At 37.1% G+C, this 64,256-nt stretch overlaps 1 protein-coding gene across 1 annotated transcript; it reads left to right on the top strand.

Annotated features, from left to right (window-relative positions):
• The first annotated feature begins 12,650 nt into the window (after positions 1 to 12,650).
• On the top strand, positions 12,651 to 55,716 carry LOC121368736 (protein draper-like). Its single transcript, XM_041493485.1, has 15 exons — positions 12,651 to 12,953; positions 16,490 to 16,621; positions 31,365 to 31,574; positions 35,295 to 35,417; positions 35,900 to 36,121; positions 39,773 to 39,901; positions 41,469 to 41,621; positions 43,585 to 43,728; positions 45,479 to 45,622; positions 46,949 to 47,095; positions 47,703 to 47,846; positions 48,540 to 48,683; positions 49,049 to 49,192; positions 54,323 to 54,425; positions 55,253 to 55,716. The coding sequence occupies exons 1-15, from the start codon at positions 12,725 to 12,727 to the stop codon at positions 55,599 to 55,601; spliced, it is 2,517 nt and encodes an 838-aa protein (XP_041349419.1). The 5' UTR covers positions 12,651 to 12,724; the 3' UTR covers positions 55,602 to 55,716.
• The last annotated feature ends 8,540 nt before the right edge of the window (positions 55,717 to 64,256 follow it).

Genomic DNA, 64,256 nt, shown 5'->3' with positions numbered 1-64,256 from the left:
ATCGTTTACATCTACTAAAAAGAAGAAGATTTTTGGTGTGCTGGTTGTACTTTATCTTTATAACCTTCAGCACTGAGAAACACAGAACTGTATGATTCGGTACTACTGGTATTTACCTACATAAATTGCTTTATGATTTTTATATACCCGACCTGAAAAAGGGCACTTGTAATGAAACGAATTAACATTTCTATTTTTGAAGGGAATGGACCCCCCCCCCCCCCCCCCACCCCCCCCCTCTGAATCGGCGCCTGATGACATGCCAGCGGTGTTTTGATTGCCCCGGTAAAATAGCATTGTGTTATGCGAGGCATGTAAGATATCATATTACAATCAGATTACCTCACTAAATGTGAACCATTACTGCCGGCTTGTTTACTCCCCCCCCCCCCCCCCCACCCGCCACACACACACACACACACACAGACACACACAATCACCCCAACAGAACAAAAGACAAAGACCCACGTTTAAGAACTTCCTAGTTGAGATATCTCGTGACCGTGTTAATAGATGTTTATTCGACCGTGCCCGCCTTCCTAGTTTATTTTTGAAATTACTGTGAGGTTGTGGTGTACTCCAGAATTCAGTCGCAAATATTTTGTGTAGATACGTGCCTTAAAATATGAATGTATGGCTGGGTATAAAATAGAAAGAGTAGTGCAGAATATCCAATCAACTTCGATCGAATAAAAGCATCACTGTCGGTTTTCCTCTATTGTTATTCTCTCTCTCTCTCTCTCTCTCTCTCTCTCTCTCTCTCTCTCTCTCTCTCTCTCTCTCTCTCTCTCTCTCTCTCTCTCTCTCTCTCTCTCTGTGTCTCTCTGTGTGTGTGTGTGTGTGTGTGTGTGTGTGTTACTACCAATGTGTCTCGGTATCGTCAATTTTACCATAGTGTGACACCCAATAGCCGATGTATTTTTCGTGCTAGGATGTCGTTAAACATTCATTCATTCATTCATTTGGTATCGTCAATATCATATATTAGGTTTAAAAATTGTATTATGCGAGACTGTGTACTACACAAATGATCAGATATCGCTGATGCTCCTTATGGTAAAATCTTAAATGGCTCCCTATAATCTAAGTTAGGGTAACAATTAATCCTTCGAGTTTGTGTTTCGTTGCCGTGCCCGCACTGCGTCAGAAACTGAGCAGCCATAGTGGGTACAGTAGCAAGATTGTGTTAATGTTAACCGAGAACCGCACACCTGTGTTACTAATTGTTTCATAGTAAATACTATATACTATTAAAAAACTGTATACACCAGCGATACGCGTCAATGTGAGTTGGATTTCATCTGTAGGACAATAAAAAGCAGCCCACTGAGTCTTCCCCCATAACAAAACACATCAAAAAGCAAGCAAACAAACAAACAACAACAACAACGAAACAAAAACGGAAAAAAACCAACAAGACCCCCGGAAAAAAACACCCAAAGTAAATTAAATTAAAAACAACAGCAAACACCCCCCCCCCCCCATCCCACCCCACAAAAAAATAAAATTAAAAAATAAATTAAAAAACCCCGAAAAACCACAGAACCCCCCACCCCCCCGACCCCACAAAATAATAAGTTGTACATGTCAAATACGTAATTAGGTTTTCGAGAGGTGTACTCGGTTCCATGTGTATTTGTTCAACTGTGTTGAATGAAGATGCGATGCGTCTCCCCCACCCCTCCATTGCCCAGACGAGTTTACTATTAGGCCTAGATAAAGAGAATAACTATCGTCCTGAGAAGGTTAGAAGGATGACGGCCGCGGGGCTTTGCCGATTGGTCTTGCCGATTGTCTTTGTCATTCGACATGAGCTGGATAAAGCCGATATTTAGAGACAGCAACTAGATATTGTATTTATTCTGCAATACTCGTTGAACGAAACATTAATGGAATGAACCGTTTTATTTCATAACTGCACCGTTTTCCAGAGTAGAAAGTCTACACGTGTTGAATGTCTTGTCGCCTACAGTATATATATACCAAAACACAATAGTTCATAAATAACAACAATTTATTTCTTATTTTTAAATTAAAAATTGTCTGCAAATTAATCAATTGTAAATACAAACATAAGTAATTTTGAACAATATTACATCCCGTTTTGCTGATCATAACTAGTCATATATATATATATATATATATATATATATATATATATATATATATATATATATATATATAATATGGGTTGGGGTTGGGATGGGGGGGTATTTTTTTTTTTGGGGGGGGATGGGTGAGACATATATTGTAATTGCAGGATAAATTAAAAAAAACCCACATTCTTCTGTGATTGTACTAGCAAAATTTCATAATGTAAATTCCATCGAAATCAATCATTTTATACGCCTGTACGTTTTGTTCCTTTTTCTTATTAAACACAGACGTTATTTCTTATTTGGGGGGGGGGGGGGGGGGGGGGGGATTTAGCTCAGTCGGTTGGGTTCTCGCTTGAGGTGCTTGCATCGCAGGATCAAACCACCTCGGTGGACCCATTCAACTGATTGTGGGTTTTTCTCGTTCCATCCAGTGCACCACAATTGGACAAATGCCGTGGTATGTGGTTTCCTGCCTGTGGGAAGTGCATATACAAGATCCCTTTGCTGCTTTAAGAAACATGTAGCGGGTTTTCTCTGATGACTACGAGTCAGAATAACCATATGTTTGACATCCAATGGCCGATGATTAATTAATCAATGTGGCCCAAATAAAACACACTTTAATTTTCTTTATTTCTTTTTGAAACAATCACGTTTGGTTAAAAACGGTTACCTGTATATTTACTATTTTACCTTGTAGGCCATATGTTTTGTTAAAGGGACATGCCTGAGTTTGCCGCATTGTTTCCAATAATAAAATATTTCTACGATTAAACTTGCATATTAAATATATATTCTTGTTTAGAATATCAGTGTCTGTATATCCAATGTGTTTCTGGTCGTCTTAATATTTGTAAGAAGGCCAAACTGATTTTTGTCTTCAAATAATTTCGTACGTATGAAAATATTATATTTTTGGAAATAAAATGAAATTTAACCTAGTACAAATATTAAAACGATCAGAAGCACGTTTAATATACAGCCACTAATATTTTATACAGAAAAATATATTTGATATGTAATTACAATCGTTAAAAAGTCTTTATTAGTCGATAACATCTTAAAACGTGCAGCAAACTCCGGAATGTCCCTTTAACAGTTCAAACATGATTTGAAAATAAAGTAAAAACTGACCACTTACATTTGGTAGTAAACACACAATGTGACTTTGTATTATTTTACCGCATACGTATTAGACTATTATATATCCTGTATACCTCATCTTATTACTACAACATATTATGTTACACGTTCCTCGTATGTCTTTGTGTAAGGTCCTAATGAAGCAAACCTGGACGACAAAACCGTATTGCCTGAACACAATCGTATCTTTGCACAAGGCAGAGTCGTGGGTGCTTCCATGACACACTATCAGGTGCTCGTCAAACGGAGGACTGCCACTGTCACGACTAGCTTATAAAACCCAAATTTGAACAGGATATAGCTCAACGGAATATATGCAGCTGTGATGGCAAGCACTGATGAATCACTTTAAACAAGTGATGATATCAGGTGTTCGCGAAAGTTGAGCATATCCTGCACCTCCAGTGGCATCCGTCATGAGCACAGCCTACACATTTCTGCTCCGTGCTGGTAACAAGGTGGGGGCGATACGTAGGCCAATGATAAAACGCTCGGCTGAGACGCGGTCAGTCTAGTATCGATCCTCGTCAGTGGGCATATTGTGTTATTTCTGGTTGCAGCCAGACTGGTATATGAAAGACCGTGTTCTGTGCTATTCTGTCTGTGTAATGGTGTTCTGTGCATATTCTGTCTGACATCGTGTTAGCTGGTGCCCTAAGAAAATACGTCAGTAGTCCTTAATACAAATTTGACTATCCAATCGCAGTTAGCGGGTAAGTCAATTTCTCTAAGATTTTACGTCACCTATGAATTACCAAAACGTTTTGACATCCAATCGCAGTTAATTTCTCTTCTCTAATCAATTTGCGCTAGTGGTGTTCTCTTACACAAAATAAATGTTTAACTTCTCCTCGGTATATCAGAAGTTGAAATCATCCCTTTTCCAGGAACCCAAGGACCCTGTCCTCTTCCGCCACACACACTCTCTCTCTCTCGCCCATGACGGCTACCACACTCTCTCTCTCTCTCTCTCCTCTCTACGCTCTCCTCTCTCTCTCTCTCTCTCTCTCTCTCTCTCTCTCTCTCTCTATCTCTCTCTCTCACAGACACAAAAAATGACACACTCATCTCTCATTATCCCTCCGCACATCCCCTCTCTCTCCTCAAATCTGACTTCCCCTCATCTCTCCTCTCTCTCCTCTCTCTCTCTCCTCTCTCTCTCCTCTCCTCTCTCTCACACATACTCTTTCACACACACTCTCTCTCTCTCTCTCTCTCTCTCTCTCTCTCTCTCTCTCTCTCTCTCTCTCTCTCTCTCTCTCTCTCTCTCTCTCTCCACTCACCACACACACACACACACACACACAAACCACACATACACTTGAGGACCAAAATATTTACCGTTTTGTCCTGCTACACAATATATGTGCCCTACTTTATACGTCGTTTCCACCGGCCTGCTTTCTTAGTCTCGACAAATACCGATTAACATAGACTGGATTAATATTTTCCATATTAAAAAACGCTCGTGACGAATCCTCTATATATACTGGCTGGCTAAGATTTAACGTGCGTATATGCCACGAAGGCTTCATGCTGGTGAAGTCGCCTTTCGCTTGGCCGCCGCAACAACAAAAGGCGCCGATTCGAGCGGTAGGTAAAGGTAACCATCTCGCCGGAGTCGGCGCCTTTTGAATGGAAGTCGGTGGAGCCTCCCGCGATGCTTGACACATTCCAGTATCCAGCTGCGAGTACGTCGCTTTGGGGGACTCTGTTGGCTGTCGGGTCCTCTTCTGCGGAGTAGGTGGGGGCGGCGACGCAGAAGGGACCGCCGCTGGCGGTTGAACCGCCAGCTTTGTTCTGCAATGAGCCGCCCCTGGCGCACGATTCTTCTTCCTCCGTTTTCGTCCAGTCCTGTTCGTTGGAGCCGCGTCGCCGTACACCAAAGACACGGTCGCCCGTGACCCGGTGTACGCGACGATAAACTCCAACAGTGTACCGAAGCTTGCTTGGGGTGGGGTGGGGGGTGGGGGGTGGGGGTGGGGGGGTAGGGTGGGGGGTGGGGGTGGGGTGGGGGGTGGGGGGTGGGGAAGGGGGATGCAGGTCGAATGCACAGGCGATTACGTACAGCTGCATCGTAACTTAGCTCGGGATTGCCTCTATATACACATAATCACATGAGGTAGTACTAAACCAAATAGCATTCGCCTGGGTCAAAGTTCGAGGTGCTTTTGATAGAGCAGTTAATACCACAAGTCCTGCTATTGGTGATAAATGTGTCGGTATTTGTTGTCATAAATATTAGTTTTATCTCGGCAATAAATGCATGCAGTTTTACAACATTTAGTACCACTGTGGAAAGTAGCCTTGTGCTTGAAACATGTATGCGGTACCTATAAATCTAAGTAATGTAATAGTGTGCGAGAGTAGGGGTGTTGAAAAAACATCTGGCTATATCGAAAGTGAGCCAGGAAAGGTTCCACTTTCTTCGATTAATACAACTATGTCAAATCAACGAATTTACTCCATTTTCAAATGTTACGAATCAGTCTAAATTATGCGTCAAAATTACCTACACGAATTTACACATTTTCTATTTGGCTTTAATCCTAGGGGACATTTTGCAAATTCAATAACACCTGGTTGAGCTGTTTGTGCTCCCTTGTACATGCCAGCGCGGGCAATACCCTCCAATACCACCACCCCCTGAAACTGTTTTCTGTCCTGGACGGAGGAGCCGGCCAAAGTCGACACCTGCGCCCATGACAGGCGTGTGCTACAACAGCTTGTTCTGAATGTGCACATTAAAACCTATGATAGGCTAGTCCAGATATTGGTACCACCTTGGGGGAGTAAACGCCATTATGATTTTTAGAAAGTACTAGGTCTATAGTTTCAGAAAATCTTTGAAGCCAAAGCTGGATCTACAGCTAAATTGTAGTAATCGGCGTTTTAATGTGGGTATGCATGTCGAAAATTGAGGACAAAATTTTGGGGTATGGCAAATCACAAAATGCAATTACTCCAAAAGTAGGAGGAATAATTAAACAAATGACCACTCATAGTGCTGCTTATTAAATGTTTTATTAAGTAAAATAGGTTTTATGCAAATTTGGTCATTATCGAGGTCATCAGAGGTCAAAAGGTCATGATTTTTTGCTGGTGCCTACAATTTAGATGCCCACTCAAGAAATCATAATAGGAACCAAACGAATTGGAATTTTTGCAAGCAAAATGAGTCTTATTATAGCTGAAGGAGTTCAAAACCCATTTTTAAAAACATAATGAGTTTATAATTATCAACTGAGGCAGGACATGGAACAATTCCATACATATTTTTAAAAAGACGAAAATTTCTACGATTTGGAGTAGGGGAAATGAAAAATGCAATAATTCAAAGTATATGGAATAATAAACCAAATGACCACTCATTTTGCTGCTTATCAAGAGTTCTATCACATGGAATGTGTCTTATGCAAATTAGGTCATTATCAAGGTCATCAGAGGTCAAAACGTCAAAATTTTGGGAGATTGCCGTAAACCTGCCCATTGAGCCATGTAAACATGGCCTATATATACCATAGATCATAAAAATTACTAGTAAACGGTTTATTCCAGAGATACTTAGCTAAACAGAGTTTTTTAGTCCAAAATTTCCACAAAATGTTAACCCCATACCATGGAAAACAGTGCATATTAGTGGTAAACGGTTCGCAGCTTTCAAAAGAATACAAAGATTTAAGATGAAAACAGTGCAATTGTGAATCTAGGCAGAGGCGGCCAACTTGTTACTGAGAAGGTAACACCTGAAACTGAAGATCAATCACTTTCGCTGGCATCGTCGTCGTCATCATCGCCGCTGTCACCATCGTCTAAAGTCACAAAGTCATCCTCAGTGTCTTTCTGATTGGAACAAGTTATCAGTTTGCACATATATGTACACTTCAGATTATTTTGAAGACAAGTGCAGGTTTCCTCAACACACTCCTTTGAACAAGTGCAGGAAAGACGTTCCATAACAGCTTCTGGGGCAGGTGGTGCATCACTCCAATCAATGACCAGTTCATCATTTTCAATTGTCCATCCATTGCCAATGGCTGAGGGAATCTCCGGGAATGCCTCCAAACTCCTCTTCCATATTCCACACGGGCAATTCGCCCTCTTACTGTGGTTAAGTAAGGACTTTGAACATGGGGGGAGCTGCCATGATTCTACCTCACCTTTCCGGGCACAGAACAGATTGAAACGTAGTTCATTGATTCTTTTTGTTTTAGAGCCTGAACAGTATATCTTGCAAGTAAGGGCCTCTAGACTGTTGAAGAGGTCAGTAGACAAATCCCAATTGGAACCAAGCCGTTTCAACGTTTTTTGATGTTCCTCACTTTTGCAGACTAGTTTTAAAGTGGAAAGCTTGCCTTTGCCAGCAAATGAACTCACTGGGTCGCACCCTGTGAAGGCGTGAAGTCCAAGAAGTGCGTCACATATATCATGCCCAAGTATGTTTGCAACTTTCCGTATGTCAGTGTACTGGATGCGGGTTTTTGTGCCACTTTTGATGTAGATTGGGCAGGGTATTTTGGAGGAGAATGCTACGCATAAAACAAACACATCTGTGTCCTCAGATACGATCAAAACTGGAGAAAAACCATATTTTGCACAATGTGCGGCATGCAATAGCATCCTTGTGTCCGCTTCTTCCTGACCAGACCCGAGGCATTCAACATTACTGACAGAGTTCACTGTCAGTTTCTGACACTTTTCTCCTACTGTAACAAACATTTCTTTATTTGCTAGTTTCTCCCGTTGATCTGCGCTGCTCCAATCATTTGCAAGAAATTCAATAAGTCTGTTTTTGTTTTCTGATGGCCGAAGGAACTGCCTCCACTGTTTTATCCTGTGTCCTTGGGCAATAGCTTTGAATGTAGTCCCGCTGGCAGTCCCCAGATTAACGCGCTCTGCGTCTTTTATCGATTGCTCACGATATACGTCAAACACGACATCAACACGTCTCGAGACCGAACCTTCCGTCAACACCATCCTGAGATAAGTCGGCAAAGGTCATACCATCTGCATTCATTTTCTGCACAAGGGCCATTCCATCTATTATGCAAGCAGAAATTCTGTCAATTGACTCTATAGGCTGTAAATCCTTTTTCAAACTATCCATCAATGAAGATTTTTTTGTCTTTCTCAGTGTGCCCTCTGGTGTTGCAATTGCCCATGGGATCGGCCCTAATCGATGTGTCAAAACGTCCTTCATACTCAGATGTCTAGTCTGTGCAATCAGGATCATTTTGGCAAAAAGATCACAGTCAGCTTTCAGCATGATCTGTCGTCCCGCAGCCTGGTATTTCTTCTTGACAATCATATCGCTGAAGGTTTTAAGTTTTTGCTTTTGTTTTTGGAGGTTCACAGTAGAGTCTGTCTTCCCTGAATTCCCTGGAGGCTTTTTCTCCGGAGTCCTTAGCTTGCAATAGGTCTTTTGTTATGTTGTCTGGTGCAGCCATCCCATTTGAAATGCTAAGGAGGTCTGAGCTTTCAGTGCTGAAGGGATTGATCCAGTTATTCCCCAGCATGCCGATCAAGGACACTACGTCCTCTTCATCCTTCTTAATTCTAGATTTGCTTAGATCTGGGTGATTGAAGTCCAAGGAGTTACTGGTTCCAATGGCATCCCTGAGCATGTGTAGGAAGGAACTGGGATACTTTGCAGTAAGGTAGTATCTACTGATTGCACCAGGCTTAAGGCTAAACCCCTTTGTGCCACCAGGAGTCTGTTTGTCTTTATTAACAGTTTCCTCGATTTTCTGGTCTACAGGGATCCTACCAAATGGATTTCTTGAGCCAAGTTGAACAGAAAATCCACCATGTTCAAGAAACTCATGAACTTCAGGATGCTCGGTTTTTAGGTGGGTCATTTCAGCATTGTAGTGGGATAGATATCTTGCATAATTGGTATTGTCATATGCAAATACCCAGGGTATCATGTCTTGAACTGCTTGCAGGTGCATTGCCCAATTGCCCTCTCTAGAACTACGCAAATAGTTCAGCAATATATCAACCAGATCCAAGTACGACATCCAAAATTCAGCAAGGTTCCCTGCATCACTGCGTAGATGGTCTAGATGCAAATAGAACTGTTCGGCTAGAGATACGAACGAGGGTTTTTCAAGTGTCTCTGTAAAAGTCATCTGACATACATTGCTTGAAAATTCACCAATCAAATCAGTTATTTCAGTCTCTGCATTTGAACCTTTGGTTACTAGGAAGCCCTTCCACGCAAGCCGAAGCAAAGCTTCATAGAGAAGCTTATGCAGTCTAACTGTTCGGTTGTATTTCTTACCATCAAGCACCCCACTTACAGAGCCTGCAGCTATCACCCCGGACTCAATACACAAATCCTTCAACCCGGCATCTTGAAACCTCTTTCCTATTACACCTAGCAAGTTACATATTGTGTGGAAGACACCTAACCTGGGGACGACATTTGCAACCTTGCATCGATAAGGCTGATGAAAATAGATTTTATTGTTATCGTCAACAACAATTCAAGAAATAGGTGAGGTATTGTGTTAAACTTTTATCTTTCATCTTGGTCAAAAACACATTTCAAGGTAATTTGAGAAATCAAAGAAAGAAATTTTGACGTTTTGACCTCTGATGACCTTGATAATGACCTAATTTGCATAAGACACATTCCATGTGATAGAACTCTTGATAAGCAGCAAAATGAGTGGTCATTTGGTTTATTATTCCATATACTTTGAATTATTGCATTTTTCATTTCCCCTACTCTAAATCGGAGAAATTTTCGTCTTTTTAAAAATATGTATGGAACTATTCCATGTCCTGCCTCAGTTGATAACTATAATCTCATTATGTTTTTTTTTAAATGGGTTTTGAACTCCTTCAGCTATAATAAGACTAATTTTGCTTGAAGAAATTCCAATTGGTTTGGTTCCTATGGTTATTTCTTGAGTGGCATCCAGATTTTGACCTTTTGACCTCTGGTGACCTTGATAATGATCTAATTTGCATAAAACATGTTTTATGCAATAGAGCCCATGGTAAGCAGCAAAATGAATGGTCATTTGGATTATAATTCTATATATTTATAGTTATTCCATTGCATACCCACATTCAAAGGCCGATTACTACAATTTAGCTGTGGATCCAGCTTTGGCTTCAAAGATTTTTTGAAACTATAGACCTAGTACTTTCTAAAAATCATAATGGCGTTTACTCCCCCCAGGTGGTACCAACCCATGAAATTTTGGAGTCTAGCTCATGGACTATGGCCTGACCTGACCTCGGTTAATACTTTGTGAGACAGGTTGTGATACTGATATTATTTTTGGTTTATTTTTTATTGATATATTGCATATAATGTTCCACATACGTTAGAATTGTCGACTATGGGAGTTTATTTGGTATAGTATAACCGTAAATGAAATGATCCGGGATATGAGAAAAGCAAGAATAACAAGTAACAGCAACGACAGCAAAAATACAAAAATAAAACAATGAATGAAAGAAATGACAAGGAAGAAGATAGAAAAATAGAAGGGACATCGTGACTCGTCAGGTGTATCTTTGTTTCTCTGGATATTTGCCAGCTTAAAGGGACATTCCTGAGTTTGCTGCAATTTTTAAGATGTTATTGACTAACAGAGTCTACGACGACTGTAATTACATATCAAATATATTTTTCTGCATAAAATATTAGTAGCTGTATATTAAACGTGTTTCTGATCGTTCTAATATTTGTACTAGGTTAAATTTAATTTTATTTCCTAAACATTATTTGAAGACAAAATCCAGTTTGGGCTTCTTACAAATATTAAGACGGCCAGAAACACATCGAATATACAGACACTGATATTCTAAACAAGAAAATATATTTAATATGTAAGTTTAATCGTAGAAATATTTTATTAGTCGGAAACATCTTATAACGCAGCAAACTCGGGAATGTATCTTCAAAAAACAAGTCATTCAATGTACCGGGGAGAGTGAAAGAGGTAAAAGATACCGTGAAACGACTTGTGTTATGTTCCTTTTTATGGATATTTGCCATGTTTAAACAAACCATTTAACAGAAGGAGGATGTTCGGGAAGGGAAGTTTGTTTAACTATACCCCAGACAGGCAAGTGCAGGGAATTGTTTAGGGGGGGGGGGGGGGGGGGGGTAGGAGGTCTAAACTGTGTTAGGTAGGTCAGGTTAATATCATAGATAAATATTCACGTATATTTCCAGTGATGTTTAAACTGTTTAAATCGCCATCAGTATTAGTATTTAATATTTAATGACACATGCTACCCCCGCACCCCTCACCCCCAGTCGGCCCATTCAAAACAAAAATCGCACATAGACCTTTATCTCACATCTGTTTTTCCTATATTTATTTATTTACTCTATTTTATTTATTTTATTTTATTTTATTTTATTTCTTTCCTTTTCCTTTCTTTCTTTGGGTTTTCTTTGTCTCTTTCTTTATTATTTCAGTTCATTTTATTTTATTTTTATTTATTCTATTTTATTTTTTATTCTATTTTATTTATTTATTTATTTATTTATTTATTTACATATTCATTTATTTATTTATTTTTGTGTTTACTTACTCTTTTGTTTTTACTATCATTTAAATCAGTCACATAAAACTTCATTTGCAATCTCTGTAATTTCGAAACAATGGCGGTTTTTAAAAGTTTAATTTATTTAATTTATTTATTGATTGGTTGGTTGGTTGGTTGGTTGACTGATTGATTGGTTGATTGTCTGATTGTCTGATTGCCTGATTGATTGATTGATCTACTTACACTTTTATCGTTAGTGTTATTTAAATTAGTTGCATACAACTTCATTTGCCATCTCTGGTATTTTTTTAAATAAAGACGTTTTAAAAAGTGTTACCCGATAAATGTTTCAAAACTGTAAAAGTAATGTGTTTGTATTCTGCATTAACTGATACTGACATATGGTTAGGCGTGCGTGTAACTTTATATCGAGATAATATGTTTAAAAACAAATATGTCGTAAAACGATTTTGAATAATTTAAGTCATGTAAGTTGTGTATCTGGTATCTGGTATAGGTGACAGGTTTTGGACAATGTGAGACGGAGGAAATGGAGTCTATAACGCAAAGGTCTGTTACCGCCTGAGTTACATCATATAACATTGGGGGTCGGGACATAACCCAGTGATAAAACTCGTTTGATGCGCGGTCGGTTTCGGATCGATCCCCGTCGGTGGGCCCATTGAGTTATTCCTCGTTCTATCCAGTGTACCATGAATAAGGGAATTGTGCATATAAAATATCCCTTGCTACGTAAGGACAAATGTAGCGGGATTACTTTCTTTGACTATATCATATTTACAAACATTTGACATCCAATAGCCTATGATTAATAAATCAATGTGCTCCAGTGGTCTCGTTAAGCAAAACAAACTTTAACTCTGTCTGGTTTATATGTTCCCAGTTTTAGCCTATGTGATTTGAGTTGGTCGTGTACACCGTCTTCGAACAGCCGACAGAACTATATGCATAATCAGACGGTGACGACTACCGGGTTTATTTGTCCTGTGTGGCGAGATATGCACTCGCATAACAAAAAACCCGAAAAATACCAACGAAAACGCAAAACAACCGTGTACCCCGAGGACGACATTTTTACTTCCTGGTTGGAAAGATGTCACAAAATGTCGAAGTTTTGGTCGTGTGTGTTTCTCGTGACATCGTGGATTTGTTTTAAAACACACTCAGTGTCAGGTAGGAACGAGTATTATGTATTAGTTTACTTGTAATGGGGATAATAACTGCTAGATGTGATAACAGTGGATTTCGGTTTGGGATATAGGTGCATGTATTCGGCTAGAGGTTTTAGCATGTCGTAAATACACACGAACGCAAACACAGAATCACAACTTCACAAACTAGCACATATGCACGCACACATATATACATAAACACGTTGGATGTGACATGAATGTGGATTTCTGTTTAGGATATAGGTACATGTACATGTATTGGCTGTAAGTCAACTACATGTCGTAAATACACACGAACGCAAACACACAGACACAAAGCAACTTATACACGCACACATACGCATACGTACACAAACGTAAACACAACCACACATACAAACACAATGACATGTATACACGCACAAATGAACATACACAAAACACACACACACACACACACACACACACACACACACACACACACACACACGGATGTATGTTTGGTTAACTGTGATAGCTTTATCTTTTCTTTCTTTATGACACTGACCTGTCTTTATAGTATATTGGGTACTTTGATTGTCCACACACACGTATGAAGTCATGCGAGTCCAGTGACCTGACCGTACTAGTTATATATATATATATTTCACTGTCGGGTCGTTAAACCGGTTATTTCGCGAACTGACGGGGTGGGATTTTGAAAAAGGGAAAGGGAATGAATATTAAATTGTGTTTAACGACACCCGAGGACATTTGTAAACTACGACTATTTGCTGTCTAACATGGTTATTTCGACACTTGGTCTTGTTAGAAGAAGTATATTGATCGCGGAATGAACATATCCTTATATGCGATAGACTATGGTGTTAGTATATATAACGTAAACTTCTACGAATACCAATAATGGTAAGTGACCCCCCCCCCCCTCCCCCCAATCAAGTCATTAACAGAAGACAAACACTTAATAAGTAATTTCTCTAGGTATGCTAGGTGTAGTAAGATGTGTCGCTACGATAGTATCAGTATCCTGTGTCGGACACAGTGTGAGAGAGAGAGAGAGAGAGAGAGAGAGAGAGAGAGAGAGAGAGAGAGAGAGAGAGAGAGAGAGAGAGAGAGAGAGAGAGAGAGAGAGAGAGAGAGAGAGAGAGAGAGAGAGAGAGAGAGAGAGAAAGTTACAACGTTTGTTTTGTTTAACGACACCATTAGATCACACTGATGTATTAATCATTGACTATTGAATGTCAAACATTTGGTAACTTTGACATATAGTCTTAGAGAGTAAACACGCTACATTTTTCTTCAGTAGTAAGAGATCTGTTCTGTACACCATCTCACATACAAGATAACACATACCATGGGCTTTGAAATACCAGTTGTGGTTCACTGGCTGTAATGGTCCCACAGACGAGAGAGAGAGAGAACATGATACCGCCACATGGGGTACTCTCACTGATAAAGCAGCAAACAGTATCTAAGACGATTTCAGTCATAAAACATTTCGCAAAATTTAAATAATCACTAAACAACATACGATTTTTGAATTGGCTTTTTAGCGAATTAGTAATTAATTCACTCGTAAAGTTCAACTTTAATTCGCATTTGGCGATTTGGCGATCGACATTTTAAACGCTAAGCAAGATGTATTATACATGCGATTTCACATAGACAGTGCAGTATATACTACAGCGTTTGATGTGCCAGTCAAAGGGTACTCGCTTAGATGGGGACAAATCTCCAGTCCATAGATGGCGATCGATCCTTCAACCCATCGTAGCTCAAGTGAGTACTCTACTCACGTCCTGCCCCAGCAACAAAACTATGAATGGTATTATCACACGGCGGATCGTATTGGCGTGTTAATACAGACGTAACAATAATAAAGATGTCACGACTCTATTGGGATTGTCATGAGATTATTAGTGTATAATATCTAAACTCTTTTACGCATTAAAATATGTCTGTAGTCATAACATTATTGTTTCGTCGAAATTTAACTACGTCTATTTATATGTAATATTTTTAGGTTGTGCGTGGGGATTTTTATTTTTATTGTTTTAATTATTATTATTTATTTATTTGGTGACAGCACGGTAGCTTTTCTTGTAAGGTGAAATATAAGATAATACACGTATGTGATATATGCCATACAGGGGCGTTGTCAGCGTTTCAGAAGGGGGGACGGGGTCGACAATAATTGAGGCTGCTAGCCCCACCCACCTCCCCCCCGGAACAAACAAATGTATTTCTAGGAGCTAAATGCTGCATTCTAGTGTATATTCGAAGGCAATTTAAAGATATATGAGATTTGAGCAAACATTATTTTCGATGTTTGCCATTTTTAGTTTTAAAAAAACATGCTGCCTCAAAAAGGGTGGGGGTTACGTACGAATCCTCTGGACCAACCCTGACGACGCCCTTGCCATATCGCTACCAAGTATCTTCAGTTTGTTTATTGACTGGATCAGGTGTTTCTTTTCTTTCTTGTTTTCTCTTTCCTCTGTCTGAGTCGTTGTTTGTCTCTATCACTCCCTTTCATCCTTCCCCATCTCTCTCTCTCTCTCTCTCTCTCTCTCTCTCTCTCTCTCTCTCTCTCTCTCTCTCTCTCTCACGCACGCACACACACTCTCTCTCTCTCTCTCTCTCTCTCTCTCTCTCTCTCTCTCTCTCTCTCTCTCTCTCTCTCTCTCTCTCTCTCTCTCTCTCTCTCTCTCTATGTCTCTATTTCTATATATCTCTGTCTTTCTCTCGATCAAATGTCGAAATAACCGTGCTAGACCCCAGTTGTATTTGTACGCAGCATTGGTGTATCACAAAGAAAATAATCATTTTTGTTAGAGCACAAAGCCTGCAGCTCCTACGCACAGCCATACCTAATATTCATTATTCCATTTTGTATTGCCCCAAATCAATGACTTCCGTGTCAATGTTTAAAGTACAGTCAACTATTTATAGATGTGATTTTTTGTTTTTTTACTTGTACAGATACTGATTTTTGCTTCCAATACAGGTTGCAACCACCATTGGGTATAATATGAATTGTAACCGTGATTTTGTGCAAGAATGAAGGTTTATTTTCTGATACATTAAATGTAAGATGCCACTGTTAAAAAAAGAAAATTGCACTTCACGAAATCCTTACAGTTCCGAAGGAACCAGAGGGGGCGGGGACTGGGGGAGTGGCTGCCCCATCCCCACCCGAGGAAGAATGTGTTCGTGTTTAGTTGCTCTACTCTAAATAAGAACATTAAACAAATATGGCTCCCATCGCTCTAGAGATTGTGCCTCCAACTCGAGATAGCATTCTTACGGGCCGGTCTTAGTAGGTGTGGGTGGGGTGGAGGTCTCAGTCCTCTAAACGTCGAAGAGGAGAAATACGCACTCTCCTATCTGCATACAAAAGAGAGAAGTAGTCCTTGTGAGATGCCGGTTTTATTTACATTAAAAAAAAAAAGAAGAAGAAGAAGAAGAAAAGAACTCATGTAATGTTTACTTATTGAAATCCCAACAATATTATTACAACTTACTACTGGGTCTAATATTTGTATTTTTATCTGACAGGTGCCTGTATGTCAGGGAGATATGGCTTGGACTGTAACTACACCTGTCACTGTGACGCTGCCAACTGCGAAGACGTCACAGGTTGTTCTGGTAGTTGCAAGAAAGGATGGTCTGGACCAAGATGCACAACAGGTAAAATAATTGTCGAGTGACAATAAATGTTTGTAAAGCACGAGAGCATATATAAATACATACATACACACACACATTTTTGAAGAGTATTTTTAAACATTTTTTATTTGAAGTTTATAATCTCAGAAGATACAAATGGTGGTCTGTTCTGCGAAATCCATTGCGAATTTTATATAGAGCACATATTTCATGGACACCCTAGTATTTTCTAACACTTGTTTTATAAAAGGTTTGCTTATGGAAAGTTGTGTCACACATAATGCAAAATAATAATATATACTGTTTTAGAATAGATAAACCACGAGAAAACAATGTTTTTGTCTTAAATAGGTAAAAAGCAAAACGTATCTAGTACGTTTCCGGCGACGTCGACGACGGTGTTGTCAACGATTACAGTTAACTCGAACGTTAAATTTACGTTTATCTCTTTTTCTCAAAAACGTTTAGTCCTACGTCATTGAAACTAAGTTTATAGTTGTGCTTATGTATGTTTTGTTACAATGCATGTTTAAAACATTATTTCAAAATTAAATTAAAATTTAAAAGTTAATTGATTTGCTTTAACGTGCATCATTGGGATAAACATCTTTTGATGCACCATAATACGTATGAGCGACAAATAATAAATTTAAGGTTAGTAATATATTTGATTACGAGGACTTTTAGTATTTTATTGTTGTGTAGATGTCAAGACTCAAATGTACCATTCATTTAAGAAGAATGTGTCGTATGTGTTATTAAGGGTGAGACAAGTCTGAAAAAAAAATGTATAGGAAAATGATGCAGTCGTATAAATACGTTTGTAATACTGCTTGAAATAATAGTTATGCATCATCTGTTATTGTTATTATATACATTTATTCATTATATAACTCAAATATTTTGGTATAGCTCTAAATAGCCCAGAACACACCATACTCTGTGCCTTCAGTATTAAGTAACAGTTCTCCCAGAAAGATTCTGTTTGGAAGTTCCTGGAAGGCAAACCTATGCTTGAGCAAGAGTATATTCGATGTCGCTTAATCACATGAATAAACATATTGCACATTGCAAATTTCGTTTGAAGGTAAAATAGTATAACTGTTCAGGATAGGTATGCCGAAGTGATGATACTATTTCATAAATAACTTGGTCACACGTCATAGCAGCTTTTTCTTGTTCAACATTCTTTCATATCTTAGGCAGTAATCCAGTAGTGTTGTCATAACCTCAGGATCAGTAGACAATTTGAGAAATATTAAGCTTAAATGATTTGACTGTTGCTTAGAATTAAAAAAAAAAACCCTGAATAAATCACTCCAATACAATGTTGAAGATGTAAATTCCAAATCAGGGCCATTTATATTCTACGTGAGAGCTATCTTCATTAGATGATATAAACCATCCAGGTATAATTTCTGGTAGTAAAATATGGACCACCAGGTAGTGAATGGCCTGTTGCTTTACATTAAAAGAGGATATGGCAAAGTTAGTGGCAAGTGGAATAACTAATTTCAATACCCATATCATTTTTTGTGGTCTCATAATTTACGTTAAATATTTTTACAACTTGAAATGATAAACAAAATTCTGAAAAATATGAGTTATTACGTTAGTCGTATTTCGAAGTCGTCTGGCACCGAAATTCTTGCCCACTGGACTGAATGAGCCAGCTTTTGCACGGTGCTGGAAAAATATGTCTAGCACCCCGGTGTTGGACGATTTCTACATACGCGTGACGTCATAACTCATGTGTTACGACGATTGACGTCATAACTCGTGTTTTTCAGAATTCTGTTTACCATTTAACGTTCTATTAGGTATGACAAAGTTTGACGTCACTTTGCGCTACATATCTGCCACCAGCTTAAATGACTCACTTTTCAACACAAATATTACAGCTTCTCAATGAAATACAGTGATATTAAATACATGTACATACACAACGTTTTATCGTCTTTCCAACAGATATAATTACTTAATTTATAATTCGTATAAAACTACACCAATAACGATTTTCAAAAGAGCTCTGTCAATGACGTCGCGTAAAAAGTATGACGTCGCGGCCATTTTTACAGCTGATAGGGTCACATGATAATTTTGTCTTAACGCGGTGTCTGACGTCAATGGCTTCTTTTAGAAGTGTTTTGAGGCATTTAAGACGTGGCTCATTATAGAGAAAGGTCGATTTTGTCACTGATAACGAAATGTGATATTTTAAATGTACTTTGAAAAACACTGAAATTCAAATGGATTTTGAGTATATTTCTATACTTCGGCACATCGAGTTCACATATTCAATTGTTAAAATGAACCTATTTCTATGTTTTCTTTGAAGTTTCAAGCCATTTCACCATAGCGCATTTGAGCGCAAGGCGTCCTAACTGGGGTTGTCTCAGCAGTCATGGCGGCAGCCATTTTATCAATCCCATAATACATCGCTTCAAGGTGGCACTGCCTAGTATGTTACATGTGTTTTAGTTTTTAAAAATAAATATTAGGGCCTAATTTGCTGAAATTGCGTTTTATTATAACTGACCATGTGTCAAATATCGGAGGTGAATGTAGCCCAAATACACTATGGCTAGCGAGCTCTCACCCACAATTACATTGTTTTGGTTGTTTCTTGCATGGAAATTTTCTTCCTTTTTTTTAAAGCTGCCATCTTAACTCACATTAATTAGCATAACTTCATAGAAACACACCTACTGTTTTTATAAAGAATTGTGTGTGACAGTAACACAATTTTAATAGTTAAATAAAAAAAATAGATATTTATAGGTAATATTCCAATCATCACACGGTACCCTCCCCCACATGCTATATTGTTCTTTTTAAATGTATTTTCCAGGGAAATATGACCCGACCCCTACCCCTACCCCAACACACACAAAAACCTTTGCTAGCCACCGTCTAGACCTCTACACAATTTCCTGCACAGGCGCCTGTTTTACAAAATATTTCGTTTCAATGCTTCAAATTAATTTTATATGTACATTAAATTGTATTATAAACATGCTAAACTGCAAAATTTGCTGTAATAACAGCAAAAATAATTTATCCTAAAAACATCAACCTAGTAACTGTAACTGTAATGTTTATGTTGGTCTTGCATGGGTAGGGCCCAGATGTCCAACATGTTAGAATGACGACATTGTTGTACACGATTGTAAGCATAACTGGCAGGCAAATCAAGACATAAATATAAATTAATAAAAAAAATAACCCAATCCAAAAACCCAGTAACAACAACAACCCCACCCCAAAATAAACTACAAAATACCTCTCCTTCTTCGGCAAACACACACACGCTCCCCCCCCCCCCCAAAAAAAAAAGAAAAAAAAAAAGACAGAAAAAAAGAACAATAAGAACAAAAACAAACATATAACCCAGACGAACACGCACATTATTAATTAATTAATTAATTAATTAATTAAATCATTTTTAAAAAATCAGCCTTTTATGTTTTGCCAATATATTTTTATTGTTACTCAGCTTAAATCAAGACCTCCCCTACCAAACCACCACCCCCAAAAAGAAGACACGTCATCACCTACCCCAGCAACATTAATTTTTCTTCGAAATATTTTCACTATCATTAATCACATTTGTATTATTATTATTTAAATATATATATTTTTCAGCCTTTTATATATATTTTTCCAAATCTATTTTTTGTTACTCAGCTTAAATCAAGAACTTCGCCACCAACCCCCACCACCACCACCACTACCACCCCAAAAGACCCGTTGGAATTGCCTTATCTATACCTCACAACATAGTCAATTAGTCTTGCCCACTGGACTGAATTAGCCAGATTTTGCACGGTATTAAGATAAATCTGTCTAGCACCCGGTTGACGTCATAACTCGTGGTTTTCAAAATTCTGTTTGCCATTTCACGATGTATCATTGTTTTTAAATATTTAAATAAATTAATATCAACTTTATATCTATTGGTAGGTTGTTACATTTTTATGTCTTTGCATAAGGTGGACTATATTGTAGGTGAAATGTTTACGAATCGTTCTACAATAAATAAACAGTAGCTTACAAAATTAATCTTTTGTTACAATAAGTAAATGGGCAAGAAAATAATCAATCACTGTTGTAAGGCACTTCCAAACCTCGGGACAAAGTGTTTTTGTAAGGGCCCCGGTAAACCTCGACACTCACAAAACACATTTTGTCCCTCACAACGGTGATTGATTATTTGTCTTGCCTATTACATTAGGCTACAGTAACAAAATATTCATTTTGTAAGCTACAGGTTGTTTATTGTAGAACGATTCTTAAACGCGGAATTTTAGTTAGACTGATATCTCATGTGTCCGAAATCACTTGATGAACATTCTGGATTGGTAGCCAAGGACTCATTACACAGACGTCATTTGCCATTGAAATCCATGTTAATTTGACCAACTTCAAATGAAGATTGGCAATAGAATGTGTTCTCATTGGCACTAACAAACATACACCATTGCGAACAGACATCATATAAACATTTATTTTCATTCTAAAATTGAAAACATTTCCATCTCAGTGTTTAGTTAAAAGACCGCATCTTGCTGCTGTACCGGTCCGAACAGCTGGTCCAGGAACCCATTCACAACCACCGCTATAGACCCATGTCCTACACAGTCAATGCATAATATTACCAAATAGAATGGGCAAAATCCAGCCAGAAGGCTTACCATTGAAAAATACCAATTGTTTTAATTATTCCCCAATTACTAGAAGTGTATATGTGAACCACAACATGTCACATCAGGAACTATAGTGGGTGACTCTCACCCGGAAGACAACTGTGTAGTGAGACCTATGTGTTATATGGCTGCCGCATTTTTGCCAAAATCCCACAAATTAGCAAAATTATCAAAACTCACTAGCAAAATGACCTATGGATATGAATTGCAGTTTGATGTATTGTATTCCGTTTACAATTCTGTATTAGCTGATGTTTTCATGATGCGTCTTCAAACTTTTTTAATATATATAAAGAATTTAAGGATCAGACGATATTTTCGACATTATTTTCTGAATGTCAATTATATTAGCTAGACCATAATGTCACCATGGTATTGTTCCATTTTGACGAAAGTGGGTCTAAGCAACCCATAAATGAATTAAAATCCACTGTCATTGACACTGTCGACTAGTTCTAATGGCGAAAACATGCTTACATTTGCACGCAAATTAGGGCGAAAGCGAAAGGTATGCTAAGTGCCCATAACTTGCTTTTTCACAAAGCGCTTCATTTGCACGCTTTGCATGTGTATTCCATGTTCCCAATGCTGAATTTCCGTATAATTGGAGCTTGCGTTCGTGTACGGTGCACACTCCAAATTCGACAATGGTACGACTTCAACTGACTATCGAAGATCGAGGAAGGGCTATTGCTTGGCTTCAGGATGGCAATACGCAAAGAAATGTTGCTCTGAGACTTGGTGTCAGTCAGAGTGTCGTTGGCCGACTGTGGCAACGGTACCAAGCAACGAATTCTGTTCGAAATCGTCCACGTTCGGGAAGACCCCGAAGCACTACAAATAGAGAGGACCGCTACATCACCAATATGGCTCTACGTCAACGCACAACCACTGCACGCCGATTATGTGACAATCTGCGGACTGCGACTGGAACTCGAGTGTCTGATCAAACCATACGCAATCGTCTGAGAGCCAATAATCTACGCTGCCGTCGCCAGGCTGTTCGACCATCACTCCTACCACGTCACAGAACGGCCAGACGTCACTGGTGCACACTTCATCTGCGGTGGCAACGTGTTCAGTGGGGTCGAGTGATGTTCAATGATGAGTCCAGGTTTAGTCTCCAGTTCAACGACGGTCGGGTTCGTGTCTACAGACGTCCTGGGGAGCGCTTCGCTGACGTTAACGTTAGACAACGTCACCGGTTCGATGGTGGCAGCGTCATGGTGTGGGGCGGCATCTCTATCCACCACAGGACCCCCCTCTATGTGGTGGATGGCAATCTGAATGGAATCCGCTATCTGAATGAGATTATCCGGCCGTTGGTTCTCCCAGGCCTTCAGCAGATTGGCGGCGGGGCAGTTCTGCAGGATGACAATGCCAGACCCCACCGCGCCAGGTTGGTAACGGACTTTCTCAGACAACAAGGTATCGCCAGGATGGATTGGCCAGCATATTCGCCTGACTTGGCCCCAATAGAGGACACCTGGGACGAATTAGGCAGGAGAGTTCGGGATAACCATGCCCCTCCGGCCAACCTTCATGATCTGGGTCAACTTCTTATGGCAGAGTGGCAGGCCATTCCCCAAGAGTTCTTCAGACGTCTGATCAACAGCATGAGGCAACGATGTGTCGAGTGTATTCGCGCCAGGGGTGGATTCACACACTATTAAACGAATGTTCTAATGTGTAAAATCCATGTTTGACAACCTTCAACTTTGACAGCATGTCATGTGACTTTCTTGTATACAGTGACGTTTATTTGTGGTTTTTTGTAAATATGGAACAATAAATTTAATTTTTGGTGTAGTTTACATCATCAATCTAATGCACTCTGAAATTATTTGGTTATAAATTTTTGACCCTTAAATTCTTTTGAGTAGTATATATTTTAAATCAAAGCATTTTCAAGCGAATTTTCTTTTTATTTCATCTAGATTAATATATGAGTCATCCATAAAAAAACGTTTACATCAAGGTCTGTGGACATTTTATAACCATGTAGATATTTTATTTACACTCTCGGCTATCATGTCTGGCCACAGCACCGGATGTGACCATCATTGTAGTGTTACCAAGTTTCTCTCTCTTGTGTTGCCAGATTCTACCAGGAACTTGTAAGATTATTCTTTTACGTCCTGTACTTGCCAATAGACTCTTCCTGTTGGCATAACTTGCTTCTTTTTTTTCTTCTTCTTTTTCTTTTTTTTAATTTTTTTTTTTTTTTTTTTGGGGGGGGGGGGGGGGCAAGGAATGTATATATCGTTAAAAAAACACAGGTAGTGTCTTCCATTATGGTTGTTTTTTTATGGATTTCATGTTCGCAATATTTAGCACGGTAAGTGTAGAATAGTCGACTGGACCTGAGTGTAACTAGATCCTTACAAGATACTGCATCAGATAAGTACAACTAAGGCGGCTGCCAGTGCAGATCCAAAGAGGAGAAACGATGAAAAGATGGTTGAAAACTGTTAAAAAGGCCATACGTATTATGTATCAGATCAAATGAGGAAAAGCTATCAAAATGATCGGACACTTTTAAAATGTCCTTGCATATTGTACAATAGATTCCAACAAGGTAGGCAACTTGTTTTGAATGCTGCAGTGTAACACTATCCTTGCTTTCTGAACATGTTCCTGGTTACTGACTTTTAATTCATGTACAGGATATGCTATTTTGAACGGTTGTACCGACGATCCGATGTGCACTGTTGACACAGGTGTGCTTGTCATCCTAAGTAGCAAGTTCCATCATTAAATTACCTTGGATCTCAAATGTTAGATTGCCTTTGTTACATGATAATACTTACCATCAATATGACGTTCTGGTTAAAGACAAGATAACGTCCCTTCCTTTTATATATTTAAATGATGTAACACTGTCTCGTCTTCCATCTATTGAAATGCACCTCATTTATCTTGTATTGTAAGACGAGCGACCTGTAACTTGTTCTCAAAGCAAGGAATGTGTTCTACTGTCAGAAGGCAGAAGGGGAAGACAATGAAAATCATTCCAATCACCCAGAATGGCTTACTGCAGCATTCAACATGAATTTCATACCAAGCTGGAATATGGCCCACCAGTGAATACAAAGCACCAACTCTAGAACGGTGGTGTTGGACTTCTTTTAAAGACATCTAGAACTGCATAGTGTATGTGTGGCATCCACACCATGCAGTGAATTGGTTAAGTGTGGTTGCGTTAGTTACTAGATGTGCACGCAAAACGGCCCATTAGAAATGCACTGAACTGTATATTTGTGATATGTAAACTGTTCCACAAAAACTTCATACATGTACCCCACACTTGGTATATGAAATCAGTAAATATTCTTGAATGATATCTGCCACTATATATTGCAATTCTTAATCGGGTTAATCTATTCTGTGACTACACTAACCTATATTCCAAGGAACACTTGTCTGGTCTTGAACAGAATGATACCAAAGCTAAAAGCTGGTAAGACTCATAATAGATGTTGCAGCTTTCTACGTGAATACCTTGTCTATATATTATGTTCCTTTTTAGAGAAAAATTATTTTGTAATTATTTGAATAGCATAATTGCATTTTTTGATCCCCAAAATGTAACGTTAAATAAATAGCGAGGCTAGATGGCACTGGCGCTTCATTAGTACCAATAGGTTTTACATGATACTATGGCCGCTATAATTTATCTTGAAGACGTTGTTCCTATTAAAAATTTAAAACTAAGTAAATGGGCAGCACTTGGGGAAAAAAGGTATTTTGTGGACCTAAGCTGCCTGACTATTATGCTTAATTACATTTAAAAACGGATAGGATGATGTGTGATGCTTATACTGTCAGTGCTTGGCTGGTGGTACAAACATTCTCAGTCTCCAAACAACTAATGACTAATATTACCACCGAATCTGCTGCTGCATCTTATCTATCCACATACATTTTGGATTCAATGTAAGATTAATACCCACGGGGGTCGAGCATTTTGTTTGTTTTTCCCACCCATGGCCATCAGGGGTTGCTGTTGACTTTTCATAATGTATCAAGGAATCTATCTGTGTGAAGTTTCACGATTTATATTTGGTGTGCATGTTACATATCATTCATGGCATGAACATACAAGTTCTCCCCACCGATATATTGCTCACTCAGCACTCCTCATCACCCAGAATATACGCCTACATGTATATCAGCTATTCAAAATTATATATAAAATAAACACTGGGTTATAATATTCATATGAATTCAGGTGGTCGTATGGATTTCCTACATGGAAGGGGGTGATTTAAAGATATTCTCTGGCAACCAGGGAGTGCTGCTGACTTGGGGCCCATATTTGAAATGTGAAGATTTATGTTTTTTAACCAAAAGTGCACTTGCTTTTGTTAGCCGTCCCACTGTACAGATAACTGTGTCATGTTTTGGTCGTTTCCTTTTCACTTGGCAATCTGCCATTATATTAAAACACTACATTGGTATCAACAACATATTATGTTGTTTCTCAAATCAATGAGAACAAATTTACAACAAAACCAACCAACAATATCGTCTGCACTGAGCTAGATTATCTTGAATTTTATTTTCGAATTATAACCATGAATTATACGCCCATACAGACCCTTCAGAGCCCAGTGATATATTGATATGGTCCTCAACCTGTTGCTACACAACCTCCACCAGATGAAGACTCCAGTAAGTGTTAACCATGGTCGTTTGAAGAGATAAGGTTGTGCTATCTGTTAATACGAAACTATTTAAAATTTATGTTTTGTTTATGTTTGATTTATTTTGACTATAATCGTAAAATAATGTGGAACAAAATATAAATATATGCAGACGCGCATTATATTTAAAATGGGCTTAATTGCATATTTCCAAAAGCTTTATTTTGTGTGCTACAGTGGCTTTTTGAGTTAATATATAACAACCACCAGAAGAAGGGCGAAAGCTTCAAATAGACACCTGTAAACAAAGGATGTCTAAGAAGTTACCAAATGTCCAAGTTACTTCATGTAACATTTTTATGGATGCCTCATAAATTACTCGAGATAACCTAGAAAAAAAATTGGCCTGAATATGCTATCATGTAAAAAAGCAAAAAACATTTGAAGGTGCAAAATGAAAAAGAAACCCAACAAAAACAAACAACCCACCCTACTTTTTTGATTTTAGTAAAATAAATATTCAAGCTACACACCAGCTAATACATAATTGTAAACCAGACAAAATAAGCTAAATTGCATGTCTGTGGGTCACTTTGCTAGTGAGTTATCATAATATTGCTGATTTGTGGGCTTTTGGCTAAAATGCAATAAAATACGTAAGACTTTTTAAAGTTTCCAACCATTCTGTACAGGGAACTTTGTTATGTTTTGGTCGTTTCTCCTCTTTTGATCTGCACTGCCGACCGTCTTCGATATACTTACCTGATGCAGTAGTTCGTAAGGATATTGTTACGCTCAGGTCCAATCGACTATCCTACACATATCATGCTACACATTGCAAACAATGATGCATTCCATAAATGAAACCATAATGGAAGCCACACATTTTGTTCCGAGAGGTGGAATTGCCTTATCTATACTTCACAACGGTGCTTGAATCTTTTCTCCCTTTTTTTGCCCATTTAATTATAGTAACAAAACATTAATTGTGTAAGCTAAGTACGGTTTGTTTATTGTAGAATGATTCGTAAACATTTCACCTACAAACTCATTTAATCATACGTGGAAAATATACAGTCCACCTTATGCAAGGACATAAAAATGTAACAACTTAACAATAGATATAAAGTTGAACATATTCATTTGTTAAATATTTTTAAAACAATGATACAACGTGAAATGGCAAATTTGTTTTTCAAAACCATGAGTTGTAACGTCAATCATAGTAAAACATGAATCATGACGTCAAGCTTATTCAGTCCAGTTGGCAAGATATATATTATAAAATAATTGTTCATCATTTTAAACAGTCACAAATTGTATAAAATCGCGTAGCGTAGCAAAATAATGTATACTAAATTTGTTAGACATCGATACATTCTCAAAAACTGACGAACAATTCTTATAATTACCAAAAAAACACCAACTTATTTAGTTAAAACTACACATAATTCATAAATCAGTTCGTCCAATGATCTGCTTTACGCAATGACGTCCCATTTGACGTAATGACGTAATTTTTTTAGGTGTTTAGTTTAAAATCCTCCACTGCGGTACGCACTTTTATTCAGTTTGTTACAGTTGTACATCGATAAATTCATTAAGAAAATGACAAACAAATTTTATATAATTACAAAGACAGGAGTTTGTGCAAAGGATAGGTTAGGCTACGATAGTCGATTCCTCCCCTTGGTCAAGCAAATATTCTCGTTTTTCAATACTTTTCCAGGGAAGCATGTCTTAACCCCTCATACATTTCGCTAGCCACGGTTTAGCTCCCCCCCCCCCCGCCCCACACTTCTAAAAAGCGCCTGGACACACCATAAAAAATAGGGGAAACTGGGGGCCGATGAGTCATGGGGACCTTTGAGCCACCCCATATAACGACTAACTGCAAAATAGTGGTGACATCTACCCACTGTCAGTGCAACTACTATATATGTGACCTTCACCCATAGTGTTTAGAGAGCTTTGGTGCAGACGATCAACAAACCAGTTACAAAAATAAGTTTTGACTACCTTGAGTAATCTTTTTGTGTATTTTGTTTACCGTTTAATATTGAGATGATAATACATATTTCATAGATCCTGTAAAGGTTTGTGTTTTTCGTTAATAATCTCTCTTGACGTCTATATACAGTTTTAGTCGATCAGCCACGTGGTTCTCTAATATACTTGGCTAACATAATGAAAGTGGTGTTGGGGACCAATGAACTATGTTCTGTGGGGTCCGATGAGCCACTTTGGGGTCCGATGGGCAGGTGGCTTATTGGACCCCACCGTATTTCAAAGGACACAGAACCAGAATTCATTTGATGTTCAATCATCCACCTATGGGGAATGGACAGCTAATTCAGCCCCTGGTCAGCAGCCACGGCCATCCACCAGCACACAGCCACAACCTTCCACCAACACACAGCCACCCACCAGCACAGAGGCACTGCCTTCCACCATCATACAGCCTTCCACCAACACATAGCCACAGCCTTCCACCAGCACACAGGCACAGCCTTCCACCAGCACAGAGGCACAGCCTTCCACCAGCAAACAGCCTTCCATCATTACACAGCCACATCCTTCCACCAGCACACAATCACAGCCTTCCACGAGTCAAATAAAGATGGTAACCGTTTCTCCAGAGCACATACGACCATACCCCAAGGCACCAGAGAGGAAGCAGACTTTACGGAAAAGGGCAAAAAACACTATTCTGACTGACACACCTGTAAGAAACCACATCGCAACTGAAAATAGCAGCAAAAAAGGCAGAGTGCCAGCAAAACGGCGATTGGTAGACGCACACCAAGATAATGTTAAATCCACTGCTGCACGTTTTGAAGAGAGCAACTCTGAGGAGGAATCAGAAGGTGTATATATTGCCTTTCAGGAGAAAGACCCAGAGCAGGGTGATTATGTGCTCACTGAATACGCCCGGAATCGGAGCACTGTTCACTATATCGGTGTAATCACACAACTAAAAGATGACGATGAAGACTATGAAGTCCAATTTCTCAGAAAATCTACCAGGCATACTAAATCATGTGCTTTTATTGAGCCTATCCTGGAAGAAATAAGCTCAGATGAAGCAGATTTGATTTTGGGAGTTCTTCCTAAAGATGTTGCGCAAACCACCAAAAGGCAGAAGGGAATCATACAATTCAGTGTCAATTTTGATGGGTTCAATCTTGACTAAGATTCAGCATTAGTTTAAGACTCTGAAACTACACCGAGTCAATAACACAGTAAACCCTAAAGAAGTGCCGATGTCAGTGTTGAAAATGTAATTCATGCCTTAGTTTATTACAATATGTGTATCTCAGATGACATTTATTGCAGGAATAATAATTGAAAAATTTACATGTGTGTTGTTTCTCGCTAGTTTCACTGTTTGAGATTATGGCCGACAGGACCCCAATGGGTGGCTCACTGGTCCCTTACCTTGGGGTGCGATGAACCTCTATAAGCATTAACAGTTTTGTTATCAACAGCTATGAAGGTTTGAGTGAAATGGCCAAATATCTTAAACATGTTTCATCGGTCCCCAGTTTCCCCTACACATAAATCAACGTCTAGCATACTGTCCATAACCTGTTTTACGTCATGACGTCCCAGCTGGCGTAATGACGTAATTTCCTGAGGTTTATCGAAGGATAACATTTAGGTTTTCTTGCCCACTGGACGGGGTTATCCAGCTTTTGCACAGTTCTAGATAAATCTGTCTGACCCGAGGGCTAGACGATTGCTACATACGCATGACGTCATAACTCATGTTTTACGACGAAAAATTTCATAACTCATGGTTTTCAAAATTCTCTTTGCCATTTGACCATGTATCATTGTTTTAAAAATATTTGAACAAATTAATAGTTTCAACTTTATATTTATTGTTAAGTTATTGCATTTTATGTCGTTGCATAAGTTGGACTATATTTGTCAGCGTATGATTAAATGAGTTTCATTGTTTGTAGGTGAAATGTTTACGATCGTTCAGCAATAAACAAACCGTACGTAGCTTACACAATTAATGTTTTGTTACTGTAATTAAATGGGCAAGAAAAATAATCAGTCACCGTTGTGAGGTATAAATAAGGCAGTTCCAACCCTCGGGACAAAGCATTTTATCCCTCGGTTTGGAATTGCCTTATCTATACCTCACAATGGTGATAGATTCTATTATTGTTCGACGTCGTCCACTCAGAATTGAGGAAATCGTATACACGCAGAAATTTTGCAATTATATATATATATATATATATATATATATATATATATATATATATATATATAAAAACATCGCTGCTGCTACTGGGTCAATAATTTATGGAAAAAACGTTTTCAAGTTCGACAAAAATATACAAAATATATAGTAAATATGTCATATGGGACCACATAAGTCATTTGACATAACGTGTGTATATTTATGTCAAAGTTTGAGATAAACATACAAACTCTTACATGTTTATATAGAGAAACGGTTCGGACTCACTTCTTGCTTTGAAATAGCGTGACGTTTGAGAACACGGAGTTTGACATATAAAGAGTATAGTATATATATACACACATAAAAATGATAAAAGAAAACAAGTGTACAGTATATATGTATTTTAAAAAACTATTTAAAGAAATAATTATCCTTTTGCATGTTTCAATCTTATCTTCAGAAAGGCCTTTGTGTATATATATATATATATATATATATATATATATATATATATATATATATAAACCATCGCTGCTGCTACTGGGCCAATACAAGTTTCCCCTTGCCAACCCCACCCCGCGCTTCCTACGTATTTAATTTGTGTCACTTGCACTCGCTTTTAAGTTTTATCTAGTTAATATTATATTACGTTATGTTAATGCGAGTTAGTTTTAGATCGATAATTTTGTTATTAAAACCTTCATTATAAAAGCTATCTTGTTAATTTGTAGTGTTAAATGATATTTACTTTTTTTCAGCCATCTTTGTTTGTTCGTGTAACATAACGGTTTATTTATCGAAAGACTGAGAGATAAAGACTCCTCGGTGGTGGAAATTTCGACCCGGGACGAGACATGACTCGGGTGTTCTTTGTCTGTCCTACATGACCACATATATGGAGTCTATTAATCTAATATCGTGCAAAAGCTGGCTAATTTAGTCCATGTGGGAAAGAATATACGAATATACCGAGCCAGCGTTAAGACAGAAAATCCTCTATTCAGTAAAAATAGATATAGGTCATAGAAACATGTTTCTGTTTTGGTAAATCTTTCCTACATGTATACTGAAGATTGTTTGACCAGCTCTTCATTCGCCAATCAATGATTGATTTTTTTTTGACAGTCATCACTAGCAATACTATATATATAAATTGTGAGGGTATTTTATTTTGATGGCTATAATACTATAGATTCAAATTGATATTTCAGAGAATGTAGCTTTACTGGAAAATGCCTACCAGAGTTCATACTTACTCAACTACCAGGATGTTGCTGAGCATGCTGTAGATGGCAACCGTTACGCTATAGGAGGAGGGCCCTGTATAATAACTGGTGTTAATCTGCCACACACGTGGTGGGAAGTAGACTTGGGAAGAGACTACTACATACACAAGCTAGATATTTACTTCCGCACCGACTGTAAGTATTTGGGCATTATATGCAGACTATGCCTGCCTAAACCTGAATTTTGTTTACATGTTTTACACAGTACGTATATAACAATACATATTAGTGTAGGCCTACATCTTTATGTTACAGACATAACACCGAAACATACTTATTCCATGCTCCACAGCAATCATATTAATAATTATGCATACTAATATATATGCGTATTAATAATTACTTAAATCCGTCTCTATCCTACATTCCAAACATTTTCGGGCATATACTTGGATAACAAAATAAACGTTGTAGACAATTCTCAGTTATTTCGTAATGTGTAAGGACAAGTAAAGATGCAAATTAATAAAACCAAAATAAATATTATATGTATTTATTTGACAAAAAATAAAGCATCCACAGCTGCTTTATATGTAGTACCAGAAAACTGAAACAGCCTCGTATCTCAAACGTAATGAGACTGTCCCGCATATGCTGCTATTCTACCATGTCTTTATATCTGGATACAAATTACTTATTGATGATATGTTTCAGTTTACAAATACCACGTACATCTGCAGCCAAAACCAGTTTGTATTTCTTAACATACCTACGGAATTACAGATACATAAAATCCAGTTTGTGCTACTACCACTACGACACAGTCAATGTCGCTTGGACAGTGCATAAACTGCTCAAATAGTTCAGTCATTTTACAAACCGTCTGAAAAATCAGGCCATTTATTTGACAAATTGACACAAACATTGATTTGGTGAAAGAAAACGAAAGTAATGTGTATACACAAACAATGATATTTTCAACAACAGAACAAAATGCATTTAATATGTACTGTCGGTCATTAAAGAGGATACATCTATTAATCAGAAATAGTTTACAATTGAAGTAAACACAGTGTCATCTCTGTAAATAACAACACAGCGAGTTTGCTTCGTTATATTAAGTTCTTCCTACATAATTCGTCATTTAACTTACATTGAATCTCTTAATTATAATTAAAAATAATATATACTACCTAGACATTTGTTCGCTTAGTTGAACCTTGCATATTTGACACCCCCAACAATATCTAGAAGGAATAATAATTAGTAGTACATTTTATTCGCATATGATTATTCACTATACATTTGACTCTACAATAGAGTCTTATTCAAATGCAATCTATATATTTAGCTGTGCAGTTTATATGCTGTTCGTGTATGATTCAATTGTTATTCTGTAACTTGCCATTTATGCAATAACTTAGTCGTTAGTTAATTAGGGGCTAGCAATCAGACCAATTAGTGTCAAACTAAATTACACCAATTACCTATCAACAAATATCTGATAATATTATTTTTTGTATACATGAAAGAGACACCCAATGAGAGCAGCTCTGCTGTTAGTACCCCTGAGGTTCTCAGTCGCAGTGCCAACTCTATCAGAAGACCTGTGTGTCATTCACCCAACAGCTGAGACCTATATTAGTATCTGTATTACCACGCTGTAAACCATGATTCCTGTTGGAAAGGAAAATACAACCTAAACGCCAACTTATTCACTTAACATAAACCAACATTTAGCTATTATCTTTTAGAATCTGTTTAAAATATTTCGTCAGCAGTAATTTATTATCAATTTCTTTAAATTAATCTTCCTACCATTTTACTTTTATTTCAGTGTAATTTACACAGAAAAGAAAAACATGTGTTTTTAAAGTTGTTTTTTTGTTTAACGACACCACTAGAGCACATTGATTTATTAATCGTCGGCTATTGGATGTCAAACATTTGGTAATTCAGACATATAATCTTACAGAGAAAACCCGCAACATTTTTCCATTAGGCATATTTTATATGCACCATTCCGCAGATGGGATGTCACATACCACGGCCTTTGGTATACCTGTCGTGGTGCACTGGCATGAGCGAGAAATAGCCCAATGGGCCCACTGACGGGGAGCGATCCCAGACTGACCGTGCATCAAGCGAGCGCTTTACCACTGGGTTACGTCCCGCCCTCAGTAAAGAAAACGTTGTTCACCAAAGCAACAATGCACTTTCACCTTAACTGGTACCCTACATACTGCCTTATTCTAAGTAATACAATGTAAGCGTATTGCAACCAGCCAATAGTCTATTGACGTTTCACAATGCAGGCTCGTTTAAATTAACCACAAATAAAAACATAAATTATATTTGTTTTATTTTTAAAACAATGAACTGGCAGATAGAAATAACAAATTTTGTTTTTTAAATAGAAAAAAATAATAAATGACAAATTAAATAAAAATATAAATAAATATAACAATTTTAAAAAGTCAAACAAATCTTAGTTCGTGATGGAAGGTGCTTTAAGCTTCTGTTATGCGCCTCCATAAGAACAGTTAGGCCCAGATTGGGAGACCTTACAAGGAGCAGCAGAAGTAGTAGTAGTAGTAGTAGTAGTAGCAGAAGTAGTAGTAGTAGTAGTAGTAGTAGTAGTAGTAGCTTAAGTAGTAGTAGTAGCATAAGTAGTAGTAGTAGTAGTAGTAGCAGTAGCAGTAGCAGCATAAGTAGTAGTGATAGCAGTGTAGCAGACGTAGTAGTGGTAGTAGAAGTAGTAGTAGTAGCAGCAGCAGAAGTAGTAGTAGTAGTAGTAGTAGCAGTAGTAGTAGTAGTAGTAGTAGTAGTAGTAGTAGTAGTAGTAGCAGTAGCAGCATAAGTAGTAGTGATAGCAGTGTAGCAGACGTAGTAGTGGTAGTAGAAGTAGTAGTAGTAGCAGCAGCAGAAGTAGTAGTAGTAGTAGTAGTAGCAGGAGTAGTAGTAGTAGTAGTAGTAGTAGTAGTAATAGTAGTAGTAGAAGCAACAAGAACAGTAGTAGTAGTAGTAGTAGTAGTAGTAGTAGTAGTAGTAGTAGTAATAATAGTAGCAGTAGTAGCATGAGTAGTTTTAGTAGTAGTAGTAGTAGCAGCAGTAGTAGTAGTTGTAGTAGTAATAATAATAATAGTAGTAGTAGTTTTTGTAGTAGTTGTTGTAGTGGTAGTAATAGTAGTATTAGTTGTTTTAGCAGCAACAGTAGCAGTAGTACTAGTAGTAACAACAGTGGCAATATTGGTACCAGTAACAGCAGCAGCAGCAGTAGTAGTGGTAATAGTATTAGTAACAACAATAGCAGCTGTGGTAATACTACTACTAGTAGTAGGAATAATAGCAGTAGTTGTCGTAGCAGCAATGATAAAAGTGACTGTAGTAGCAGCATCAGTAGCGACAGTAGTAGTAGTAGTTGTAGTAGTAGTAGTAGTAGTAGCAACAACAGTATCAGCAGCAGCAGCAGTAGTAGTAGTAGTAGTAGTAGTAGTAGTAGTAGTAGTAGCAGCAGCAGCAGCAGTAGTAGTAGTAGTAGTAGCAGCAGCAACAACAGCAGCAGTAGTAGTAGTAGTAGCAACAGCAGCAGCAGAAGCAGTAGTAGTAGTAGTAGCAGCAGCAGCAGCAGCAGCAGCAGCAGCAGCAGTAGTAGTAGTAGTAATAGCAGCAGCAATAGTAGTAGTAATAGTAGTAGTAGTAATAGCAGTAGCAGTAGTAGTAGTAGTAGTAGTAGTAGTAGTAGTAGAAGTAGTAGTAGCAGTAGTAGTAGTAGTACCGACACCATTACCACCACCGCCACCACAACAGCAACATAAACTACTGCTTCTGCTACAACCAGCGGTAATATAACACAATTAAATATCAAGATACGGCTATGTTTTTCACTACCTCTACTCCTTATTATTTTAACAGTTAAAGCTCGGAGAAACGGTGTTCACATCTACAGTTCAACAGAAGCCAGGAAAGCGAATACGAGCCATCTGTGTGGTGCGGCCACTATAAACAGTCCTGATGTAACAACAGTTACATGTGACAGTACAGCCAGATACATCACTCTCTACCAGAATACAAGTAGTAGTGGTAGTAGTTGTTGTTGCAATGTACTTTTGTGAAGTAGAAGTAGTAGCAGTAGCAAACAGTTTATTGATACATGTAGTAGAACAAAAGCAGTAACAGTAGCAGTAGTAGCAGCAGCAGCAGTAGCAGTAGTAGTAGTAGTAGTAGTAGTAATAGTAGTAGTAGCAGTAGTAGTAGTAGTAGTAACAGCAGCAGCAGCAGTAGTAGCAGTAGTAGTAGTAACAGTAGTAGTAGCAGTAGTAGTAGTAGTAGTAGTAGTAGTAGCAGTAGCAGTAGTAGCAGTAGTAGAAGTAGTAGTAGTACCCCCACCATTACCACCACCGCCACCACCACAACAACATAAACTACTGCTTCTGCTACAACCAGCGGTAATATAACATAATTAAATATCAATATACGCCTATGTTTTTCACTACCTCTACTCATTATTATTTTAACAGATAAAGTTCGGAGAAACGGTGTTCACATCTACAGCTCAACAGAAGCCAGGCAAACGAATACGAGCCATCTGTGTGGTGCGGCCACTATAGCCAGTCCTGATGTAACAACTGTTACATGTGACAGTACGGCCAGATACATCACTCTCTACCAGGATACAACAAACAGTCAATACAGCCCACCAGGAGAAGGCGCAATGGATTTTTGTGAAGTAGAAGTGTATGGTAAGTAAACAGTTTATTGATACATGTAAACAAAAACAAAACAAAACAAAACATTCCAGCTGCTCAGAGCTGACAGTGGAAGACCATATCTACTGTAGAATGATGACAATAGCGTAGATCATTAGGTTAAAGCCGCACACCCTATGCACGGTCGATCTGGGAGCGATCCCCGTAGGTGTACTCATAAGGCGGTGTCTCGTTCCAGCACGTTGTACCACGATGATATATCAAAGACCGCTGTCTATGGGATAAATACCATAAAAGATCCCTTGATACTAATGGAAATACTATTGCGGGTTTCCTCTCTGAGACCAACCGTTCGGTGGCGTCGTGGCAGGCCAAACGGCCTACGTCAGACTGGTAGGTCACTGAGTTCGGATCCCAGTCGAGTGCGTGTGATTTTTAATCCAGATACCGACTCCAAACCCTGTTGAGTGCTCCGCAAGGACAGCGGTACGTGAAACCACTTGCAACAGTGATCCATAACTGGTTCAACAAAGGCCATGGTTTGTGCTATCCTGCCTGTGGGAAGCGCAAATAAAAGATCCCTTGCTGCCAATCGGAAGAGTAGCCCATGTAATGGCGACAGCGGGTTTCCTCTCAAACTCTGTGTGGTCCTGAACCATATGTCTGACGCCATATAACCGTAAATAAAATGTGTTGAGTGCGATTAGATGCACCGTTTATTATTGTTGGTGGTGGTGGTGGGTGGTGGGTGGTAGTGGTTGTGGTAGTGGTAGTGGAGGTGGTAGTAGTTTTTTTGTGTTGTTTTTTTGTTGTTGTATTTTGGGGGGGTGGTAGTAGTAGTAGTAGTCGTCGTCGTCGTCAGGGGTGAAGAGACACTTCCCCTCCCCAGGACGAAAATGTAAGATTTTTTTCCCTACTCTATTTAAATAAAGGTAACAATATAGCTTGTGTCCCCCACCCCCACCCTCCAAGGTTGTATATCCTCTCCAGATATCGTAAGACTTAGCAAAATTATTGGTTTTAAGGATTTGTAACGTTTTGTATTGAGATACTTACTTGTTAATGAAAATGTTCACGAACTGTGAAGAAAAACCTCACAAATGAACAACAAGCAAACGACAACAAATCGGATGTTGATTGCGCGAACCGTGCACGAGAAAAGAAACCGAACCAAAATGATAACGGTCACGTGGTATACCAACATATGTGACATTGAAATGGGAATATCCCCTCTAAAAATAGATTAGACCTTGTCTGCTCAACGGTTTTTTCTCAGAGGCGCGTAGCTTTTTAAGAAATACGAAAAATGCATGTTGTGGTATTACAAACACCAGGATTAACAGGATTACCAAAAAACACTTCAGGTGAATGGAAATGTATATTCTAAATAATAAACGGTAAGTAAAGTGCAATTTTATTTGTGAAAAATGGGTTTAATAGCGAAAAACAACGGCGTAATGGTTAACAACTAGGGCGTGTCCCTTTAATGTCTGTGCACGCTTGTATACTTGCACGTGGTCGACATACACACTATTGAAACACTGACATTCATTTCCTTAAGCTGTATCGTAACCGAATGCGGGCGACAAGAGCGACGCGAGCAGTTTTGTAAGAAACCATTGATTTGAAATTGCTGCATCCTAACCGCACGCGTACTGCGCGACAGATTTATTTTGTTGAGTGTGCGACACCATACCAATAGGAATCGTTTGTATTTTTCTCCGGCGACAACAAGCGACACAAATATATGAACCAGTCAGACAGTTTTACTTGGTAGCTTCAACTGTTTCGAACAATTTTAAAACGAAGTCTTGTTATGGTCGCGTCTGGTTCGCATCGCACATCGGTTAGGACACAATTTACAGTTATTGTGATGTTTATTCACACTTTGTCATGAATGAAGATATGAAAAATCGTGCAGTTTACCCTTAGTAGTGTTTGTGAATTGCGATGTTCACATTTGATAGTAATGATTGTGTACACAAGTGTCCGTATCTCGCCAAATATTTATATTTTCGAAATACATTCATATCAACTTGTCTTTTGTGTTTTCGAAAAACTGATCAGTGTAATTCCGAGCCTGGGGCTCGACTCGGTAAGACGCTTTTGTTTCGGTTGTGCATACAGCACGTGCTTTTGTGTGCTCCACTTGGGGATCTCTTATTTTGTTTTGTTTTTGTCAGCGAAATGGATATTTTTACTGGGAAGTATGCGGCCATTGGAACTGATTGAACGGTAGAATGCTTCTCGTTTCGACAGCCTGCACCACCAGGTTGGATTCCTTTTTAGCGATATTCGTTGCCTCCAGATCATTTCTCCGGCTGACTTATGTCGAGTGTTTTTTTCCGTGACTCGTATGACGGCCATTTTGCAGAACGCCACGTCTCTACATGTCCAAACCTGTCCTAGCAGCACTGGAAGATTGACCGTCCCACTCTAAGAAGAAATAGGAAGTGGGATCGGCCCCTACTACTCTTTTCTAGAGTTTACTTTGTTTTGTATTGATACCATCTCATATCCTTCGGAGTCGGGCCCGTCCGCACCAGTATACCAACCCATAAGGACTGGACTGTACCCTAGTCTGATTCTCTCTCGTTCAGACGGTTTCGGCTTCTTAAGATCTGTATTTAAGCACAGCACTACACCTTCAACGTCTAATGCCTGTCAATCTAGGGGTTTTCTTTACGGGATGCAACCCATCTCGTCCCTACAAGCTGCGCATCCTAGCGGCCTTATCGAGGCCACTCACGTGGACAAATAGATGGACTTTAAACTTTTAGACCTTTGTTCAATTTTTTTTTGTCGAAATTACTTTCTTTTTTAACATTATTAAATAGTCTGATCCTCTCTTCTTTCTCTTATTTATTTTTGGACTGTCTTTTTAAAATGCTCCAAATTATATATATATTCGGCCGAGCAGTCAATTATTTTTTTTTTTGTCTTGTAACGTTTTATTTTATTATATTTTAAATTCCATTAATGTTTTTACTAATTGCTATTTTCAAATTTATGCCCATTTTCAAGTCTACCCCCCCCCCCCCCCCCCCCCCCCCCCCCCACTGCTTCTGTCCCTGACCCAGTCTCTGGCGAAGTCAGAGATTATGCCCGGGAGAGACGTGCTTGAAACTTAAGTGGATATAGGCCTAGGCACGTTAATATTATATCCAATCCAATCCATTGTAATTTCATTTAATCTTAGGTTTATATCTACATATGTAATCGATGTTATGAATAGAGCAACTTCGATTCTATTGTGTCCTTTTGTTTCACCTTTCCTGCTGGATAAGTGACTATTTTTAGAATTAGAACACATATTTCCTTCCCATTCAAAATACGTTGCCATGATTATAGTATGAATATTGAACGCATTTTGATAAACAAACAAATTTCAATGTTGTTGTACCATAACTGCAGTATATCGCGTTGGACAAGTTAATATATGTGTGATGTATACACTTAACACATGAAATTATTAGCAATTAGCATTTCAAAATTAGTATTTGATAGTGGTGTCGATTTTGAAGCAAGCAATGCTTGAAACACAGATACATATATTTATCTTATCTTATAATCTGTTCATTAATATACCATCGTTCCCTCCTTCATGTATATATACCTTTGTTTATTCATTTGTTTAGTCGTGCGTTCGTTGATGCATTTTATTAATATACAATCTATTTTCAGTATGTGATGCTGGCACCTTTGGCGATGACTGCAGTAAGTTCTGTCACTGTCTGAATGAACCGTGTAATCATGCAACAGGAAATTGTACTGGAGGCTGTAAACAAAACTGGATCGGACAAACTTGCAGTGGTATGATATGTCATAACATAGCATAGCATAGCATAGCATAGCATAGCATAGCATAGCATAGCATAGAATAGCATATCATCGCATAGCTATCACACCAACCATATCAAATACATGGTTAGGGAAGTTAGGAATAGAAGGGCAAGGAGGAAGACTGACAGATATATATATATATATATATATATATATATATATAGAGAGAGAGAGAGAGAGAGAGAGAGAGAGAGAGAGAGAGAGAGAGAGAGAGAGAGAGAGAGAGAGAGAGAGAGAGAGGGGGTGGGGGGAGAGAGAGACGGACGCACAGACATAGGCGGAGAGAGAGATATACATACACATAGAGTGCACGTATAAATATAAACAAACACACAGTGCATTATGTTGTTTGTAGGATGTCTGAACATATAATGGTGAAGATGAAGATGATGATGATGATGATGATGATGATATTACTACAAATAATAATAATGTATTTCTCACCAGGAGCCTGCCCATCAGGAAGAGAGAGAGGGAGGGAGGAGAGAGAAATATATAACGTCACATATGATCCCTTCGTATTAGTTGTTGAATTAGCGACATTAAAGTGGCATACCCTAGTTGTAAAACACTACCGCATATGTTTCAATATTAGATCTGTTTTTATAATTGAAATCAGATATTATGTTGTTAGATTATCAATTTCCGTTCATCGGAGTGTTTCTGGTCATCCAGGTGTTTGTTGTACTGCGTAATGCATTTCAATACTTCTAAAAGTGCACATACCTCTGAGAAGTAACTCTTTTTCACTTTATTGTAACTTTATACAGATGTGTTACAGGTTAGAAGATTAACCAAACTTAGAGTCGTCTGTGAATCGAAAACGACTATTCATTAACATTGATGCAGGTGAGGTGGCCAACAAATATATACTAGACTATAGTTCTAACAGTAATTATTGAATCAGTTCATCAATTGTTACATCTGTATTTTAAAAATGTAATTCTAATCATAGAGTCCAAAAATATGCTAGTGATAAACTGCATCTAGCTGCAGAAACTGGAGGCAGTTGCCCCAACCACCGAAAATTACGAAATATGTCGGTTTTAGCAATTTAAGTGACCTTTTGTCTAACCTGGCAAAGTCTCTGAATTACTGATCATTGGTTCTTTTTATTACCCCCAACCCTCCAGTTATTTTAGACTAGGTATGGTCCAGTACTGACTACATACTCTAAGTTTAATACATAAAATGATTTATCAATTCTTACCCTCATGTTTTTAAATAATAATTCCTGGCACTGTGTTCGTTGTTGTTGTTTTTTTTTTTTTTTTTGTTTTTTTTTTAAACCTCCAGCAGGCATAGACACAATGCCACTTATCTGAGGCATGTTACGGATAGCGATCGATCGCTAGCTAGACAGGTGTTTGTGCCTCATGCCTTAAGTGAATGTGATATGATAGAAGACGATTGTACCAGTCAAAATGTTGGTGAGAACTTGTTCTCCTGGAACACGTCATACATCCTCAAGTCATTATAGTAGATTGCAGTATTTTAGTATAATCTGATTAATCAATTAATACATTTATATTTTTAGAGTGTGATTCTGATCATTATGGCCCTCTGTGTGGAAAGCCTTGTTCCAGCAGACACTGCAATGTATCACGTGGTCAGTCATCATGTGATAAACAGACTGGACGATGTGATAACGGATGTACACCAGGATGGATGGAACCAGACTGTTTAAAGGGTACCTACTGTATTAAAAGCTGCAAGGAATAATTTCTTGATTTTTATTATAAGTTAAATAGATCATTAAACATAGTGACTTTATTATTGTTTTTAAAAACAACTAATATTATTATTTTTTAAATGACAGCCTGGAAGGATCGAGATTGTATTGCCAATTTGTTTAGATAATAGAGATTCAGTGTAATTTTGTGTCAGATGGCCTTTTGTCGTTAACAGTTATTTCGAATGTGGGTACCACCGGTGCGGCAGGCAATGGCAAACTTCCACGAACACCTAATATCATCAATACTTTTACAGTGATCCATGAGAGCCTGTCTACTTAACTGTAGATGAGCTCTGACTTTTATAGATTTAGATATGTTTATATTGACAGTCCTAAGTAGGAATGATTATCTTCCTAGGACGTGGCAGTCATCCTAATTGCGAAATATCCGAAATATTCATGGAAATATATTCATACACTCATTTTGCGGAAACATCTTATTGATGCCTTGTGTATAGATACGGTTTTCAAATTTGTTAATGATTTCATTACCAACTTCAGATTTACAGCTTGTTTAGGACTATAAGATTAAACATAGTTCACCCTCAAATGGAAGTTTTTAGTTTTTTTCTTTTTTTTTCTTTTTTTTAGGAAATTGACAATAATATGCCTCATCTCACTCATCAATAATATACAAAGCGATGCAAAATTTTAAAAGTGAGTAATAAAAACCACAACCACAACAGCAATAATAATAATGATGATGATAATAATAATAATAAAAATAATAATAACTTTATTTAATAAGGGTGACAGGTTTAGCACAAAGCAAACTTCCACCGGGCCCTCAGCAATACATTGAAACATTGTTAAAACAGTAAAATCAATATATACATGTACATATATAGTTGTTGCTATACTACTGCATTAACTGCATGCAAACGAATTGACTGGAGATATACATAAACAATACCTAGACAATTTTACTACTACTACTACTAATAATAATAATTAATTTCAAATATCTTATTTGACAGACACCTGTTAGCTTATATTAATATTAGACGCAGTGAACATATAGAAATACCAAACAACAACGACAAGAAGAAATAATAATATAAAACCAACGAAAAAAAAACAACCCACATATATTTTGCCAAGGATACTTTCATAAGATATTGTTTCAGGTTAGATTTGAAGCTCACACCTGATGTTTTGTGTTTAATATCAAGTGGAATTGTATTCCATATCTGTACACCTGAGTAACTGAAGGACGGTTGATATAGTTCAGTGTGAGACCTTGGTAATTGAAGTTTGCAATTGTCAGTCGATTTTAGAGTATAAAACAGATTTCAAGTATTGGTGTTAGGAGAGATGTAATATAACATTACGAATCTACCTTTTAATATTGTATCTCTGCACAAGGCTGATTTCAAACTATGATAGGGTAGTCGCGAAGGTGTCCATGTGTATGTGTGTGTGTATGTGTATGTATGTTTGTGTATTTATATGTGCATGTGTTTGTGTATACATGTGATTATGTGTATATATGTGTATGTCTGTATATGTCAATGTCTGTATGTGTATGTGGGTATATGTCGAGGTGTGTATGTGTGTATATATGTGTGTGTGTGTGTGTGTGTGTGTGTGTATGGTGGAGTGTATGTGTGTTTTTGTATGCTTGTACATATATATGCATATATGCATGCCAGTGCAGGCACCAAAATCCTTTCTACCACTTGTGTAAACAAAGAGACGTCGCAATTTGCAAACGGGTGTGCATATAATAATATTTCAACTTCAAACAAGGAATAGTATTTTGCAGAAATATTGATTATTTTAAGAGTGAAGTACCTTCATGTTGTGATTTGTTGAATGGAATAAAGCTGGATACGTTACTAGATTGATGCTACGTAAATGTATTACATTTTACATAGTATACTCTATTTATTAGCAGAAGTGTATGTTATCATTTTAGAATGTCCAGCATATACTTATGGTTTGAAATGTGCAAACAGCTGCAATCAGCGAAAGTGTCTAGGAAACACGTCATGTGATCACGTGACCGGGAAGTGTGATCATGGCTGTGTTCGAGGATATCAGGATGAAGATTGTAGAACGAGTATGTATTCACGATATTACACAAGCGACACGTATTGATTGTACAGCAAGTTTGTATTCAATGTATTACACAACTTCACGCTTCCACCTATTAGGAGCCTTCTAGATTTTTGCAACCTTTGAACTATTATCTGCATTCATAGTATTTTCAAAAATACACTCATTGGGCGTTAACAGGTTTTCGATGTCTTAAATACACCTTATCATGTACATGGCCTCTCAAACAACAGTGTTGCCAAAGCAGTGTTAACTATACCTCAGTTTTTGCATTTGAGATCTACAGTCCGTACTGTGAACTACCTGTGTAGAATGAGAAACACTACTACTACGGAATCTACATTGACAAAAATGTGTGTATTTGTCTCAGACAGGCAGGCTGTGACTGATTCAAATGCTAGTAATCCAGCGGCCAGTGACACGTTATAATGAAATAAAATACGCAATTGCAAGTTTCCGAAACAGCAATATCTCAGTTTGTCCTTTTCGCGAAAGAAAAAACACCTTATTTGTATAAAACATATACTAGTACAAAATCTCTTGAGCCAAGTTATTCAACACACAAATCCTATTCAGAACTAGTTTGTTTAGTCATTTTATTGGTCAGTGCAGTACGAATGAATGCAACTCCTAACAAATTTATATATAAACGTTGTTTATATGTATGAATTTGTGTATTCATGTGCCTGCGAAATGTATGATATATAGTTTTCGTTTTCTCTATATTTTAGAGATAAAGCCAATAGTTATTCCCAATACCTTTGTTGTTAATTTATAATTAGGTGAAATATAATTCCTTTATGATAATGCTAATCTGACTTTGACCGTAAGGTTGTATTGTATGAAGTAGTTTTATCAAGTGGGACTTCTTTAAAAAAAAATTCCAATCAACGTAAACTAACCTAACGTAAAATCTGGCCATTTTATATCCACATCCCACATCTAGTCATGACATAACTGACCAGCATTACTGGGTTTAGTGCTTGTATTTTTAATTTGTTTCTTTGATGCTGGTAGACATGCAATAATAAGCAGAACTAATCTGTGATTGAAAAAGGAGGTCATATTAATTAACAAACTTATACCAATCGCTTCTATTTATTATATTGTAAATGAAATTATATGCTAGCGATGGCTATCACTAAAATATTAGGTTAAGGCCTAATATCAACCAGTAAATTGTACCGTTTTGATGAATAAAATTGCATGTTATAGATATTGTATTGTCTTTATGAACAAAGTATTTGTTTGTTTGGACTAACATTTGTAGAAGTCCAAATCGTATTTTATATATCCATCAATTTCATACATATGAAAAAATACGAAGTATATACGAAATAAATAAAAAAATTACTGTTACAAACATTAGTTCACGACCGCCAAATGCAATGGATATACACACACTGATATTCGAAACTAGAAAATATATTTAGTGAGTTCAATTACCCAAAAAGGCTGTGTTAGAAACATCTTACAATGACTCAGGAGGACAGTCCATATAATATTTTGACATTAAATACAATGTTTACAGTTTAACTTTTCATGAATTAATCGACCATTTGACACGTGCTTACATTATCTGAAGGTTCAAGCACGTCTGTCTTGGACACGTAAAATAGGGTTGTTATGTTAATAAAGATTTATTATATTCGCACTCTGTATATTTTTAAGTCGTATTTTAAGAATATGATTTTACCTTATAACTCATGAAAATTATTATCATATAAATACCTGCTGATCTTTATTGTTTTTAGTGTGTCCATCTGGAAAATATGGGTTCAACTGTAACATGTCTTGCGAGAAGAGAAACTGTGCTGACAACTCGCCGTGTGACAAGCTTAATGGGATATGTGTCAATGGTTGCTTGAAAGGCTGGGATTTACCAGACTGCGTCACTGGTATGTGCAGTGTAGTCACATATAAAACACGATAACTGATTTGAAATACTAAATATGATCAATGCACAAGTCCAATAAAATAATCACAACTTTCAGCAGACGCACCATTTATTAAGAAACACATATGCTCACAATTGATGGTATTTCGCGTCACTATTAACCATTGCCTTATCAATATTAAAATTGTTTTTATCACCTTTGTTCTGTAAATATTGATTCACATGTAATCCACCTAGCTACGAAAAATAATGGTTAAAATTGGTTCGAGGGTCTTCTAGTCGTGTTCTATATACATGTAGGAACAGTTGCTATGTGCTTAGAGTACAATTGTTATTATTATTATTTTTTTTAAGTGATGCATCTAACATGCATATCTTTGTTACATCTGAAGAAATAATCCATTATTTTCAATGTATGGTGGTTCGCTCCAGGGCCGTAGCTAGGATGTTTTGTGTTCGGGGGGGGGGGGGGGGGGGGGGGGGGGGGGGGGCAACAGTAGTTAATAGTCTAAACTCCTTAAACAGGTAAGAAGATAATTTTCTCTAAGTTTTTTAAGCAACTGCCCCCACCTCACCCCACCCCACCTAGGCTACGGCCCTACACTCAGAGCATTTACCTTAAACGTTCCCAATATTTAACTATGTGTTATAATATCTGTTGTTATCTATGTACCTAAATGTATTGTGATTCTTTTAGGACCCTATACACTGTTACTTGGTAACAAAAAAAGAGAAGCCGTACTCCTATTGAAAAGACAAACTCTCATACTTAACGTCAGATATTAACTAGATGGTAGAGTGCTCCAGCGGTGGGTGACAGATCATAGAATCAATCGCCCTAGATGGATACATCAACTAGTTTCCCACGACTGGTCCATCAAAGGCTGTAGTTTATGAGTAACACATTTAAAGTACATGTTCTTTGTCCATGCCTCTAGTCTCTTTCTCTGTTTTGATATGTCATTTTTCTACCTCCTCTGCTCTTTGTATGTCATTATGACTCTCTCTGTCCCACTCTCTCTCTTTCTACTCTCTCTCTCTCTCTCTCTCTCTCTCTCTCTCTCTCTCTCTCTCTCTCTCTCTCTCTCTCTCTCTCTCTCTCTCTCTCTCTCTCTCTCTCTCTTTCTGACTTATGGTATAGAAATAGTAGTTATACAATTATAATTATACATTGTAACATTACAAAGTATAAAATTCAGTCATTTATTGTACACCAAAATAACATCGCACACATGTGTATGCACATATGTTTTAAACATAAAACACAAACAGAGCAAGATCCAAATATTGTTTAGAAATTAAGCTATCACTGTTTCTATACCTGCAGAATGCCACAACAATACTTTTGGACCTAGCTGCCTGTTTAAATGTAGTGAACGATTCTGCAAGGGAGACAACTCAAAATGTGATATTGAAGATGGTGTTTGTCAAGATGGTTGTCAGACTGGCTGGAAGAATGCAAATTGCACTGAAAGTAAGTGAAATCACAGTAGTTGGCCGAAAAACCGTGTGATATATTATCTTCGAAGAGGCCTTTTTGGGTGGCATATGTTGGTAATAATGGGTAAAACTATAATAAAATCAAAAGATCTACAAATTCAATTTTCAATAGCATTTGTTAGACTGCATCTCAAGAAATGTGTCTACGAAGTCAATTTTTCATATCTCAAAGAAATGTGTCTTTCAGATTCTACAATTATTTCCCCTTCAGTATATTAATCTTAAATTAGTACCAATGTAAGTATAATCGTTTTGTTTTGTTTTGTTTTTGTCAAAATAAACAACCATATTTATGCAGTATTCTAACTGAAATCATCATCATTAGTTATGCACCTATTCTGATAGGCGTAGCAAGATGCAGTGATTGGGGAGGGGCAGCTATAGTCCTATATTACTTCGATTTTCAACTGGAATGGGACACTGCTGGCCTTCAAAGTTGGGTCGGTGCACCCCTCCACCTTCCGGCGCCTACGTTTTTCACTGAGGTCAAAAGCAAAGCAGAATCCCGGGGAATATAAACGTTAATCAAATGTGACAGACGCATGTGTGGATTTATATTTTATACATTATTTTCCCCACAGAATGTGACAGTGGTTCGTATGGTCCAGACTGTGCATTTGACTGTAACAAGAGACACTGTCAGACTAAATCAGCCAGCTGTAATCATGTTAACGGATCATGCGGAGGGGAATGTGAGAATAACTATAACGGCATCGACTGCACAGGTATTAAACATCTTTTTGACTGTATCATATCTGTTTTAATCCCATGCAAGTGGATATATTGTATCTATGACGGGTAGATGTTAGCGTACTCATTGTTTTTCCAAACACTTAACAGTCACAATTAATGCAGAATCTATCCCCTCATTGTGGACTGTATTTAATAATATGTGCACTTCATTTAGGAAACTGTACTGATAACCGAGCTAAAACTATTTGTCCAAGATAAATTGAACTGAACAATATCAAATTAATAACTGATCTTGTCTTCCCTTATTATATATCCGTGAGCACATTCAGACGTACCTATGTTTACGAAAAGTGCATAAATAATTTGGCACCTATTGTGGCGCCAACTTTAAAGTGGCAATGCTCCTATGCACGGAGTTGGAACACTAAGTATATCATAGTCAAGATCAGCTTGCCTCTGTAGGCGAAACACCTAACTGAATCACGGCTACATATCCTCGAGACTATATCATATCTTCCCTTTGGGATCGTTCTTGTACAAATATACAATTTCGAATGCGCTAATGGCTGATTTGTTATTGCCACATATGTTACGGCTTCTGTCACACACGTTTAAAAAATGTATATTGTTTTAGTATATTACTGGTTAGTACATTAACACATATGTTAACACATAAATATATTTAAATAGCCTGGGCTATATGGCGAATGAACTAATATTTACAGGGTGTGATGGGAAATATGGCCCGGAATGCAGTTTGTCATGTAGTGACAGACACTGCAAAAATGATAATGCACCATGTGATCACGTGACTGGTTCATGTGATGGACCATGTGATGCTGGATATCAAGGGGATGCTTGCGCTGGCAGTAAGTACGCAATCATGTTCAGATCATGTCAAATATATGTTGTGCAAGAGTCATTATATTTATATGAGTTTCAGAATGATAGTAGTAATAATACAATTATAAATACTCTCTCTTTCTTTCTCTCTCTCTCTATATCCAACTATAGACAAAGCACATGCCAGTGCTTCACAGTATTAGTCACAGCCTTATTAAAACTGTCCTTTGATTCTGTTTTCAATTTGGTAATTTATCACACACACACACACACACACACACACACACACACACACACACACACACACCCTCCATATGTCATTGGAGGTCTTATAAATACATGTTATTTTATTATAGTGTGTGCTGCACAAAATATGTACAATTTATTTTAGAATGTGCTGTTAGTACATACGGTGATAACTGTACCATGTCATGTGCTACTAGAAAGTGTGAAACATCTGATAGCTGTCCTCATGAAGACGGAATGTGTGTAGGTGGATGTATCTCTGGTTATCAGGGAGTGGACTGTTTGAAAGGTGAGACTATATTTAGTAATCGCATTTATGTTGCGTAACATACATGGGTATGCTGCAGGTCATATATTAACGGAGGTCCAAATGAGTTGCAGAAATGGGGTCCATGAATAAAGGTAAATATAAATCTTCTGGAAGTTTAAGCTGATTTAATTTGCTTGAGTGTTGATATATTTTATGCATAAAAATGCTGAAATAAAGATGCTGAATGGAAATGACTGATACCATTAGTTTACGACGGGTATGCGAACAACTACATGTATGCTACACCTTTTTTAAAGATACGTATAAAAGCTGTCAGTCGCTTGTGGATGGCCATGTACGTTATGGCAGGGAATTACGTATTTCATACCCATTCACGTTTATTCTGGACTAACAGTTCAGGTAACTGAGATGTATGTCTAGGTCGCCAACTTGACCTTTAAATGTTACATCATCATCATCATTATCGCCATTGTTATGAAGATCATCATCGTCATTACGTGTGGATTAAGCTTGATAAGAAATTTAACAAATTTAACCAGGTTATTTACGTAGCTGCGATATATGTAGCACCGCAGAATTCTTCTTATTATAAATTGTATAATTGTGATTTGTTTATAGAATTACAGGCCCTGATTGAGCACTACTCAAGTTTAGGGGATGTTTTAGTAATTGGGGATTTTAATAGCAGAATTGCAGATAGGGAGGATTTTATTAGATCTGATGAGTTACACGAAAGCCTACTTAATCATGTTAGTAATGCAATTTAGTATATTAGTGACGAGCAAGTGGATCGAAGGGTTAATCCAGATAAGGGCCAGAATAATTATGTTTCCAAACTCGTAAATTTATGTAAGGCTACCGGTTTACGTATTGTTAATGGTAGGCATTCTGGGGGTCTAGCAAATGATTTTACATTTCACAGCCAACAGGGTCTAAGTGTTTATTAACAACAACTAAAACGTTTACCTTGCTACAAGAATTTGTTGTATGTGACTTTAACCAATATTCTGACCATGCTTCATTGCATATCTCGTTTTCATTTAACAATGTATTAGATCCACTTACACAGTTAGTTACAACTGTGGATCGGGAGGGGGATAAATATGGAAAATATAGGTGGAACAATGATCATAAAGAACAATGCAAGGAAGCTATTAGGGTGAACATGGATCGTTTACAAAGAGGTATCATAAATGTCGATGTTGATTCACATTTAGGAATAGATAATATGGTTAACAATTTTACGAGTGCTTTACATGATATTACAGACCACTTCTTTAAATGTGATACTGTCTATAATGGGGCCAAGTCAGGTTTCAGTAATAACACCAGTAGCAGGATAAACAATAGATGTGACAAACCATGGTTCAATACAGAGTGTAGACAGTTTTACAAGACCTACCTGGGGACATTACGAACTTTCAACTCTGACAAATCACCTGAAAATAATAATTAATTACATGTCTGTAAAAGTAAATGTACAAAATTAGAAAGACAACTCAAACGAAAATATCATCAGTGGCATGGAAATCATCTTGAATACTTAAGAAAGTATAACCCTAAAGAATTTTATCATAAATTTTCAAAACGAAAACATGTTAAATCGAATGGAGCCTTGAGCGAATTTTATAATCATTTTAAAGAAGTGGTCCAAACTGACAATAACATTAGTGAGACAGTAGATGATAATGAGGATTTTACAAAATATGATTGTTTGTACGAACAGTTAGATTGTGACATTACTGACTCTGAATTAGTAGTAGCAATATCACATTTGAAGCGAAATAAGAGTCCAGGACTGGATGGCATTTTAAATGAATTTCTTATTGAATACAAAGAATTTCTTTGTCAAAGATATGTTTAGCATTATTTTAAATGCAGGCATTTTCCTGCTGCTTGGAGTGATGCATTTATTGTGCCCGTTTTTAAAAAGGGTAATATCGCCGATCCCAATAATTACAGGGGTATCAGTTTACTTAGTTGCTCTCGGTAAATTATTTACTTCTATACTTAATAAAAGACTGTTAGACTGGTCGGGGGAATTTGACAAAATCAGTGACGCCCAGTTTGGATTTCGTAGAGGTATGGGAACAACAGATGCAATTTTTAGTTTATCTTCCATTATCACAAAAACCCTTGCGGATAGAGCTAGACTTTATTGCTGTTTTATTGATTATAAAAAAGCATTTGATTCTGTAAATAGAACAAATCTATGGTTTAAGCTGTCCAGAATCGGAATTATTAAAAATATGTATAGATCTGTCAAATCCTATGTTAGTATAGGGGGAGTTAATTCTCATTTCTTTAATAATGATATCAGTCTAATGCAGGGTGAAATTTTGTCACCGATTTTGTATTCTTTTTATGTAAATAATATAGAAAATGCATTCCTTGATAACATGTGTCCGGATTATGAGCTAAAGGAACTAAGTCTATTTTTATTACTATACGCTGATTTTTTTCAAAAACGGCTGAAGGTCTTCAGAAAATGTTAAACACTTTATATTACTATAATATAAAATGGGGTTTGTGTCTTAATATTGAAAAAACTAAAATAGTGGTTTTCAGAAAGGGTGGGTGCCGATATGATTATGACAAATGGTATTATAATGACTTGTTACTCGAGGCCGTAGACCAGTTTAGGTTTTAATTATAATGGTAAATTTACGCATGCGATCAATTTATTGACATATCAGGGACGAAAAGCCATATACGCATTGAAGAGAAATACAAGTAAGCTAATGTTAAACCATAGGTCTTCTTTGTCTTTATTTGATACATACATAGCAAGTATTTTGAATTATTGTGCCGAGATTTCGGGTGTTTACAAGGCAAACTCAATAGAGAATTTACACATAAAATTTTGTAAGAATATTCTAAATGTTAAAAGTTCCACTACTACTATTATGTTATATTTTGAATTAGGTAGATATCCCCTTTTGTATACTCGTAAGTACCGAATGATAAAATATTGGTTTAAATTAATGAACACAAATAATTGTATCTTGTACTCTGCATATGTGGAACTTAGATCAAAATGTGATACAGGTAATAACTGGGAAAGACAAATAAGGCAAATAATGTGTTCATTACGTTTATATGAACTGTGGTGTAACCAAGAAGCATTAAACTATACTTTTCATTTGTCATTAATAAAACAGAGAATTATGGACCAGTGTAAGCAAGATCTTAATGGGCTCCTGGACACGTCTATCAAATGTTCATATTTGTATAAATATTTAGTAAAAGAGCTTATTTTACAAAATTACCTGATGAAACCTATTCTAAGTCTATATAAAAAATGTGTTACACAGATAAGATTATCATCACATAGCTTAGCTATTGAAGTTGGACGCTATCATAACATAAGTAGATCTAAACGATTGTGTGTCTTGTGTAAAATAGGTGAAATTGAGGACGAGTTTCATGCGATATTATGTTGTCCCTTTTTCAGTGATTATAGAATTTTATATATCAAGAAATATTATAGAATCCATCCATCTATGTTTAAATTGATAGAATTACTATCAACTAACAATGTAAATGATTTATGTAAATTAGGGAAATATCTGTTCAAAATGTTTCAAAGACGAGAATCGATAGTTAAATAGTCTATATACAGAGTTCTATACAAAAGCATTTATATTCTCCGTGTCCTTTTCATGCCAACACCTTCCATTGTGTCATTGTTGTATATGCATTTGTATGTACAACTGATGAACTGTAAATGTTCAAGGTTAATAAATGAATTTAAATATTTTTTGAATATTACCAACATTATTGTTGCCATAGTGGATTTAGCATTACCAGTTTCAAGTTACCAGTTACATAACAATCCAGCATTCACTTACTAATAAACTGCTGATTACAAATAATAGCGTTAATTTAGCAGCTGAACAGATCTCTGCTAATAATAATGTTGGGTGATTCAAAATAAAAATTAAAAATAACAAGAACAATAACAAAACCCAAAACACCCCATCCATAAAAAACCCCCCCCCCCCCTAAAAAAACCCCCCCAAAACCCACCTTCACCCAAACAAAAGCAAACCAAAGAAAGAAAGAAATATATTGTTTTATATTGAAGCTGCAAATTTCACTTTGATGCACGATTTACTGTTAAAATGAAGGATATACAAAACATAATGTCATAATATGTTATATCACCGAGAACCTATGTAACTAGTATACGTACTTAACGATGGTCGATTTGCCAGCACTTTTCTTCTCCAACAGCATTATGTTTTGTTTTTAGGATATAACACACTAGTCTTCATTATTTCTTTGAGTGTTATTTTTGCCCCAAACATTCGAGATTTCCTTTTTATGTCCTCTGACTGCAACCCTATGGACTATTACCGGCCTCGTTGGCGTCGTGGTTAATCTATCGGACATAAGGCTGGTAGGTACAGGGTTCGCAGCCCAATACCGGCTCCCACCCAGAGCGAGTTTTAATGACTCAATGGGTAGGTGTAAGGCCACTACACCCTCCTCTCTCACTAACAACTAACACTTAACAACTAACCCACTGTCCTAGACAGATAGCCAAGATAGTTGGGGTGTGTGCTTAGGACAGCGTGCTTGAATTTTAATTGGATATAAGCACAAAAATAAGTTGAAATGAAAATGAAATATGAACTATTTAATATATCGACAGCGATCGTGCGGACAAATTCCCCAGTAGAAGAGCTTAAGCATGTTGGGGGCAAAATACCACCTACAGATAATAATAAGCGTATTTCAATAATACGTCTTGTTTGGTATTCAAAAATGACAGATTGAAGATTCCAAAATAACAATCATCTTCTCTATTCTTTTTATGTCAAAAGGAAACCAATGAACTACCAGACCATTATTAACCGGGTTAATACACTAAATTATCACATGGGTTTATCACATGGATATCATGGTTAAGTTATATAATAATATATGTATTTTTGTTATAAGTTTTAACGTTATTCGCTATATAGGTGTATGCCAATTCATTGGTTTTCTGTTGACACAAACGGATTTTACCTTTATTATGTGACGGTAAGAATACTGGCAGAATTGTATCAACTTGCTTTAAACGGTAACTGTATAACTGATTAATGCAAACAGTGGTTGCATGATACAATTGGATAACCTGGGGATATATTTGTTTTACAGCCCAAGCTGTCACTTCTAACACTGATTCCACCACCATTGCCGTTTCCGTTGTGGCGGGAGTGCTTTTTGTATTGTTGGTCATAGTGACGAGTGTTTTATTCTGGCAAGTAGATAATAATTTTAGCTTTATGGTTATGTTTGTTTTAATGTTTGTGAGGAATTGTCTTTATATGTTTTTGGTTTTGTTTTAATATTTTACTATTCATTGTACAATGAGCACAAAATTATTATTTTAAATATTTATACAGTTGCATAATCATTAAAACGCACACACACGCACGCACACACACACATACGCACGCGCGCGCGCACACACACACACACACACACACACACACACGAACACACACAAAAGTGATATGCCTAACAAATATTATTTCCCAATAATTTCTTTTGCTACAATTAATAAATTAATTAATTTATATTAATGCAAAATACAGTAAGTGCGACCATGCATGATGTCAGAGTTTGGATTTGAACTGCATGTCCATATTGGTAAAGAACTGGCAGCTATTTTAATGGATGGGGGATGAATACTTTCAAAGTAGGCCTACTTTATATTTTTTGGCAAGGATTTTGAAGACAGAAATGTTTATGCAGAGTGTATTACACATTACAATATTGTTGATAGTTTAATTATGGAAATAGTATAGGTGCCATCAATTAATGTGCCGTTATTTATAAATATACATATGTACAAATGTATACTCAAATATGACTCTGCAATGCTAAGAATGATGCAGCGTGATTACACGTTAATTTGTGGTTTAGCAATTAAATCTTAAGATATTATAACACACACACACACACACACACACACACACACACACACACACACACACACACACACACACACACACACACACATATATATATATATATATATATATATATATATATATATATATATATATATATATATATTTGTAGGCACCTCAAATGTCATAGAGTGAAGTCGGACTCGTATCAGCAAGAGATGAGAAAAACAAACACGAACCCACCCAGCCAACCTACAGACCCCAGTGCTGTAGAATATGAAATCGTCGATAGACAAGATGGAGGCCACAACAGTTCCAGGGCTTTCTGTTCTCAACAAGTCGACACATCTCGTTCAGCTAATTATGGCAATTCATCGACGTCACGTGATCAAATTGATGCCCAGCCGAGACATTCTGAGAGTGAGGGTGGCTATGTTAATGCAGGACAAACGAATGAATACGAAAAGCTTGATTTATCCAACTCACCGCAGAATGACTATGATAGGATAACTGGTGTCTAGACAACTGGGAATGAAACCCCTGTTCATAAGCTAGAGATTACCGAGTAATACTACAACATTTATTACATTAGCAGAAGGGGATGTAGGATATTTTTTTTTAGGTAGGAGGTGCAATGTGAAGAACGGGCACCTTCGGTATTGCAAATTACACTGACATGCATTTTATAGGTGATTTTCGTGATATTTTAAAATTTTGTGGAGAGGTGTGCACCCCCAGCAACCACCACCTAGATCCACGCCTGATTAAATGGCTATTCTTAGTGAGCATATAACACAAACTGCTAGAAAATCGAATTTCCCTGAGGAAGACAGCGTGAAGTCTTCCGAAAGGATGAATAGATATTTGTAAAGGAATTAATGGGCATGTTATGTAACTTTTTTTCTAATTTGAGATATTCGACCAGTATAATACAGTATTCATATTCAACGGGGACAAAGTGACTGGAATCCCGTCTTACAAACATTAAACCTTGATCTGTCTTGGTACAACAAGAAAATCTGGGACGAACGAACACCATTTCATTTGTAGGTCACTTTATATTCCACTGAACTACAGTTACTATGAGTGTGTTTTTGATACCTGTATATGTTACAGTCAATGTCTAAAATCAGTCAATTTATAAAATGCCTGAAATGTCCAGTCGTTTACAAATTGCCTGGACAATGAGCCCCTTTATTTGACAGGCTAACTGAAATGAGTAAGATGAAAGAAACATGCAAATAATGTATATTTTTATTATTTATTTAGACAGAATGAAAGGCAATAAAGACAAAATATCTTCTTAATGCATCTATATCTACTACTAAACAGACTTGCAGAAAAAAGAAAAAGAAAAAAACGTTTGATGAAAGGTGATCAGAAAAGTGAATCTTTTGATTCAAACACGATTATCTAGTAACTAGAATAAAATAACAATTTGTAGACCACCAAACTTACATAATTATTTAAACAAATTAATGGAAATAAAAAGGTTTCTTAACAAAATTCGATAAATTGTATTTGCCAAATCTATATTTTGTACACCCTTCTATTAAAATGCGATTCTAATCTAAAGTGTGTTGGTATTTGCCGGTGCGGGGAGGGAGAGCGGGGACGTTTCCCGGTGGTAAAACGATTGCCTGATGCGCGTACGAAACAGGATCGATTATCGAGAAATTATGAACATGTTTCCGTGTTGTAATTGAGTTGTGTATGATCAAATCTACTTTTTGTACCATTTTATCTGCATAGTTTAATGGCAATTAAGAGGACGGAGCAAAGTCCAGTGATAACACGCTTGGCTGATGCGCACACGATCTATGAAAAATATGAACTATGTTCCCGTGCTGTAATTGAGTTAGATAGATATTATCGAAGAGACATTCACATCTTTGACTGAACTGAACTGACTTCATCGTTCACTTAGGTCGTAGTCGCAGGCATTTGAGGATATTTGCATACCCTGATCAATATAATTATTATAAGTCAGTAGGTGTACACTAATCTGTATAAGTACAAACAAAAATAAAATAAAATAAATTTATATATGGGTTTGCATCGTCTTCTACTCGTAGTGACTTTACCACAAAATCACTAACCACTGATGGGCGTATTGTCCCAAATCAAATCCCATAGACGATAATTGTAACATGTGGCTAAAACTGCTACATGCAGTGTATAAATCATCTTATGCACCATGTATATAAATACTATCACCCATCACTATTAAAGCCGCACACCCTAGTTCCATCCAGCGAAAATAAATTATAATTTGGTTAATCTACAAACCTGTAACACACTTAGATCACGTTTTTATCAAATGGAGTGAAAAAGCAGGTTTTATATCGATAAATACCATGGGAATCCCCATGTCCCAATTGCTTGAAATAATTTTGAAAGTTAGTATTCTGATGTCACCGGTAGATGTCGCTCGAAGCACAACAATGCCTACGTCACGACAAATTTCACAGACTTGGGGTGCGTTCGTTTCACCTCTCCTGGACATGTTCCAACTGTTCTGTCCTGGTTGTATCCCCTCTCCAGATATCGTAAGACTTAGCAAAAGTATTGGTTTTAAGGGTTTGTAACGTTTTTGTATTGAGACACTTACTTGTCTGAACTTTATTGTTACTGAAAATGTTCACGAACTGTGAAAAAAAACTCACAAATGAACAACAACAAATCGGATGTTGATTGCGCGAACCGTGCACGAGAAAACAAACCGAACCAAAATGATAACGGTCACGTGATATACCAACGTCGTGTGACATCGAAATTGAAATATCCCCTCTAAAAATAGATTGGACCTCGCTTGCTTAACGGTTTTTCTCGACAACACGTCTTGTGAAAAAATGCAAAAAATGCATTTCGTGGTTTTACAAACATCAGGATTACCACAAAGCACTTCAGGTGAATGGAAATGTGTATTCTAAATAATAAAATGTAAGTAAAGTGCAATTTTATTTGTGAAAAATGGGGTTTAATAGCGAAAAACAACGCCGTAATGGTTAACAAATAAACGTAACTAGGGTGTGTCCCTTTAAAGTAAATCAGAAATTACTGGGGGTTAAGCTGGTCATTTCAGACATAACAGGTAGCGTCTATGTCTACCTAGTTCCGGACAAAAACTGTCATGCTACTTTTAGTAGGACCCGGCACATGTTTCAAGCACAATGGTAGTTGGTACACTGACACTCAAATTAAAAAGTTTGTTTTGTTTAATAACACCACTGGAGAATCTTGATTAATAAATCATCGGGTATTGGATGTCAAACATTTTGTAATTCTGACACAGTCATCAGAGGAAACCCGCTACATTTTTCGTAATATAGCAAGGATATTTATTAGCACTTGCCCACAGACAGGAAAGCACATACCACGGCCATTTGGCCAGTTGTTGGTCAGTGGTTGGAACAAGCTCAAATTAAATTACAGGAATGTGCTAGCCAGATGAAACAATATTTTATCGCAACAAACACATTCACATTTATCACCCAATGGCAGGACTGGTAGCCTCAACTGTGGGATGAAATGTTCGATACTCTTCGAACTTTGACCCACACGGATACTATTTGGTGTATAGCTACATGATAAAAAACCCCAGTAACCTGCAGATCATCCAGCATTGACTTGCGTACTAGGAACAGTGTGCTTCAACATCAACTCAACATATAAGCTAAATTATATAAATCGAATAAAATACAGCAAATCATGCTTTTATCACTCCTGTAAATAAAACTAAGATCAATTGTAAATATAATTCTGAACAATTCTGAATCAAAGATGACCATTACCTGTTAAAGTAGCATTACCGCATCGATTATAAATCTAATTCTGAATCAAAGATGATAATTATCTGTTAAGGTAGCATTACCATATCGATTATAAATATAATTCTGAATAATTGTAAATCAAAGATAATTATTACCAGTTAAAATGGTAGACTGGTTATTGGGATAGCTGGAGAAATATTGTATATTTCTACATGTATATCAGCTGGTAACTTAGCTGATATTCACATTGCTTCGTTTTCCATTTTGTTTATTATTGAACTTTGGATATTTTAAATAAGTAACTATTTCTTTAATGTTAATGTATGTTGTAATAAAGGGATATAAGAATATATAGATTTAACATGTTATATACTAAGTTATTTATATTGCTTATTTGTTTATTTAGGTAGTTAGGTTGCTTTGGACTGAGTAGAAACACGCCTTTGTTAAATCCACAGGGTATGCGAAAAGAGATTACAATTATATCAATTTAGTAGTTATCCTTATATTTATCCTGTATATTTTAAATATATGTAATGTTTAATACAATCGCAAAAAAGTAATTTATGAAATTAAATATTATCTCGCTTTAAATATTCTAAAGCCATTAACGTTAATTAATAAAGAGTAAATCTATTTTAAATAATTATTATGATTTTGAATAATATATGTTGTCTAAGTTTTTTCCCTTTGAGATTTTATGATTTGTAATTGTATATGATGTGTATATATTTGGATTTTATTATGTATTTAGTAGACATTATATTCTGCTGTATGTATTACAGGGTGTCTTTATCGTTATTGCGTTGTCACTGAATAAATGATGATCTCCCTGTACTCAGTTCTTGTTTTCTGTTACAGAAGCATTACCATATCGATTATAAATATAATTCTGAACAATTCTGAATCAAAGATGAGCATTGCCCTGTTAAAGTAGCATTACCATATCGATTATAAATATAATTCTGAACAATGTTAAATGATATTACCATACTGCAGTAGCATAAAAGGGAGTACGTAATATATCGTAAGGTATATTAGCTGTGGGAAATGGTTATATGATAATAGTGAATTAATTGGGCAAACATTACAACCGATAGTACAGTATTACAGTAGGTTTTATGACCACCAAAGATCCTGAAGGACGATTGGGGTCAGAAGTGAAATTTTAAAGTTGACATTTTTTTTATCAGTAAATCGCAACTTCAAACAATAAAAATGACTAAAAACAAAACAATAACAACTGTATGATCAACAGAATGAAAAAAGATTGGCAGAAATAATGTTCTACAGTGATTAATCGACCTTCCTGGAAATTGTCAAAATCGAGAATGACACCCGACGCACGTTAACGGGGCAACTGCGCGATGCACGTGCAAACTATGGAATGTGTTTCGGTGTGTTGACAACAGACCTGAACGTTCTTTACTAAGATGTCTGTGGTCAAAACGTATGTTCTGAAAGAAAGAAAGACATATTGTATTTAACAACGCACTCAACACATTTTATTTACCGTTATATGTCGTCAGACATATGGTTAAGGACCACACAGATATTGCGAGATGAAACCCGCTGTCGTCATTTCATGGGCTACTCTTTTTGATTAGCAGCAAGGGATATTTTATATGCACCATTCCATAGACAGGATAAAACATACCACGGCCTTTGATTTACTAGTCTTGGTGCACTGGCTGGAACGAGAAATAGCCCAATGGCCCACCGACGGGGATCGATCCCAGGTCGACCGCGCATCGAGCGAGCGCTTTATCACTGGGCTACGTCCTGACCCTACATATGTTCTGCGTCAATTTGATTATTTCTAACTAGATTTTCAATTACATATTTTTCAGACTAGATTTCCATCGCTAGTTTAAATGCGGTAGAAAAAGATGAAGTAGACACTAAATACCATTTATTCTAAACAACACAAATTGGAAATAGTTTTGTTTAATAAATACAATTTATTTCAAATAAAAACACAAGATAAAAATGAAACTGTTTTGAGTATAGGTTATATATATTAGCTAGACATAACTCAACTAGATTAATGCATATTTACCAAGAAGGGACGGGACTTACAGCCCAGTTGTAAGGGGCTCGCAGATACGCGGTCGATCTAGGATCGATTCCACTGGGCTATTTCTCGTTCCAGCACCACGGCTATCCAGTCTGTCGGGTGGAATAGAATAGAATCGATCTTTAACGACACCCCAGCACGCAAAATACATCGGCTATTGGGTGTCAAACTATGGTAAATGCAAAAAATAAAGGGATGATAAACATCATTATAAAAATTAAGATTTAAATAAAAACACCTGTCTGATGGTACATATAAAACATCTAGTGAAAAAAGATTATTTGGTGTTTAGTGGTATTTACCTTATCTTTATAACCTTCAGCAGTAAGAAACCAAAACTCTACTACTGGTATTTACCTACATAAATTGTTTTATGACTTTTATATACCCGGCCTGAAAAATGGCACTTGTAATGAAAAGAATGGACATTTTTATTTTTGAAGGGAATGGACGCCCCCCAGCACCCCCTCTGAATCGGCGCCTGATAACATGCCAGCGGTGTTTTGATTGCCCCAGTGAAATATCATTGTGTTATGCGAGACATGTAAGGTATCATAATATTACAATCAGATTATCTCACTAAATGTGAACCATTACTGCCGGCTTGATTACTACACACACACACACACACACACACACACACACACACACACACACACACACACACACACACACACACACACACACACACACACACACACACACACACACACACACACACGCAGCAAAACAAAAGAAAAGAAAAAGAAGAAGAACAAGTTTAACAACTTCCTTGCTGAGACATTTTGTGACCGTGTTCATAAATGTTTATTCGACCGTGCCCGACTTCCTAGTTTATTTATAAAATCACTGTAAGGTTGTGGTGTACTCCAGAATTCAGTCACAAACATTTTGTGTAGACAGATGTCTTAAAATATGAATGTATGGCTGGATATAAAATAGAAAGAGTAGTGAAAAATATTCAATCAACTTCGATCGAATAAAAGCATCACTGTCGGTTTTCCTCTATTGTTACTCCTCTATCTATGTCTGTCTGTCTCTCTGTCTTTGTCTTTGTATCTGTATCTGTCTCTCTCTCTCTCTCTCTCTCTCTCTCTCTCTCTCTCTCTCTCTCTCTCTCTCTCTCTCTCTCTCTCTCTCTCTCTCTCTCTCTCTCTCTCTCTCTCTCTCTCTCTCTCTCTCTCTCTCTCAGCACTGTGTCAGAAAGTGAGCAGCCATCGTGGATACAGTAGAGCGATTGTTAACCGAGAACCGCACACCTGTGTTACTAATTGTTTAATACTAAATACGATACACTATTTAAAAAACTGTATACACCAGCGATACGCGTCAACATGGGTTGGTCAGAGAGAAGGACAATATAAAGCACCCTACTGAGTCTTCCCCCATAAAAACCACACCAAAAACAACACAACACAAAGTAAATCAAATTAAAAACAACAACGCACAACCCCTCCAAAACGCCCCCCAATATACCACCCCCCCCTAACCCACCCCCCCAAAAAAAACACACAGCAAAAACATATTTATTGTCCTAAGTCAGAGCGTTTAAAGGTTGTACGTCAGGGACGTAACTAGGTTTTCGAAATGTGTACTCGGTTCCATTTGTATTTATTCAGCCGTGCTGAATGAAGATGCGATGCGTCTCCTCCACCCCTCCACTGCCCAGACTAGGTTACTATTAGGTCTAGATAAAAAGAGTAACTTGTGCCCGTCATCAGAAGGTTAGGGTGGTGACGGCCGCGAGGAAAATCCGATATTTTAAGCCAGTAACCAGTTATTTTATTTATCCTGCAATTGTTTTTGAACGAAACATTAATCAAACGAACCGTTTTATTTCATAACTGCACCGTTTTCCAGAGTAGTATGTCTACACGTGTTGAATGTCTTGTCGCCTACAGTATCTAAACACCAAAACAAAATAGTTCTTAAATAACAACCTTTTAGTTTTTATTTTTAAATAAAAACATTATCTGCAAATTAATCAACTGTAAATACAAACAGAAATAATTTTGAACAAAATAACATCCCTTTGCTTATCATAACTATATATATATATATATATATATATGGGTTAGGGGGTGGGTGGGAGGTGGGTTTGGATGGATGGGGGGATGGGTGATAAAAAGGATAAGTGATAAAAAACCCACATTGTTCTGTGATTCTACTGGCAAAATTTCATAAAGTAAATTCCATCAAAATCAATCATTTATTTTGGGGGCAGGATTTAGCTCGCTTGAGGTGCTTGCATCGCAAAATCGAACCACCTCGGTGGACTCATTCAACTGAATAGGAGTTTTCTCGTTCCAACCAGTGCACCACAACTGGACAAAGACCGTGGTACATGTATGTGCTTTCCTGTCTGTGGGAAAGTGCATATACAAGATCCATTTGCTGCGTTAGGAAACATGTAGCGGGTTTTCTTTGGTGACTACAAGTCAGAATAGCCATATGTTTGACATCCAATAGTCGGTGATTAATTAATCAATGTCCTCCAGTGGTGTCGTTAAACAAAACAAACTTTAACTTTATTTCTTTCTTTTTTTAAAAATCACGTTTTGGTTAAAAAAAGGTAACCTGTATATTTTACTATTTTAACTTTTAGATCATATATTTTGTTAACAGTTCAAACATGATTTGAAAATAAAGTACAAACTGACCGCTTAGATTTGGTAGTAAATACACAATATGACATTGTATTAGTTTTACTGCATACGTATTAGACTATTATATATCCTGTATACCTCATCTTATTACTACAACATATCATGCTGCACGTTCCTCGTATACCTTGGTGCAAGGTTAATACAACTATGTCAAATCAACGAATTATCTCCATTTTCAATTGTTACGAACCGTTCTAAATTATGCGTCAAAATTACCTTCACGAATTTACACATTTTCTATTTGGCTTTAATTCTAGGGGACATTTTGCAAATTCAATACCACCTGGTTTAGCTCCTTGTGCTCCCTTGCACATACCAGCGATACTACCACCCCCTGAAACTTTTTTCTGTCCTGGACGGAGGAGTCGGCCAAAGTCGACACATGCGCCCATAACAGGCGTGTGCTAGAGCAGCTTGTTCTGAATGTGCACGTTAAAACACATGACCTGACCTGACCTGACCTCGATTAATACTTTGTGAGAGGGGTTGTGATACTGATATTTATGGTTTATTTTTGGTTGATATATTGCATGTAATGTTTTTAACCCACATACCTTAGCTTTGCCGACTATGGAATTTTATTTGGTATAGTATAACCGTAAACGAAATGATCCGGGATATGAGAAAATCAAAAACAACAACCAACAACAACAACAACAA

The sequence above is a fragment of the Gigantopelta aegis genome, chromosome 3 (genome assembly GCF_016097555.1).
Source record: "Gigantopelta aegis isolate Gae_Host chromosome 3, Gae_host_genome, whole genome shotgun sequence".
NCBI lineage: Eukaryota > Metazoa > Mollusca > Gastropoda > Neomphalida > Peltospiridae > Gigantopelta > Gigantopelta aegis.
Note: the sequence above shows the minus strand (reverse complement) of the source record. Positions and strands in the feature narration are given on the sequence as shown.

What these genes read in the sequence shown, in the direction of transcription:
- LOC121368736 (XM_041493485.1), top strand. Translation starts at nt 12,725, where the DNA reads ATGCATAATCAGACGGTGACGACTACCGGGTTTATTTGTCCTGTGTGG. An exon ending in GATCGGACAAACTTGCAGTG is followed by an intron (nt 39,902 to 41,468) that starts GTATGATATGTC and finishes TTATATTTTTAG; the next exon opens with AGTGTGATTCTGATCATTAT. An exon ending in GTGACGAGTGTTTTATTCTG is followed by an intron (nt 54,426 to 55,252) that starts GCAAGTAGATAA and finishes ATATATTTGTAG; the next exon opens with GCACCTCAAATGTCATAGAG.